Here is a 67423-nt window from a genome sequence, read left to right as displayed (position 1 = left end):
GGATCCTCGATTAGCACTTTCTTTGCCTAACGGGCTGTGAGTCTGAGTCATGGAGAGCGGCTGGAAAGGTACCCTCCGCCCCGCGAGGCTGTGGCTCCGCGCCGCGACTGCTGTACATGCCATGAGCCTCCTCCGTCCCCAAATAAGGTGGACAAAGTCGCCTGTGGCCGCCCAGGGAGCAGGAAGCGGGGCGGGGCGGGGGGCCCTGCTGCCGGGGCTGAAGTCAGTTCCTCCTTCTCTAAACAATGGTCCTGGCCTGATCCTTGCCCTCCGCCGCCCTGCTCCACCCAGGCCGCCTCCACCTCCATGGGGTGCTGGGGCCCTCGGAACTGGATGCCGGGGGGCTGGGGGTGGGGCAGAGAGCAGAGAGGCGTCCGGCTGTGGCAAAGGTGCTGCCCCTCTGGGCCGAGGGGCCTGGCCTGGCTCCCGCCGCCCTGGCTTCCCCCAGGCTTTCTGCAGGTGTTGGAGAGGGGGTGCGGGGCTGCCTCCCCCGCAGTGTCCAGAACACCCTTCGTTTTCTTCTCTGTGTCTTTTTCCCTCAAGTCACTCATTTCTCGCTCCTGTCCTCTTTCTGTGGCTGTCCCAGCCCCCGCCCCCTGCCCCTCCCCCACCACGGCCGGTCTGGGCTGTGCCCCTCCCACAGACCACCAGTTGGCAGAAGAGGAGACTGGCCAGCTGAGTAGAGTTCAGGCCCCACCCAGATGCCAGAAGAGGGCAGAGGGTAGGGAGGGGGAAACTGAGTCAGCCCACTGTCCACGGCGTCTGACAGTGGCTCCTAGGGTTGGATTACTCAGCTGGGAATCTCTTGGACCTGAGCCGTGGGTGGCAGGGCTGCCCCGCCTCGCTGCCCAGGCCACTGCACCCATGACCCCCTGACCCCTGACCCCCCACTGTCCCTGACCCCCAACCCAATTCAGGCAGAGGCCAAGCCTCCGGGGGGTGGGGTCCCGGGGTTGACCAGGTCAGCTGGTCTGTGGGTCCAGGAGAGGCAGAGACGGGAGCCTCCTCGCTACCTGCCCAGCCCGGAGGGCGTGGGGGTCACAGTGGAGGTATCTTTTCAACCCACTGCTGCTCTGCCCACAGGCACAGACACTGCCGACCCACAGGCACAGACAGTGCTTCTGGACTGGTGTCAAATCAGTGAGTGAGTGAATGAGTGGATGGATGGATGGAGGATGGATGGAGGATGGAGGATGGATGGAGGATGGATGGATGGAGGATGGAGGATGGATGGATGTGTACGATTGGACAGCAGGCAGACAGAGGCACAGAGGAGCAGCCCCCCATCTTTACCTCCTACACTTGTGCTCTCACACACACACACACACACACACACACACACACACGCATGCATGTGCAGCGGGCCTCCCTGGTCAAGGCCTCCAGCGCTGTCTTCCTCAGGGCTTTAGTGACCAGGCAGACCCAGGGCCAGGGTCCCTGAGCCCGCCCAGTGGCCGCCGGGGTCCTCTGCCCCCAGGAGGGAGCCACACGGCCCATGCACATGGCCTCCCGCACCTGCTAATCCCCTCTGATCCTGGCAACCTCGAGGTGCAGGGAGCCTCAGGCAGGCCTCGCTCCCGGGGCGGCTCCATCCAGCGCCGGGACCGGAGAGCCTGAGCTCTGCGGCGACCAGACCCCAAGCAGGAGGGTCTCGGGGCCTGCCAGCGGCAACGCCAGCCGACATGCGGCTGCAGGCCCAGCCTGTTGCTAGGATTAGCGCTCAGATTAGCCCACCAAGTTTCCAGAGCCCCGGGTGTCAGATTCACCAGTGCTATAGAAACCTGGCTGGGCTCGGTGGGCGGGACTGGCTCCCGGGGGGCCTCCCCTCCAGGCCCAGCCGCAGCCCCCCTCCCGGAAAGGAAGGGCCCGGGGCAGGGACCGGGGCTCCCTGGGCCTGAGCTCCCACCCCCAGCCCTGCTGGGCGCCCTCCTCGTCAGCGCTCCTTGCCCAGGGAAGTTTTAGGTTTCCAGAATCAGCTGTTTTCCAGATACTGGAATGAAAACTAATGACCGAATCGTTCTGTGCCTGCAGTGGAAACGCAGAGCGCTTTCCTCCGGCCCCCCCGCTCCCAGACCCCAACTCCCTAATGCAGAAAATATCTGAGCCGATTTACCCTGTGGGCCAAAGCGTACCTTGGAACCTCACTACCCAGGCCCAGCCCAGGGGCCCCTCCTCAGATCCCCTCTTCCCGCAGCCCCCCTCCCCGCCCGCCTCTGCTCTGGGCAGTGCGTGGGCCAGCCCGGCCGGCCAGGAGTCTGGGGCCTGGGGCCAGCCCTTGCTGGTGAGGCAGCCAGGACGCGGGGCCATGAAGGGGGGAGGCCCTGAGAGTTCCTGCAAACGCGGCGAGGCCGGCCCGAAGCGGGTGCCCACACCAGGGCGGGGTGGGCAGAAGCAGCAGCCGGGGCCCGACCCCTTCCCCAGGCCACCTGTGCAGGGCCCACGCAACAGCACCATCTACCCACAGCCCCCTTTCACTGACGTCCCGGGCAGCTCAGAGGGGCCGCGGCTCCAGCCCCAAGCCCCACCGGAGCCTTTCAGAGCCTGCTGCCCTGCGGCCCACTCCTCCGCCCCGTGCGGGCAACCGCATGCCTCCAGCGGCGCAGAACAGGCCTGGGGCTCATCCGTCCCGGGTACCTCCAGCTCCTCAGCAGATGCCCTCAGCTCCACGTCCAGCCCCGCTTTGAGCCCAGCCACAATCACCTCCTCTTCGGCACCCCCAGTGCTTGGCCTCTGGCCCCAGCCCCTTTGCTCGGTTGACCCTTTGACGCTGAAATCAGACCCTCCGCTAGCCCCTGCCTCAGAAAAAGCCACATCGTCTCAGAGCTTCCCAGCCCTCACCAGTCCCCCGTGGCCTCTGACAGCCTCTGAGCCACCCTCCCTGCCCATGTGGCCTCACCACCCTCCCCCTTCACCACCCCCAGAGACAACACGTCACCGTCACGCAGGACCTTGTACCTGTGCTCCTGCCACTGCTGTCTCTCCCCAGAAGCCCGCCTGGGTATTTAGTTGTGGACAGACAGATGGACGGATGCGTGGAGGGAGAGATGGAGGGATGCACGGAGCGGTGGATGCATGGGCGGACACCTGGGTGCACCCTGTCCCAGCCTCTTGGCCCTGACCTCCCGCGTCTATCAACTCCAGCTCCCTGCTGTTTGGCTGTGCACAGCCCTCCCCCACCCCGCCCCGGCTTCTTAACCTCCAGAAGTTACCCACAGGTTGGGTACTTAGAATGTCCTCTTTAACCCCTTTACCCCCACCCACAAGCATAGACCCAACCCTTCAAAAGATGCAGACCCACCCTGTCCTGCCGTTTCTCAAACCCTCCAATTCTCCCCCACCTGCACCCCGTGCTCTGCCCCTGCGGAGATGGGGCCTGCCCAGCTCCATGCTCCTGGAGCCCCTTCACCTCCAAGCCCCACCGCAGGGCTTAGCACAAGCTCTTCCCTTGGCCCCAACAGGTCCTAGTTGCATCTCCTTACCCACTCAGGTAAATGGCCAGCAGGGTCCTGGACTGCCACAGGGCCAGGCCCCGGTCACCTGCTCTCGTCTCTCGGCATCACCCACCGACCCCCACCCCCGGTTATACTTCAGGCTGCGTGAGCATGGGGTCCTGCGGGTCTCACCCCAGACTGAGCGTCCAGCTTCAGAGAGAACCAGGCCTGTGTGGGGTCCACGCCGGAGGAGACAGTGTGGATGAGACGGTGGAGGGCGATGTAGCCAGGTCTCCTGACACCTGGGGATCTCGCCTCCCCACGAGGCCAGGGCTCCTTGACTCTGCAGCCCTTTCCTTCCTTCCTCCCTCCCTCCCTCCCTCCCTCCCTCCCTCCCTCCTCCCTCTCTCCCTCCCTCCTTCCCTCCCTCCCTCCTTCCCTCCCTCCCTCCTTCCCTCCCTCCCTCCTTCCCTCCCTCCCTCCTCCCTCCTTCCATCCCTCCCTCCCTCCTCCCTCTCTCCCTCTCTCCTTCCCTCCCTCCCTCCTTCCCTCCCTCCCTCCTCCCTCCTTCCATCCCTCCTTCCCTCCCTCCCTCCTCCCTCCCTCCCTCCCTCCCTCCCTCCCTTCCTCCCTCCCTCCCTCCCTCCTTCCTTCCTCCTCCCTCCCTCCCTCCCTCCCTCCTCCCTCCCTCCCTCCTCCTCCTCCCTCCCTCCCTCCCTCCTCCTCCCGCCCTCCTCCCTCCCGCCCTCCTCCCTCCCTCCCTCCCTCCCTCTCTCCCTCCCTCCCTCCCTCCCTCCTTCCTCCCTCCTCCCTCCCTCCTTCCCTCCCTCCTCCCTCCCTCCTCCCTCTATCCCTCCCTCCCTCCCTCCCTCCCTTCCTTCCTTCCTTCCTCCCTTCTCAAGGAGCATCTCAACGCCTCTACTCTCCCCATCCTGTGCCCCCGCGCTCCCATCACCCTCCAGGTCTTGGCCTCCTGTCTCCCTCCCTGACCCTTCCCACCCCCAGGCTGAGCCCTCACTCCCCTGCCCAAGCCCACTGCATGCCCCCTGTCACCCATTGCCTCTCCACCTCCACTGATGCCCCTTCCCCCTCTGCCTCTGTCCAGAGACAGGCTCAGCTCTCCCCTACTTGGGATGAGTCCAAGCCCCAGTGCTGGGAGCAGATTGTGCCAGGAGCTCTGCTAGGGAGGCTGCGAGGGTTCTGGGGTGCCCCTGCCCCCTGCGCCCCTCCCATGCTGTCTTGGCCGAGAGGTCCCCACCTGGTGCCGCCCCTGCTGGGGGCCATCGAGGCCTCCCCCTCCCGGGACCCACCTGCCATTCGAGGGCCCTTCTGTGCTGACCGTGGCTTGGGGAGGGTCAGAGCGTTGCTGGGCCCTGCTGACCAGGCAGCCGGACGGACGAGGCCGCTGCCCTGGCCTCGCTGTCCAGCCTTCCCATCACAGAGCCAGTCCTGGGCTCCACCGCCCTCCCCGGAGCCCCTGGCGCGGCGCTGCCTGCTGGGCAGAGCGTTTAAAAGTGACGCCCGTTGTGCAGGGAACGTCACAGGGCCCTGGGGCCAGAGCCGAGCGGGGTCACTTTTTTTATTCAAAAGCAAAACCTAACCCAAGAAAACAAAGTGATTAAGTTTCTCCTCGGAGCGACGGGCCTCGCGAGGACGGGGCCGCCCAGCTCCCTGGCGCTCGACCCTCCGCCACCACCGCGGGAAACGACCGGATTCTGCACACAAACAGGAAGCAGCTGGTTTTCCCCAAACGTGAGGCCTGGGCTGGGTCCCCAAGGCGCGGGCTGTGGAGACGGGGGGCCGGAGCCAGGAGCTCAGCTGGGTGGGCTGCCCGTGTCCTCGAGGGAACCGTCAGGAGGGACCCCCTGGGCTCGATCCTGGGCCAGGGGGATGGGGGGCGGGGCAGGAGGGGGCTCCCGCACGTGTCCCGCCACCACTGTGGGGCTCAGTGACCCCTCATGGGCTGCCGGAGCCGCCCGAGGGCACGTGAGTTTAAGCGGGGGGCTCCGTGGGGGCCGGGGGCAGGGATGCTGGGCAGATGCTGGACATATCCCGGGAAGGCCTCCTGCAAGCCGGCAGGGGTCCACCCCGACACCCCCGTCCTGCCTGCTGCTCCACGGCTGGATTCGATCCTGGGCCAGGAAGAGGGGGATCTCCCCCATCCCAGCCCTGGGGTCCTCCCGGGGCCTCTCTGTGGAGTTCTGCTGAGATGAAAAGCTGGGAGCGGCCCGAGCAGTAATGTGTGCAGCTGGGAGCACGTGGGCTCAGCCCAGCCCCGAAGGGTGCCACCCGAGGGAGGCCCCACCTGACTGGAAGGGGACACCGGGGCATCCCAGGAGGAAAGCCAGGGTCAGGGGCTGGCAGGCAACTGTCAGCCTTGGGCAGTAGTGAGTTTCCTGTCACAGGAGCATGTAAAGAGAAGCTCACACAGAGAGGCCCCAGGCAGAGTGGACAGAGCCGGCTGGGCTCTGCATGGAGCCCCCCGAGAAGCCCCATGGAGACAGAGGCTGGGGGCGCCCATGGTGGGGACAGCATCGCTGGGACACCTTGCTGACCGTGCAGCGCTCAGACAGCACTCAGGGGCAGAGGCCAAGGCGGTTCTGACCCGGCCCCTCGTGGGGAGAGGTTCTGAGCGTGGATCAGGGGCTGGTTGCGTGGGACTGAGCGGTCAGGCACACGTCCACGTGTCTGTTACACTTCACCCGAAACTTACAACAAAAAAGACTGCTCGGACGAGGGACTCGGCCTGAAGGCCCCGGCCAGTCCTGCCGGGATCCGAGAGCCAGTGTCTCATCCAGTGGGCTCTTCCCCAGACAGAGCGAGCTCCTGGGACGGCCAGGAGGCCCTGAGCTAGGGAGTGGGCTCCCCACTCTTCCTAGCACGACGGCACCCCCTGCCCATGGCCGGCTGTGAGCAGAGCGCCGGGCTGCACCCCAGCCTGACCCCGAGTCTCAGGGTCAGCACGGGGTGGGTCCTCCCTGGGCTGGAGACCCTGACCCCGCCGTGGTGATACTGCGGGGTAAAGGAGGTCTCTCTGAGCCAGGTTTGGGAGACAAGTGTCTTTCAAACAGGATTAAAGAAGAGGCCAGTTTTTCAGGAATGTTCTCAGATAGCAGGGCAGAGCGGGCTTTAGCCCAGCAAGACGTGAGAACACGTCCCAGGGAAACCATAGTTGGGACTGTGCGCCACTGACACCAGGATGGAACTGTCACCCGGTGGGAACAGACGGGGTCTGGTGATAGACCCAGCTGTTTATACAGGGAGCATTGAAACCACAGAGAAAAATAACGCTGCAAAGTTACCATTGCATACGACCCAGCGAGCCCTTCCCACAAGGGGCCAAAGAGGAATTACCTTCAAAACCGTCTCGAGGTAACTCCCTAGTAATTTGGAGTGAGATTAGATTAAAGAGAAAACCTATGCTCATAGGAAAACCTGCACACGGACGTCTACGGCAGCTTTTTGCAGAACCGCCAAAACTTGGAAGCAGCCGAGATCCCCTTCTGTAGGTGAAAAGGTGAATAAAGTGTGGGCCGTCCAGACGATGCAATATTATTCAGTGATAGAAAGGAGCTATCAGGCCATGAAGAGACATGGAAGAAACATAAATATATACGACTGAGGGAAAGAAGCCAGTCTGAAAAGGCCACGTACTGTATGATTCCAACCACGTGACGTTCCGGAAAAGGCAGAACCATGGAGGGCAGTAAAAGGATCGGTGGTTGCCGAGGTTCAGGGGGAGGTGAGGGTGGAACAGGCAGGGCACAGAGGGTTTCCAGGGCAGGGAATCTACTCTGTGTGTTGCCGCGCTACCGTCCCGGTGGGTACATGCCCCTGTACATCTGTCTAAACCCACAGAGTGCACGACCCCAGGAGTGAACCCTAATGTGAAGTGTGGACGTCATCACCGATAATGTCTCAAAATTGCTTCATTAATTTTGGCCAATGTCCCACTCCAGAGCAAGGTGTGAATGATGGGGCCACTTTGTGTGTGGTGGGGGTGAAGTGGTAAGGGTACCTTCCTGTACCTTCTGCAAAATTTTCCCGTAACCCTAAACCGGTTCTGTCGTCACCCGAGGGCCATCTGTCACCGATCTTTGATGCTGCAGACGCCATAGAGCACAGCCTGTTCACACAGCCCACCTGTGTGAGCCCTTTGCTCCTATGGTCTCTGTCTTATGCACAGGGAAACTGAGACACGGCAGGTTTGCACCCAGAGCTGCTCCCCAGCCCAGGCCCCGTGAACTGTTCCCCCTTATTCTCTCCCCGGGACCCCTTTATATCCCTAAACCTTCTGGAGGTTGGCAAAGAGCTTTAGTTGAGGTCGGGTTGCACCTGAGATTTGCTGTATTAGAAGTTCAAACTAATGCATGAAAATGTTCTGAAATATTTAAATTTTTAGAAAATTTTAAAAAATTCTAAGTGAGTTAAAAGTCACAACAAGAGGGACTTCCCTGGCGGTCCAGTGGTTAAGACTCCGCACTCCCACTGCCAGGGACACGGGTTCGATCCTTGGTTGGGGAACTAAGATCCCACATGCTGCACCGTGTGGCCAAAAAAAAAAAAAAAGTCACAATAAGATTCTCCATATTAACATAAAGTATTATTTTTATAAAAAAGTATCTAAGCTTTTCTAATCAAAACACATTTAGTGGGAAGAGTGGCATTGTTTCAGGCTTCGAAAATCTCTGCGGCTATGGGGAGAGGAGGGCTGTCACGCGGGCATCTTCACGCGGTCCATCGCAATACAATGTGGTGTTTGGGAAGAAGGAGAGTCATTTGATGGACTTCTCAGATGTGCCTGGGTCTCCTTTATGATACTACACCCAAACTTGACAAGAGGCGGGTTCTTAAAAGTGAGATGCACTGTGGGGTCTGAAACCCCGTCAATGATCTCTCCAGACGCTGTTATGCGAAAAGCCACCCATCTAGGAGACGAAGGAGTGGATAACAAACACATCCTGGTGCCTGGATTGGGAACAGAAGGAGGATGGGGGGTCGGAAACATGGGTGAAATCCAGGTGAAGCCTGGAGCTGGATCAGGGACCTTCGCCATCTCTTACTTGACACAAATGTAGGGCGATGCGGGAACTCTACCACCTTTGCAATTTGCCTGTTAATCTAAAATTGTTCCAAAATAAAGTTTCTTGGAGGTAAAAACCCACTGGTCTGTCCTGCATGCCCAGAGGACGTTTTCCTGTGCGTGGTCACTGGGAAATGCCAATCTCCGGGTTAGGCAGATCTTCCAAGGTCCACGCTGTCCACTGTCGTGAACGAAAACCCACGTTCATGAACGTCACCGCCTGGCTCCTCAGGGGCCTTTCAGGATTGGAAGGCTGCCCAGCTCAAGGTGGCAGGTGCACGCTTCCCAAAGTTCTGCTTTCCGCTTGAAAGTTCAAATGGGGTCACCAACAACAGACGCCACGGGCTCTTTTCCTTGAGGCGACAGGATGGTCCCTCTTCTCCAACAAAGCGGCCAGCACATGTGTGCAGGTGGCCACCTGAGCTGGTAACTCCGACCGCCACACGAGGGCTGCTCCTGGACAAGCCGGGTCCTTCCTTGAGCGGCACCAGGGCACAGCAGAATGTTAAGACACACTCCAGCGTCCAGCTTAGTGGGATTCATCAAGTTGCCTGCTTCACCAAGGGCTGCCAGCCTAGGTGCCTCCTCTGAGGCTGCCTCTCGGAGTAGAGCTCCGCCTGCTGGGAGCCCCTCGCTCCAGCCCCACCCCGGCCCCCAACCCAGGCAAAAGTCCCTCTTGTGAAGATTCCTGGTGGAAGAGCAGCCCCGAACCCACCCTCTTCTCCGTGCACCCACCTGCCTTCCCCGACTCTCCTTCCTCCCGATTCAGTTCTCCTCGGCCTTCAAGGCTTTCTCTGAGTGTCTCCTCTTCCGAGGAGCCCTCCCTGACCAGCCCCACCTAGAAGAACACACTTCCTGGAGCTCCCACGGCCCATCCTTCTCCCCAGTGTGTTCCTGGCTCCCCCCCACGCCGGGTGTGGACTTCGCAGGGGCAGAATCCCCCACTTCCCGACGTATCTATCTCCCCCTTGTCTGCCCTGAGTTTCCCCGCCCCACACGCCCGTCGCTGCCCCATAAGCCCCGACTGCAGGCCTGGCAGCGGCGGACTCCTTTGGTTCTGGGAATTCTTTTGACCCCCCGGTGAACCACTGAGAGCAAACACTGCCCTCTGTGCTAATTACAAGCAGAGCGTGGAGGGAGCGTGCGGCCTTGCTGACCGGCCCCGTCCTGCGTCCCTCGGCCTGCGCAACTTCCTAGAATGTCGCAGGGAATTAGGCCTGAAATCCCCGTGCGCTGGGAGGGGTTTCCATGGAACTCATGGTGGGCAGGAGTGACCAGGATTAAGGGGCCTGAGCCCCCTCAGGCTTCCTCTCCCGGGAACCCCCAAGGTCGGGCGGGATGGGTGTTCAGTGCTCCAGGGGCCCTGCCCAAAAGCGCCCCCTTCTCTTCAGCTGTGCCTGGAAGCGGCTCTTGCCAGCAGGGCCCCGTCGCCCACAGGACGGGGTTCCTAGCCCTCGACACTGAGCTCAGGGCTTCTCCCAGACGCCCCCGGTCTGCAGGACCCCGCCTGTTCGATGCCTCCGGGTCGGGGTACTGGCCCTGATGGGAGGGCCCTGGTCCAGCTGAGAGAACAGACTTGGCGCTGACCCGGCCCACTCCTTCTTCCAGGCCCAGTGGAGGAGACCTGCCTGTCCCGTGACCCAGGGAAGGGACCCTAGACACAGGGACACGTGCCTCCTTCCCTCTGGGCCTCTCCTCCAAGCTTCCGGCAGTGTTTCTTGGGCCCTGGATCTGGGAGATGCCTGGAGGGGCTCCAGGGCACAGAGTGGCTTCCCCAGGCAACCTTGAGTGACCTTGACCTTCCTCCCCATCTCCATCTTCTCACCTGGACAACAGGGCTGGTGACCACAGAGCCTGCCTTCCGGGGGTGTTGAGAGGATGCAGGAGGGTGTGTACAGACAGCCCAAGAGCGGCCCTGGCCCCTGTGAGCTTTGGAAACGTGCCGATAATTCTCACTCCTCACGTGAGGGGTCCCGGAGAGTCTGGGGGGAGCCGCAGCAGGTTCACCTCTGCACCTGTGGCAGGGACAGTTACTTAGAGCCGGAAGGGAGGCTGCACCCAGCAGGGGCTGGAGATCTGACCCCACACCCCAGCCACACTGGCCCCCAGCTTGCCCTGGGGTGGCGGGGAGACAGCAGTGGGGTCCACAGCACTGGATCAGGGACTGCCCGGGAGAGACCGGCCCACAGAGGTGTCGTGCCTCAGCCCAGGGAGGCGAGAGGACCTGGGCCCGCCCCTCGGCCTCGGGAGGGAGCCTGGGGACAGTGGGATCGCCAAGCCCATATTCTCCGCAGCCCGTCGTCATGTAATCGGCTCATTAAACACCTTGTTCGTTGTCCAGCTCTCCCTCCAGATGGCGAGCTCCCAGGGCAGCCAGCCCACCGGTCCACACGGCAATGGCCAGCCTAGGGCCCGACGGCAGGCACTCAGGAGCTACCGATGACCGTTGATGAGTCCTGACCTTTCTCGGGAGACCATGTGCAAAATGGGGGGAATGGGCTCCACTTTGAGGACTAAATGATAGCACAGATGTACACAGGTGCAGGAAGTTTCCCCAGTCGGTGGAAACTTCTGGGTGAAGGCTGACTTGTAAGTAGCAATTGTGGCCAGAAAAAAGCCACCTCAGGTGTGCAAGGTGACAGAGATGGGAGTTTCCAGCACCCAGAATGCTGGCTTGGGCAGCTGAGTGGCTGGGACAGCCATTGCTTGAGATGGGGAACCCAGAAGGAAGGCCACACGTGGAACGCGAAGAATTTCGGGTGCTACTGGGTAAATGAGCAGACACTGGACCCACGGTCCTGACCTTGGGCAAGTGGAACCAGGATCCATGGTTGAGGGTCTTCAGGACGTACGTGATCACTGAGGCTGTGGGAGGATGCCCTCCCCCGAGGGGAGAAGTCCAAGGAAGGAGAGGAGAGAATGTGCTAAGGTCAGGACAAGGCAACCAACACTTAAAGAAAGGGGGACCGAAAAACCCCCGAAAGATGGACAGGGAAATGACCCCACGGCCACAGCAGCCAAGAGGAAACCATGTCTGAAGCCTGGAAAATATGGTTCCATTGTCTGCTGGCCTCCATGGTTTCTGTTGAGAAGTCTGTCACCTTCGACACATTGTTCATGGTTATGTAATAGGTCCTCCTTCCACATCTGTCTTTTTGAATTTTCATTTTCATCAGTGGGACTTCACTGAGCCCAGGCATGATTTTCTTCAAATTGATCCTATTTGGGGTTTGCTGAACTTCCTGAATCTGTAAGTTTACATTTTTAGTCAATTTGGGCAGGTTTTAGCCATTATTTCTTCAATATTTCCCCCCCCCCCCCATTCTCTTGCTTCTCCCCTTCTGGCACCTTAATCACCCATGTGTTAGACATTTTAATACTATTCATGTGTCATTGAGACTCTGTTCTTTTTTAAAAAATTTTTTTTCTCTTCTTCTTTGCATTGGATAACCTCTATTGACCTATCTTCAAGTCCACAGACTCTTTCTTTCGTCATCTCCGTTCTGCCACTAATATCATCCAGTATTTTTTTTTAATTTCATAGGTTGTATTTTTCTGTCTTAAGCATCCACTTAGATATTTTTAATATTTTCTATTTGCCGAAACTTTCTATCTTTTCGTTCATGTGAATGTGTTTTCCTTTATCTTCACTGGCATAGTCAGCATAGCTCTTTTGAAGTCCTTATCTGATCATTTCAGTATCTGAGTGACCTCAGAGTTGGTCTCGGTTAATTGTCTTTCCCCTTGAGAGGAAAACACATGTTCCTAGCCCTCAGGCATGTCATGTAATTTTGGATTGTATCATAGACTTTGCAACTGTGGTAGAGGCTCCCCACGCCAGGAACGTGAGCAGAGTTTATACATAAAATGTGTAATGTCCCCTCCTCTGGCTCTTGCTGGGACCCCATCTCACTCACTGACAACCCTGATTGCCACAGTCACCTTCTCCTGGTTCCTCCAGCCAGAAAGATTGGGATTTTAGATGCCTGAGCTGTACTGTGACTGCCCTTCCAAAATGACCCGCTTTTGCTAACTAACGCGCTAGAGCCCTTGGGTAGTTTTTTATCTGTTTGATTGTTGTCTGGCTTTATGATTGCTATCTTCAGGAGGGCTTATTTGTTAGAAACTTACTAGTCCATACAGGAAGGGTAACCAAGAGAAGTCTCAGGATGAGGGTGGGGGGAGGCGTCAGCAGCAGCAAATTCTCCTGAGAGGCCATGTCTTACAAAGAAGAAAGTGTCCATTGAATTTGGCTGCAGGGATGTTGGTGGTACTGATGAAGAGAGTCATTCCAAGGGTAGTGGGATAGCAAGGTGGGATAGATATGGCAGGGTGAGTCACGAATATCCTCTCTTGTGTTAAGGAAAGTTATTTTTATTCCTAGCCTGGTAAACGTGTTTTATAACTGGTAGTACAGGAGACTTCCCTGGTGGTCCAGTGGGTAAGACTCCATGCTCCCAATGCAGGGGGCCCGGGTTTGATCCCTGGTTGGGGAACCAGATCCCACATGCTGCAACGAAGACCCAACGCAGCCAAGATAAATAAATAAATAATAAAATAAAATATTTCGCGGCTTCCCTGGTGGCGCAGTGGTTAGGAATCCGTCTGCCAATGCAGGGGACGTGGGTTCGAGCCCTGGTCTGGGAAGGTCCCACATGCCGCGGAGCAACTAAGCCCATGCGCCACAACTGCTGAGCCTGTGCTCTAGAGCCCATGAGCCACAACTACTGAGCCCGCATGCCACAACTACTGAGCCTGCGAGCCACAACTACTGAGCCCGTGCATCACAACTGCTGGAGGCCGTGCATCTAGAGCCTGTGCTCCACAACAAGAGGGGCCACCACAATGAGAAGCCCATGCACCGCATCGAAGAGTAGCCCCTACTCGCTGCAACTAGAGAAAGCCCGCGCACAGCAACGGAGACCCAACGCAGCCAAAAATAAATAAATAAATAAATTTTAAAAAGACACTATACACTATAAAAAAAAAGAAAAGCTACACATATAACTGGGAGTGCACTTTAAATTTTATGGAACATGTTTGGGCACTTATCTGTATTCCTATATGGCTTTTCTTCTCTTTTCTATCATACGGCCTATTAACGTGATGATATTAATGGATTTCTTAATGTTGAGTCATTTTTGCATTCCTGGAAGTAAACGCTACTTGGTCATGGTGTATTATTACTCTAATTCAATACACTGCTGGATTTAATTTGCTCATTCTTTTATTTATAATTTTTGTGTCTCTCTTCACATGTGAACTTGGCCTGTGGTTTTTCCTTTTCTTGTACTTTCCTGATTGGGCTTTGGTATCAGGGTTATGTGAATGCAGAAAATGAATCAGAACTTTGTTCACCTTCTGTGCTTGAAACATTTTGTATCGTATAGGAATGATCCTTGAACATTGCAAAAAAGAACTTACCCATAAAACTCTCTGGGCCCTGTGCCTTTTTCTAGGGTAGGATTTTATAGCTCTCAGCGGGCAACCTGTTTATTGACAGGTTTAGATAGTCTAGGTCCTTAAGACAATTTCCAGATACATATTCAGTGAAACAAGACCTTTAAATTCCATTTAGTCAACAAATATGTTTCAGTTCCTATTATGGTCCAGACTCTAAAGGCAGATACATTTCAATCTGAATCGGCATATAGAATGTCCATGAGGATAGACATTCAGTAAATTTCAGTCTCTTTGCTTTCCTCCCTCCTCCCTGACTAGGGATGTCACAAGTGACAACACAGTAGATATCCGTTGACCTGCACTTGCCTTATACACCTACCTGTCAGTTCCTACATATATCTATCCCTGTATCTACCTATTCAACCATCCATCTATCCACCCACCCATCTACCCACACGTACGTACAAACATACATTCATATGTACATCCATCCATCTACCTGTCCACCCACTCACCCATCTGTCCATTCAGGGCAACCACACTGAGCCTCTACTCTGCAACAGATCCTGGTCTAGGTATTGGGGTCCGTGGAGATATAAGCTAAGTGCTTAAGTGCTGGAAGGCCAAATCAAGGATCAAAATGGCCCCAGGAGGCTACAATACGAACAGAACTGAACAAGATAAGGTGGTGTGCTGGGATCCAGGGAACCAGGGGGCCAGAGTGGCAGATCTGAGTGACTGATTTCGGGGTGGGCCACCCCGCCTGAGCCGGGCGGGTAGTTTTCAGCTCCTGCTTGGAGGAGGCAGCCTGCAGAAGGAGCGGTCCAGGGTCCCAGGTGAGAAGCCCCCTGGGGGTAACTCCCCTGACTTGGGCATGCCCTCAGCTCTGCTGTCCCTGTCACCCTTGAGTTGGCACACCAGGTTCCTCCTTCACTGTGATTGTCTTGAGGGCAGCAATGGAACCTCATCCGTCTCCGTGGCTCCGGGGCCTTGCTCAGAGCCCGGCACCGACGTTTACTAGATAAAAGATGAGGGAAAGGAGGACCGATGGCTGGGAGGCAGTGCACGCTCACACAGATGCTGTAGAGAGCTGGGTAGGGCACTGCCAGCGTGGGTCTGGGTTTCTTCCCCTCCCACTGAAGCTCTGCACCCAGGTCCCCAGGGGGTGGGAGATGCCCCCACAGCCTCAGCTCCCACCTGCTGGAACCCCTCAGCACACAAGAGGCCTGGAGAACCTTTCTTCCCCACAGCTGCCCAGCAGGGGCAAGACCCTGGCTGGGGAGCATCCCAGGCCCCTAGGCTCCAGGAAGGTGGGGGTGGGAGCGCTTGTTCTCCCTCCTCCCTTCACCGGCTCCGCTGAGAACCAAATCGCCTTATCAGAAACTCCCTCGAGTGACTGGTTAACCAAATAGCTAGAATTCCTGCTCAGAGGCACATCTGTTCCTGATCGAGGGGAGGCCAGGGGATGACAAGGAGAGGAGTGGGGAGCAGAGGTACAAGGCCAGGCCGTCCCAAAAGGATGCTCGGGCCAGACCACTGGGAGCGGGGTGCCAGCCTGGCAGGAGCAGACCGGATTGTCTCCAGGGCTGGGGGTAGGACAAGCCCCCTGCCTGCACCCCCCCGCCAAGAGTGGGGAGCTGGGACCTGCCCACCAGGGTGGGAGGGAGACGGATGGGAAGCACCCCCTCCCCCGTGCACTGGCTCCGGGATGCTGGGCCACGCCGAGCTCTTCCCAGTGGGCGTGCCTCCCCTCGGGGCTGTGCCCCCTCCACCCCCTAACACACCCCCAACCCTCAGGCTCCAGCTGGCCCCACGTGTAGGCCATCCCCAGAACGGCACCTGAGCGGCTCTGCTCGTGGAGACTGCAGGTCGTTCCAAAGCCGCCCGAGCCCTTTTCCCTCCGCCCAGAGCGCCCTTCCAGCCTCAGCGTCCGGCCAGCTGCTCTGTGACTTCCCATCAGGTGGTCCTCCTCGGGTACAGGGGTTTCCAGGGCGCCTCTGCCTCACCCCCACCGGTGAGACTGCGGACCTGCCCCGTGACACCCGAGCCCTCAGCCCAGGAATTCCTTCCTCTTAGGCTCTGGCTCCCCGGCCCCCAGCGCAGAGCAGAGCACGAGATAGAGATAACGGAAGGATGAGAGAGGCCTCGCAGGGAGAAGGCAGAGGAGGAGACAGGCTGAGGCCGACACAGAGGAAGGGATGCCGAGGGAGGCCACGAGGGGGAACTGCACGCGGCGGTCACAGCGGGAAGGGCCCAGTCCCTCCCGCCGGCCAGAGCCCCTGAGTCCTGCAGGGCACCCACCTCTGGGCTCCAGCGTGGGCCTGGGAGGAGCCCTGCTTTGCTGTCCCCCCAATCTGGGCTGGGACCACCAAGCTCTACACCTGCCACTTCGCGGACACTAGCCTTCCCGGGTGCCCGCCCCCGGGGCAGAGAATGTGCCCCCCACCGTGGGCTGCACGCTGAGCCGGCTGAGGGCACATGGGCCCTGGGCCTTAGGGCAGGGAGGAGCGGGGAGAAGGGGCTGCCGCGCAGGGCAGGCGGGCGATAGACCAAGTCCGGCCGCCCCGTGGCTCTGTGCGAAGGGGTGGGAGCTGGGGGGCTGACAGCAGACTCCGGTGGGGGCTTCCTTGGAGGGGAGCCGCTGGGGGCAGCATCTGCCCACCTCCCCCGCTGGGCAGGGCTGTGCGGCATCCCCAGTCCAGCTAGACGGAGGGGCACCTCCAGCCCCCAGCACGCTCCCCGTCACCATCACCCCGGAAGAGGCAGCCTCCCCTCAGCCCAGCCTGAGGAGCCCCCCACCTCGGCCGGGCCCCGCACCCCTCCCGCGAGGCCGCCCATCGCGGAGGGCCTGGCCTAGGGCGAGGGCCAGTGTAAACAGATCATTTCTGTCCGCCTGGGGGGTGGGGGTGGGGAGTTGTCTTGAGCTTTGTTATGTTCTGAAAAAAAAGGCAAAAAATTTGGGTCACAAACCACAAACTGTTTTGCTTTCGGCATAACTGGCACAAACAGGCATTTTGTCTGTGGTTTCTGGCCGCTGAGGCCTGGGCTGTCTGGGGCTGGGGCGGGAGACGCTGGAGGCTGCGCTCATGAGGCCAGAGGGGGCTGGGCAGGTAGGGGCCGGGCCTCCTGGGGTGGCCTGTCGGCCTGTGGCCCCCCGGGGCGGCCACACCTGTGCAGGAGCGCCAGCTGGGGGCCAGGCCCAGGCAGCCCGGAGGAGCGGGGACCCCAGGAGCCGGGACCAGCCAGGCAGGTGGACACAGGTCGCTGGGGGTGAGGCCTGGGGCCCAGGGCCACATGCATGCTTGCCGAGGCAGGGAGACCTGCCTCCGGGAAGGCGGGGTTCTCCCCGGAAGGTGGAGAGCAGACGGGGCTGCGTGGCGAGGGGTCCCCAGGGGTTGGTATGATGGGGTCCCTCCCCACACCCTCCGGGGCCGTCCCCCCGGCTGGCTCTGCGCTGGGGGCTTTGCCGAGAGCTCCGGAGAGCTTGGGAGGACCTGACAGCAGGCGAAATGATGCACCTGTGGTTATGGCATGTCTGGGGGTCACAGGCAGGGGCTGAATGCCAGACCGCTGTCTACACGGGAGGGGCAGCTCTGGACACCAGAGACCCAGGAGTGGGGGGTTGGTGAGCCAGGACAGCACAGAATGATGGAGAGGGCACGAGGGCGGGGGGTTAGAGGGGCCAGGAGAGAGCCGCCCACCTGTGTGAAGCCTGAGGGGTCAGGCGGCGGGGACCGAGACACGACCCACCGAAACCAGAGGGTGCCAGGTGCTGAAGACCCCAGGAAAGCCTGGCCTGGCGTTTGCCCTCTACCCAGTGGCCCACGGGAGCCATGGAGGGTCCTAAGGGGAGAGCAGCAAGCTGTGGGCCTGCAGAGCAAGCTTGCCTAGTCGCACATGCAGAGTGTCTGGAGCAGCGTCCAGCTTCCAGTGGGCCTTGGCGACCAACTGAACGTGGCGGGAGGGGGCAGAGGACCCTGGAGCAGGTGCGGGGTGGTGGCCGTGAGCGTGCTCTGGTCAAGGGTCTGCGGCACACTGAGGCAGCTGAACAGGCCCCAGCGGGTGCCATGCTGCAGCTCAGGTGGAAACACCAGGTGGAGGGAGACACAGGTGGGGTCAGCAGCGGGGAAGCAAGTCCAGTGCCTCCAGCTTAGCAAACTCAGTCTCCTCCCATGGCTCACGGCCAAGCCTTGGTGTCCCCCCGCCCTCCCCCTGTCCTCCTCACTCAGCAGGTGGTCGGGGGACTGGAACACACGGAGTGCTCCTGAGAGGGTGCTCTGGGCAGGCCTCCCCGAGGGGGGTGCAGTTCAGCACCGAGTGAGGAGGGCAGGGCCCAGGTGGGTGCCGGCAGGGAAAGGGGTCCAGGCAGAGGCAGTCCGTGCAAAGGCCCTGAGGCAGAAACATGCCTGTGCGTTCAACCAGCCCAGCGGCGGGCGGGCCAGGGTGGCCTTGCCAGCCATCGCGAGGACTCGGTTTGTCTCCAGGGAAGCCAGGAGCAGAGGTGGGACCTGGTCTGATGTTTTAAGAGACCACCTGCGCTCCGCGTGGCGGTCAGGAGTGGAGACGGGAAGGGGCCATCCTGAGGGGGGGTGCGGGCGTGGCCACCTGCTGGGCTCACTGCGGTGCCCTCGGCCCCTGGAACAGGGCCAGGCAGAGGTGTGCCCTCGCCTAACTCGTTTCCTCAGCAACCACAAGCTGGGTGGCTTAAAACTATAGAAATTCATTCTTTCTCAGTCCTGGAGGCCAGAGGTCTGAAATCAGTTTCACTGGACTCAAGACGTCCAGGGCCAGGCTCCTTCCAGAGGCTCTAGGGGAGGGTCCTTCCTGCCTCATCCAGCTTCTGGGGGCTCCTGGCTTGTGGCCGCATCCCCCCAATCTCTGCTGTGTCTTCACACGGCCCCTCCTTTGTGTCCTTTCTCCTCTCTGCCATGGTAGGAGCCCCCGTCCCTGGATCTGGGCCCTCCCTAAATCCACGACCGTCTCACCTCCAGATCCTTCACTTCATCACATCTGCAAAGACCCTTTTTCCCAATCAGGGCACATTCGCAGGGGTCTAGAATGTAGACACGTCTTTTTGGGGAGGACACCTTTCAGCCCACCCCCATGGGTGCCCATAAATATGGGCCTCTGACCTCATCTCCCACACTTCCCCCGCGCCCCCCGCAGCAGCCCCAGCCCCAGCCCCGGACTCCCAGGTCCTGCTTCACCCCTCCTCCCAGGAGACCCCCCCCCACCCTCACCTCCTGAGTCACCTTCTCCATGAGGTCTAGCCACTGGAAAAAGCACCCCAGTAATCCCCTCCGTGACGCCGAGCCTGGGGTGCCCCGCACACGGGCGCTCACCCACACGTGTGAATGAGCGGGTGAGTGAATGGAGCCCCGGGGTAAGCTGAGAGCTTGCAGAGCGCGTGGAGAGGCTGGGCAGATCCAGGGCACCTGGGACACGGCTGGGCCAAGCAGAGTGGAGTGGGGGCAGTGATGGCAGTGGGGGAGGCTTGGGGCTAACTCGGGAGGGCCGCGGGAGGGCTGGCTGTGCCCTGGTCGTGGCGGTCTTGGGGAAAGCAGGGTAGGGGCAGAGGCATGGGCGAATGGGCTGCAGTGAGGGTGAACAGGCTGGGTGATGGGGCAGCTGGGAAGGGCAGGGCCTGCCCAGAGCTGCAGGAAGGGAGACCCTGGCCCAGCATCCCAAGGGTCCCGGGAGGGGCCCCGGGCAGGGCTGCAGTGAACCTTTCGGGGGTGGGTCCTACCTGGGGTTGGCAGGAGACAGACTCCAACTTGGCCTGAGGGTGGGCAGGGCTGGGCAGAGGGTCCCGAGCTGGGTCCACACCCTAACCCCCCGGGAGTGTCTCAGCACCTCCTTGGGTGGGGGGCGCCCTCTGCCCCGCCCTGGCCCCCAGGCTCCCCTGAAGGGCCCCGGCTGCCCAGAGGGCACGGTGCGCCCCCGTCCAGCTCACTCTTTCCCACTTTCCCAGCCCTCCTCATCCTTGATCCCGCCTCCTCCAGGCAGCCCCTCCCCACCCCGTGGCTGAGCTCAGGGAGCCTGGGCAGCATGGCCGCCCCTGGGGACGCCATCCAGACCCCAGAGGCCGCAGCCCGGCACCAGGCCGGCAATGAGTTCCAGAGGCGGAGTGAGCGGATTCAGGTGCAACGCCTCGCCCCAACCCAGACAGGGGCCGAGAGCCCTGGGCGCCCACTGAAGGCTGCCCAGTCCCCGGCCACAGCCCACCGCCCTCTCCCCACTGGCCACACCTGCTGACCGACCGGGGGCTTGGGGATAGGTGGGGTGAGGGGAGGGCCGGGCAGGCCCCGAGCATCGTGGATGCCAGCCTGACTGCCTTCTGAGGGGCACGAGGACCCTAAAGGTCAGTGGTCAGCGTGGTCTGGGCTGCGGTGCGGGGCTGAGCCGGGGAGGGGGTTTCCAGGGCCCTCTGATGCGGCCTCAATCTCGGGGGCACGGGGAGCCCATCTGCGTGTGCAGGTGGGCACACAGGTGACAGGTAGCCCTGAGTCCCCATCTGTAGCAACAGCTACAGTTTCCAGAACCTTTCAGAACCTGGCCCACGCCCTTCCCCCTGTCCCCCGAGGCTGGGAAAATTCCCTGGGGTTGACAGACAGCGACAGCAGTTTGCTCCTCAGTGGGCTCTTGGAAGAGCCCCCCGGGACCCCTCCCGTCGCCTGGAGCCCTGTCTTTGAGGATTCGGTCCCTGAGATGGTCCCAGAGCCTCCCGAGATCCACGACCGTGGTGTCACCACCGCTGAGAGCTGCGGGCCTTCGGGCTGTCCTCCCTGCACCCCATCACTGTTCCATGAGTGCTATTTTTTTTTTTCCTCTTGCTTCTCTGATCGAATGAATTCTGCTGCCCTGTCTTTGAGTTCACAGATTTTTTTCTTCTGCTTTATCTAGTCTGCTGTTGAACCTGTATGTTGAATCCCGCAGGGGCCCAGAGGAGGTGTCCCCACCTGCAGGGTCTTCCTGCCCCCACTTCCCACCTCCCCTGCCCCCTCCCCAGGGCTCAGACCTCCCCTCCCTCCCTCCCTCCACCAGGTACCCAAGTGAAAACGCAGAGGACTCAGAAGAAAATAAATTTAAATGCTTTATTTGGGATTGCGAGCGTTAAAAGTTAAAGACAAAACCCAAGCTGTGGATTCTGTCAGAAATAGCATGTTAGGGGCGAGTGGAGGTGAACACGGCCGCGGGATGGACTGGGCGGCAGGTGACACTCGGTGTTCTGCGCGTGGGGGTCCTCAGATGATGGTGTAGAGACCCGAGAGGGGGTCCCGCTGAAGACAGCTGGGGGGACTCGGGGAAGAGACACGATGGAGGGCCACAACCAGGGCGTGGAGGTCGGAAGGAGCCCGGGTCGGATGGCGATGACCCACAGAGAGCTGCTCACTGGGGTACACAGAGGAGCCTCGGCAGACGCCCCCAGAGCCCCCACCCGATCGAGGCAAACGGAACAGTGGGTGGGTGGCGTCTGGCTGAGTGGGCAGGTAATTTGGGGTGCCTCGAAGACAATTTGGATCTCAGGCCAATCCGTCTGGCTTCTCCGAATAAGACAATTTGGCTTTTTGGGCTTCTGTCCAATGGTCCAAATGGCCCACTCCCTGGACGCTGGCCGGGGGACCCTCTGTGCCTTGGGTGGGCTGGCACGGACCGCCCCCTGGGTCGTGCCAGCCCCGTCACCGGGGCCCAGAAGCCTCGGGCCTCTAGATTGCTAGTCGGGCTGCTGTGCAGGGGGGCTGCGCTGGGGGCAGAGGCGGGGGTGAGGTAAACCTCCCAGCCGCCCGGGTCCCTGCCGCAGCCCTAGGCGCTGAGATGGTGGCTGGGTCAGTACCGCCAGACCCAATGGCCTCGGGGCCCAAGCGACCCCAGCTGTCAGACACACTCGCAGCTCTCCTGCTCTGCAGGGCTCGTGCCCTCCGGACCTCTCCTACTGCCTGGCATCACCCCACCTGGTCACCAGGAAGCCCCGCGGAGCTCCGAGCTTCCTGGGGCCCAGACGGGGCACTGAGGAGGCGGGCAAGCTGTCACCGAGGGGCGCGGGGAGGGCTCCCCAGGTGCGCGGAAGGCGGCCACCTGCTCCCGCCCGATGGAGCCCCTTGCTCACGCATCTGTAGCCCCTTCCCCCCCCGCCGGCTGGGCCGGCCGGGGGCCCCACTTTGGTGGCCTCCGAGCACCTTCCTGACACCTGAAGAGACGCCTCCCTGCCCCCTCCTCCGCCCCTCAGGACCCCCGGGGACCAGCCACCGCCCCCGGGGGCCAGGCCAGGCAGCGGCCGTCTCCATTCCCCTCTGACTTCTCGGGGGGCACAGTGGCCAGCACCCCCGCGAGGCTCCACTCTCCACTCAACCCAAGCGACAGGGACAGGCAAAAATCAAACCAAGGGTGATAAATGGCGGAGGGCAGGACGGCGGCGGGCGCCGCAGAGGTGACAGGTGGTTGGCTTCGTGCGTTCCTTGTCCTTGGTCACTGCCCCCCTGTTACACGGGGAGGGGAGTAAGTTTAATTTGGTACATGAGCGCGCAAAAAGCTAAGGAGGGATAAAAAAAAAAAAAAGGAAAAAAGCCCCAGGAGAAGCCAATTAAAGGGGGGAAATAGATCAATTGGCGTCAATTTGGGTTCCTGATTCGATCTGTAATTCTGCACGTCTCCTCGTCAATCCTTCCTCCTGACCGTTTCGTCCAAACCCTTGCTGGACCACTTCCTACCCCAGAGCATCCCCCCCCAGCCCCCAATGCCCCCCCACCCACCCCACCAACCTCCAGACTTCCCACACTCCCCATGACCCTTGCCAGTCTCCAGGGGCCCTCATTTCTGACAGGCTCCCCCAGGAGGCTGGCAAAGGCGAGCCCTAGGTGTGCTGGGGGTGTCCCCAGATCTCACAGGAGCACACCTAGGGGGTCAGGCGACGCGGCAGGGCATGTCTTGCTTGGCCACAGCCATCTCCACTCCGGCCAAACCCGTTCCTCGCTCAGCACGATAGTAGGTGCGTGGATGCCAGTGGGGTCTGGGGGCATCGGGACTCTCACTGCAGGTGCCGTGGGGTCAGGACGGGTGCCGAGAAGGAGGGGGGATCTGCCTCATCTCGGAAAGATGGAACCACCCGCGCCTGAGCCTGGGACACACACCCTCCCACCCTAGGGCGCATCCCAGGGGACCAGAGAGGAGCACAGGACGCGAAAACCTCATCGCAGGGCAGCTTAGAGAAGAATTTGGGATGGAATGCGGTCTCATCTGCACAATGCTGGGTTTGGGTATCCCACATATATGGGTGTGTGTGCGTGTGTGTGTGGATGCACGTGAGGGTTGTGGATGTGTGTGAGAGTGTGTGTGTGCGTGTGCGTGTGTGGATGTGTGTGAGGGTGTGTGTGTGTGTGTGCGTGTGTGCGCGCGTGTGTGGATGTGTGTGAGGGTGTGTGTGTGTGTGTGTGTGCGCGTGTGTGGGTGTGTGTGTGTGTGTGTGTGTGTGCGCGCGCGCGCGTGCAGGGTTGCGTGTGGGTGCGTGTGCTTTCAAAGGTGAGAATTCAGACGTAAAATTTTGGAGCGTGTGGGCGTTTATGCCAATTAAGTTTTATCTGCGCGAATTCGGGTTTTCTGTCCCGTGCACCGCTCCCCGGGTGTTGCTGGGCCCCCCCACGGCTCCACAGCGGTCTCAGTGATGGAAACTACGGGGAGGAACAGGTTTGGGTCTTCGGTGTCACACGGCCAGAGCCCGGCGAGGGTTGGTGGAGGAGGGAGATGGCTGGCGAGCAGTGACAAGCCTACCTGCAAATTTGGCGCCTTCCTTTCTCTTGGATGGTCAGTCACAGCCAATTGAAGTCCAGGTCCGAGAGGAACGAGAAGGAAGGGTGGGGGCCGAATTCTTTTATTTTGCCAATTGTTTTGAAGCCAATTTATTTTTAGTATTTTTTTTTTCAGCTAATTGATTTTTTTTTTTTTAGGGTTTTCTGGAAAGCTAGTTAGCTTTTCCGGTGTTGCTAAGAAGCCAATTCGTTTCAAGGGGGCCGACACGTTTGTGATTGCAATTTCGGTTGGGTAATTTGGGGGTAATTTGGGGGTGATAATTTGGGAGAGAGGGCGAAAGCCAATTGATTTTGTACATTTTTAAAGATTTTGTTGTGATTCCCTTAGCCCGATGGAGGGGGCCGAGGAGAGAGCAGCCTGACGTGGGGAGGTTGGGGCACGGGGGCCAGGTCGGGGGAGCCCGCAGACAGGACGGTACAGAGGTTTCAGCGGTGGGACCTGATGGAAAGGTCCGGTCAAGAGGTCACGAGTGGGTGGTGCCGCTTTGCAGAATTACGACAATTTGGCTCACTTGCGATGGCCGGACGCCTCAAGAGAGGCGCCCCCGTGGGCGGCGGGGTCCTGGGTGGGCAGGGCGATCAGGGGGCGGTGACGCTTGGCCTCTCTGAACACCTCCAGCTCCTTGGCGAGCGTGCGACCCCGGCGGGCTCGCAGGAGGGCGGGCAGGCCCCTGCGCAGGCGTTGGGCGGACTGCTTCCAGGTGTCATATTGGAAGAATTTGCCCACGGGGTATCTGGGGAAGTTGTCCTGAGAGGGGAAGGGCCGGTCAAGGGGTGCCTGGCCCCCAGCCCCTGCTCCCCAGCCACCCAGGCCCCGGGGGGACATCTGGGCAACCTGCTGGGGGCTGTGCCTAAACCTTGCAGCGTGCCCGACGTGTGACAGGTCAGTAACTCCCCCGGCTTCTGGTCAACACCACCACGGTTGCGGGGCGGGGGGGGGGGGGCACGTGGCAAACATGTAAAGGACTCCCTAGCCGCGCTTCCAGCTGAGGAGCTGCTGCGCCCTGGGCCCCTGGCTTAGAGGTCACAGCCCCGAGGGGCTCCAGAGAGGGGGAGGGCCCCTCACAGGGGCCGGGCCGCCCACAGGCCCAGAGCTGGGGGGCTGCCCACGGGCCCAGAGCGTCCACAGGCCTGAGCTGGGGGGCTGTCCACGGGCCCAGAGCTGGGGGGCCGTCCACGGACCCAAGCTGGGGGGCCGCCTTACCGGAAGCACGGTCGGAGGGGTCGACACGTCCCTCTCGGACTTGGCGGGGGTGGCGCAGTAGGTCTCCAGCAGGGCCAGGTCGCAGCTGCGGAAACAGCACTCTTCCACGATGCCACGGCTGCGGCGGTTCACGCGGCTTGCCGGCCTGCCTGGAAGTCCCACAGGAGGAAGGAAAGGGCACGTCAGCACCAGCGCCCCAGGGGGCTCCCCAGGGTTCCTCCAGCCAGCCCGCCGCCCCTGCCCTTGGGACAGGATGCCGGTCACCTTGCAGGGACAGCCGGCCTTGGACTGGAGGGAAGGAAGAAAGCGAGAGGGGGGCGCGCAGGGGCCCCAGAAAGGAGAGAATGGACAGCGGGGTGAGTGCGCTCCAGGACCAGCCCCCTGGCCTCTCGGTGCCTCCCTCGTCGTATGTAAAGTGGGCACGGCCTCCTGGTCCACCACCAGGGGCTGTTTGGAAAATGCACGGGGCCCGGCCCCACATCCTGGGATCCCAGGGTCCTGACCCAAAGGCCGGCTGGGACCCAGGTGCCATCCCTGAACCAACCAGGAGCCTGGGTGCCTGCGGCCCTAGAGCCGCCGCCGAGACAGGTAGGAATGGGAGGAAGAAGGAGAAGACGGGAGGAGAGGAGTGAGGACCTGCAAAAACCACGCCCTCCTTTCTTCCCGTCCTCCCCCTCTCCTCCACGCACAGGCTCCAGACTCAGCTGCAAGGAAAAGCCCCCGGCCTGCCTTCCGCCATCGGTGGGGGGAGGGAGAGGAGCCCCTAGTAAGGGGTCCAGGTGCAGGGTCGAAAGGGTTGGGGGCTCAGCCCGGCCCTCCTTTCAGGGAAACCTGGCGCCAGGGGGCCACTCCCCGGGCGAGGGCCAGCCAGCACCAGACCGTACGGTGCTGTCTCCTGACCCCAAATGTGGCAGGAGACAGAGGCCACAGGAGAAGCCAGGGCAGGCAGGGGCCTCAGAAGCGTCAAGAAGCAGGAATGTTTTTTAAAGAGAAGCTCTGACATGCAAGACGGGCATTTTCGGCCCATTTCAGAGGGTGGGTAAGTAAAGGCTGCAGAAGAAGGTGCCTTGTGGTGGGTGATGGTTACGATGAGCCTTACGGCCACTGCCTGCTTGCCCCAGCCATGTCCCCACCCACACCCAGCCCTGAGCAGTGTCCGGCTGAGCCCAGGGGGAGCACACACTCCCTCCCCCCTCGAGGGTCAAGAAACTGCTCCCCAGTTTCTCCCATTATCCGCATGGACACTCTCCGGAACTCCCCTGACCCATCCTGCAGTTAAAGAAACTGAGGCCCAGACTGCTGGGAAACGAGGGCAAGAGCCCACACCCCGAAGGAGAGCTCACCTCCAACGGGGTACCCGCCCTGCCACACAGGGCACAGGGGCAAGGGAGAGCAGAGGTCTCCACATGCCCAGCCGGCTCCTGCAGGTTGGGAATCAGAGAGGAGGGCGAAGAACAGAGCCCTCGGGCCAGCAGGCGGGTGCCCTGCACTGTGCCCTGCCCCTCGGGTGCGGGTCCCACCCAGGCCTGGGGGCCCCGGCGGTCCCCTCCTGCGGATGCAGCCGAGCGTGGGCCAGGCACACTCACGCCGCCAGCAACGTGTGCTTTTATTCTGACTGGTTTTCAACCCATTTGATTCCATTTAAAATCTCACCATCCACGGGTATCTGCCCGTTGCCAAGATGTGGGCAAAACGTGCGGGGAAACCAGTGCCCGCAGCCCTGCCCATGGGCAGGTCAGGGAGAAGCAGGAGGGGAAGGGCTGCCTCCCTGTGGGGGCCTGGGTCACCCCGCCCGGAAGCCCGGCCTCCAGCCCACTCTGCACCCCACCCGCACCTGCCACTTAAGGTCTGGTACCCCTGTAGATACCACCGTCCACTCTCCCTCCCACCTGCAAGAAATCAGGGAGTGCGGGCACCGCCCAAGCACACCGTAAGTGCCTAATAAATGTGGACTGCGAGGGCGTGACTGCGCTCTCCAAGTCTCACAGCAAGGGCCCCGGGCTCATTCACCTCCGAGGGGCCTCCCTGGGCCCGACCCCCAGGCCAGGTGCGCTGCAGACCTGCAGAGGTGTCTGACATGCGGTAAGGAGGACTCCGGCATCTATCGAGCACCAGCTGCGTACACCCCTCCGCCCTCGCCCCGCTGAGCTACTTACTGAAGTAGAAGCCGCGGTCCCCGCAGACAAACTGGAGGGTGTCCACCAGCTCCCCGCCGCACAGAGTCTCACTGGGGCGGTAAGCAGCATAGCAGCACGAGGCGAAGGCCAAGAAGGCGAGCAGCCCCAGCATCGACTTTCCCACTCGGATCCCCATTGGTGTCTGCGGGCGGAGACAAGAGGCGTGAGCCCACCGCCCCGCCACGTCCAGGCCTGGGCCCCTCCCACTGCCCACCAGCCAGGGCGTCCCGAAATGCTGGCCCAGCAAGGGGATGCGGGCCTGCTCCCTTCGGGGACACTCAGCCCAGCCATCTCCTAATTTAAAGTCCAGTTACAGCTTCAAAGCATGGCTTTCTCCTTAATCTTAATTGTTTTAATTACAGAAGAGCTGGAGCTTCCACTGCTGACGCAGGCAGGATGCAGAGCTGCCCCGCGTGAAGGGCTGTGTGCGGGGCACACCTCTGAGGGGCACCGAGTGCTAGTCAGTAATTTCACGTGGGGATCCCCATCGTTATTACTGCAGGGGCTCAGCCACACCCAGAGCTGCAGGGGCCAGTGCTGGACACTGGACCTGGCCTCCATCCTATGATGTCATGGGGGCGGGGCCGGCACAGGGCAGCGGCCACTCCTCGGGCCTCCCAGCGCCAGCCAAGATGGCAGACGGCCCCACCCCAGCACAGAACATGTGCATCTCAGAGGACCGGCTGAGCAAGGGTGCCAGGAGGACCAGCCTCCCTCCCAAAGCAACAGGGGGGCTCTGCTGGGCCAGCACCACCCTCCTCCCTCCCGCACTGCCTCTCCCACCCTCTCAGTCTGCGGCTCAGCAAAGCCTGGGTCAAGGGTCCGACGGTCAGCACGGCGGTGCCAGCCACGCTCCCAGGAGCCACCTTCTCCTACATCACTCAGTCCCTCGACTCCAGCCTGCCCTGGGCACCCCAAACACACATAAAAGCCGAAAGCCTCCTTTCCAGGCCTCGCATCACACTACCCAGGGCCAGGGACCTCAAAGTCCCTCCAGGACCACCAGGCCCTCTCCCCATTTGGGGTACCCAACCCCACCCCAGGAGCTGGAGAGAACAGCTCAGGCCACCTAGAGGCCAGACCCCCGGTCCCTCAGGGCACCGCCTAGAAGGAGAGGCACATCTCAAGACACACCCCCTCACAAGGTTTTGTGGCTGCAGACCTGGGGCAAGGGTTAACCAGGTCCCCGAAGGAGTCGGGGGGCTTGAAAGGGACCTTGACTCCTCTTGGGACGCAGCGAGCCACCCCTAGCCCTCCAAAAGGTGGAAGCCCCCCAGGCAGGCAGCCCCAGCCTGCCCTCTGCGGGCCCAGGTACGAGCCCCTTCTGGGGGGACAGTCTCGGCCGGGTGCCCCTGAGCCCCGTGGCACCCGCAGGCTACCCTAGTAAGGGCCTGAGTGGAGCTGCCCACGTGTGTCCCTCTTAGGCTGTGCACCCAGTGAGCACAGAGGCACCGAGCAGCACGCCCCTTGCCAGCCTGGAGCAAGGCTGCTGCATGCTGGGCCCAGGGGAATTTTGATGCAATAAATCGTGTAGGAAATGAGGGGCTGCGAAGGAAGCACAGTCTCGCTTAAGCTCCTGACGAGCAGGGCCAGCTCCGTGGAAGATGGAAACTGCCGCCTGGCTCAGCTCACCTCCTCCCTGCACCAGACCCCAGCCTGTCTCCCGACAGCCCGGTGCCGCCCCCCCCTCCAAATTCTAGGAACAAATTTGTCCAGCTAGGGACTCGGTGCCGTCCGAGCGGCAGCCCCATCCTTCTGCAAGCCCAGCCACTCGGTGCGGGGTCCAGTCCAGGGCACCAGCAGAGAGCAGAAGACTAGACGAGGGGCATGCAGCTGTGCGGGCCAGGTGACCAAGCGGGCAGAGGAGGGAGGGCAGGGGCGACAGGGCAGAGGCAGAGGGGAGGGATGAAGGGGCTGGGTGGGAGGCCGCGGGCAGGGGCCAAGGGGCTGAGGCCGGAGCGGGAGGGCAGCCGGGTCCTCGCTCAACAGCCCCGGTTACCTGCAGCTGGACAGGAGGCTCGCTGGGGCTGGAGGAAGAGGATGCGGGAGGAGGAGGCTGGAAGGCTGCCTCAGAGGAGAAGCCAATGTCCAGTTTGCAGGCTGGTCAGTGCCTCAGCTTTTATGTCTGAGCCGGCTCCTCCCAGCCGCGGCTCCACCCTACCCCCACCCCTCTCCCTGCTGACCACTCCCCCCGCCCCCTTTGCTCCCGCCCCCTCCCTCCTTCCAGCCGTTCCCTTCTCTGCGGCACCCCCAACCGCCTTCCCCACCATCTCTTAGCAAAGAACGGGGGGCGGGGGGGCTCATCCTGCACCCCCAGCCCATCCTGGCACCGGGAAATGGGGGCGGGGGTGCAGGGAGGGGGGCTGCTTTCCACCTCCTTGTCTGGAAACTTCCATCTGCCCACTGGGGCAGGGGCAGTTACCCTCTCTGGGTTGTCCACTGCTGCCCTTTCGAGCCCTGGACCAGGCCCTCTCTCCAGATTACTGGTGGGCAATGTCGGGGACAGGGAGAGGGAGGCTGTAGGGGGTGCGCTGCCAATGCGGTGTCTGGCAGGACTCCTTTGCCAACTCGGCCCCCCTCGCTCCATCCTGGCCCCGCCCACCCAGTTTTCCTCTCTCGGTCTTGCTGGCACCGAGTCAACATACCAGGGTGGGTTTCTGAGACTTGCGCCCGTCCTCGTTGCACTGCCCCCCGCCCCCGCCCCCGCGGCACAAATCACAAACTTTCAGCAACACCCCCTGCACCCGCAAAGCGACCAGGAAGTCGCCTTGCAGACAGCTCACACCTCCCCGGGCACTTCCCAAGTCCCCACCCCGCCCCCCCCCACCCCTCGCCCCCTCCTCCGCGGCACAGGGCAGAGCGCGGGGTTCGAGACGCGGAACGTGACCGACAGCCCCCCACCCTGTCTGCCCCGGGCCCAGCCGCCCCGGCCCGGCCCGGCCCGCACGCAGCTTACCTGGAAGCCGGCGCAGGGGCCGCCCACCTCCCTGCTGCGTATTGCAAACCGAACAGCGGGCGTTGGCCCTCCTGCCGGGCACTCCTCTGCCAGCGCCGCTCTGGCCGAGTCGCGGGGGCCGAATGTGCGACGGGGCAGAACGGGGGGATGGCTTTTTTGGGGGGGTGGGAAACTCGTCTGATTGTTTGGGGAGGACGGGCTGTCTGCGGGCTGGGGCGGGCCAGATGTTGTACTTTTAGGGGGGGAAAGGGTATCGGGAAATGAGGTCAGCTGTTGTATCAAGGATAGAGAGGGGCAGAGATAGTGAGAGAGACAGAGTGAACGTGAAAAGGGGGGGGCCGAAGAGAGGGCGAGAGAGAGAGAGAGAGGACAGTGAGAGACGGGCAGGCGCACAGCGGGAGAGAACAGCGAGGAGAGAAACAGAAAGCGTATAATTAATCCACTTTGGGACGGCGAAGGCGAGAGGGCGGGCGTGGAAGGGGAGGGAGTTGGAGGCAAGGAGCTGGGGGGGGCGGGAGGGAGCAAAGGGAAGGCTGCGGAAGAAGAGAGGGGGCCGGGACCAGAGGCCGGAGAGGGGACGGGGAGCGCAGAGAAGCGAGGAAAGGGCGCAACGTCGGGGGCCGGGGAAGGTGCTGAGGGGGGCGGAGCGGAGGCGTCACCCGGGCCGCGGGCGCCCAGCTCGGTTTGGGCCGACGGAGCCCTCGGCCGTCGCGAGCCCGGGCCTCGGGGGGGGCGGCGGTGGCGGCGCCGGGGCCGCTCGGGACGCAGCGAGGAGGGGGAGCGGCCGGGCTGCGCGCCGGGGAGGGCCGGGAGGGAGCGCGGGGGATGACAACGCCGGCGGCCTGCGAGCCGGACTGCCTGCGGGGGGGACCGCCTCCTCGGGCGAAGCGGGACGGGCGTTGAGGTAGATGAGGAGGAGGCGGCGGGGGATCCGCAGGCCGGCGGAGCGCGACCCCGCCGACGGCGCCCGAGATGGGAGTCAGCAGCGTGGCGGCGGACGGCGTCGACGCGGGGCCGCCAGCCGGGTGGAGGCGCTGGCGGGCCGAGCGCGGGCGGGCGTGGGCCAGGAGGCGGGGGCGGCCGGAAGGGGGGGGCCGGGGGCCGGCCTGGCCTCACGCAGCTCCGCCGGAGAGCAGGCGAACTCCGGGCGCCAACGCCCGGCTCTTATAGCCGCGCCACCCCGCGGCTCGGCGCCCGCTCGGGCCCCGCTGGCCGTGCGCCCGCGCCAATGGGCGCCCGCGGGGCCCTCGCCCCGCCCCCGGACCGCCCTCGCAACTCGAGCCAAGGGCGGGGGGCGGGCTTGGGGTCCCGGGGGGCGGCGGTTGGGGGGGGGCTGTGGGGTGCGCGGGGGCGAGATTGGATTGGGGGCAGGGATCGGCAGAGTTCGAAAGAAATCCCGAATCGCTATTCTAAAGTGTTTGGGGTCCCCGTCTTAGGTTCCGGGGTGCCAAGGTCCCCGCATTAGTGCACGGGGGACGCGGGGCGACCAGGGTGGGCGGCGTCACACGCCCTAGCGACGGCCAGGTCCCCGCGCCCGGCCAGGGGGCTACGCGGCGAGGGTGCCCTGTCGGAATGCGGGCGCAGGTGGCTCGACACTGGGTCGGGGGTCCCCGAGTGCAGCTGGGATGTACAAGGGAAGTGGGGAGTCCCTGGGCGCGGGCGGGGCGCGCAGCCGCCACCTGCCCGAGCAGGCGCAGCCCCTCGAGCCGCAGCCGGAGCCCGAGCGCCCCCCGGTGCCGCGCGGGAACCGGGGAGTAGCCTCGGCGGCCGCCAGGTGCGGTACGTGGGGAGGGCCGGCCGGGCCAGGACCGAATCTGGGCCAGGCATGGGGCCGGCCCGGGCTGCGCCTGCCGGGAGAGATACGAGCAGGGCGGGAAACATCGCTCAAATCCTACCTGCATGACCGGGCTCACCGGGGTGCATCTAAGCAGCTCGCCTTTGGGGCCCACCCAAAATATCCGGATAATAGTTCCCCCGTCCTCAGTGCGTTGGACTTGCGCAGACTCGGGTTCAGCCCCAGGGGCCACCACGATAATTTGGGGGTCTGGGGAAACCATCTCCTGGAGAGTTTGGACGATGTAAGAAGTCGTTGTGATTTTTACCAAGTCAAAAACCACGCACGAGCCCCCGCGCCCCGCCCGCCCCCAGGAGCCCCAGCAGCCAGCGGCCCTCCGAGGGGAAGGGGCCGCCGGCGGCGGAAGCCCGCGTCCGGCTCGCCCCCTCGCTCCGCCATCAATCACGTCGCCCGCGCTCGGCGCGCGCCTCCCGGAGTCCTCCGCCCGGCGGCTGGCGGCGCCGCGCCGCCCGAGCCGGGTGCGCCTGTCCTCCGCGTCCCTCCTACCCTGCGCCCTGCCTGCCCCGCTGGGGGGCCGCCGAGGCGCTTTCCCCACGACCGTGATCTTTGCAGAGAGCAAACGAAAGCGGCGCGGGTTTCAGGGCGCCCGGCCTAGCGAGCGCGGCCGCCGAGGGGCTAGCCCGCCGCAGGCTCCCGCGCCCCGCGCCGGTGTCCCCGGCAGCCGCTCGGGACGGCGGCGGGTGGGTTTGGGAGCCGGGCCGGGACGCGAGGCGGCGGGGAGCTCACCGCGAGGCTGGAGGCCGGAGGCTGCGTCCGCGGGCGCGCTAGGAGCCGAGGCAGAGAGCGAGCGCTCTGCAACGGGCGGCGGACGCGCTGAAGGTGAGCGAGACCCCGGGGGCAGTCCCCAGTGTCCGGGGGCAACGCCCAGTCCGTTGGAAGACCCGGGGACAATGCCCAAATTTGGGGGAAACTGGGGGCAATGCCCAGTCGTTTTCCTGGACGCGGGAGAAGCACTGCCTGCGTCCTGGAGGACACGCTGCTGGGCCAAGTGTGTTTGGGGAACACAAGAGAAATTTTCCAACTCCGAGGAGCTCCGGGGACTTCGTAGGAGACGCAGAGAGGCCCAGAACCAGTGCCCGTGGTACGCGGGATTGGGGAAGCTGCAGAGACCGCGGCGGGGCCGGGAACAATGCCCAAAGGCCGGGAACGCAAGTCAGAGCCGCCTGATTTGCGGGCGAGAGAACGAGTGTCCCGAAGTGGGGACCCAAGGGAGGTTGCGTCGGTGTGGGGAACTGCGATTCACGACTAAATTCGAGACTCCAGAAAGAGAGTCCGAGTCTGAGGACCGGGGGGATTTCTCCCTGCAACTGGGGGACAAGGGAGCCGCGTCTAAAATGTGGGGACCCCAGCATCTGGGTCAGCAAGTTTGTGGGGGGTCCCACTTTGTGGCGAAGTAGGTTTGGGGATGACCCGAGGAAAATGCTCAGCGTGAAACTTGGGAGAACCCCAGAGGCGTACTGTCTAAAACCGGGGGAAGAAAAACAATGGACACATTTTGGGGATCTAGGCAAATCGTCCATGCGGTGGAGAAGAGTGGAGATTAATTTCCACAACTTAGAAATTCAAGTTAGTGGCCTGGACGCTTGCATCACCCAGGGAAAGTAACTTCCATAATTGCTGTGGCTTTTGAGAAAATCCTCAATGTCCTTTAGAGAGTCAAGAAACACGATCTAAATTCGGGGCAACCTGGGGTGTGATCAGGACATTTGGAGAATGCAGAAAATCAATGTCCTTTTATAGCTTAATTTTTACGTTGGTTTCAATTAGTTTATTTTTGGTGAACAGGAAAAAAATATATTTTCCTGGGCACTGTCTGCATTTGGGGAACCCTAGGAAGACGTGGCCCAAGTTTGGGGGAATCCATGAAAATTGTTCAATAGAGATTGGTACCTAAATTTCAGGGAACCTGGTTAGTAGCAAGGAAGCTTGTAGGACGCGGCCTATAATACCTGGGATTTCCAGGACCCGGGGATTTTTTTCGGTATCTGGGCAATTTCACTTTGGGAGGCCTGTGGAAAATTGCCTAAATTTAGGGGGACTCGGGGCAAGGATCATCAAGTCAGGGGACCCATAAATCAACGTTCAAAAAAAGATCAATTCTTTTGTGGAGGGGGGAAAATAATCTCAGTTTATTTTGGAGGGCTGGCAGGCAGTGTCTCAATCTGGAGGCCCCAGAAAAATCATTTCTGAATCTGGGGATCCAAAGAAGCTCTTCGAAGTCCTCAGGAGAAATGAGGGTCAGTATCTAAGTTTTATGGGGAAAGGATTCAGAGTTCCTAAGTGGTGGGGCCTGAAGAATCAGTGCCTGCAGCTGGGTATCTACAGGGGGTTTGCAGTGTCTGGGAGACTCAGAAAATGTCGACTAAATTTGGGGTGACTCAGTGGGTGCCTGAGATGCCTTGGAGCCCAAGAAATCGGTGCCTTTCTGTGACAGAAGTGTACCATTGAATGTGTCTGGGGGGCCTGGAGGGCAATGCCTGATGTTGAGAACCCAGCGTGTCCAAATAGAGGAAAGGGTCCAGCGTTGGTTGGCCCGGGATATGGGATCCGTTCTGAGTTTTAGAAAACCTGGATTCTTGTCAGTAAGCTCGTGGGGCCCAGGGAATTTTTTAATATTCAGAATGTTATGAGGCGGAGAAAATATTCAGAATATTTGGTTACTGGGACACTCAAAAGAGCTTGGTATAACAAGATATAGGCTCTGTGAAAGAGTTTGTTTTGTGCGTGGTTTGACCCAGGGGGACCTGGGAGGTTTGCGATTTGGGAGAATCTGCCTGTCCACGATCACAATTGAGCGCACCTTGGATAATTGCTCCGTGTGCTTTCGGGGCCTGGGTAAGTGTCTAAATTTTAATGAACCCGATAAGTGGCAAGGAAGCTTGGAGATCCCCGGGAATGAACGCCCCATATCTTCATGGCCCACCAAAAAAAAAAAAAGGGGGGCGGACCAGAAATCAATGCGTTTTGGGGACCAGAAATCATCCGCTCAATTTTGTGGAACTCAGGAGATCAGAGCGCAGACTGTTTATGATTCAGAAGGGGGATCGGCGTGCTTTGGGTGTAACGCCTAAATTTTAGTGGAGGTATGGGAAGCAACGTTCAGACCCTGAGGGTCCCGGGGAAATGGCTTAGTGTGTTGCGGAGGTGGGGGTGCCTAGGATTCTTTGTGGAAAATTTAGGGAACCCAGCGTGAGGCCAATACAGTTGTGGAACCCAGCAGATAATGCCCCGAACTCTGGTGAACCAGGGGAACAGGGCTTCAGTGTGGGGGGCCCAGAACAGGGGTGGTAAGCTTGGGAGCCACTGTCGTCCAAAATTACGGGGACACAGGAAGAGAGCTCCACTTGTTTGGGAATGATGCCTAAATGCCAGAAAAACACTGTGCACATTCTGGGGAGCCAGGCGAATTGGTCAGCCTGACCACAGGACCCAGGGTTAATGTTTAAATCTTCCCGAATAGGGTTTGCCACTGGGTAACTCTGCAGAACCTGGGGGTGGGGCTGGGGGGTATATAAAATTGTGAAGAGCCTGGGAGAAAACACCCAATGAGTTTGGGGACCCAGGCCACTAGTGTAAACCTGGGAAAGCCAGTGGGGGTTATGCATTTTCAGATCCCCAGAAATTAATGTGCAAAAAAACCCCAAACCAAACCAAAAAAAAAAAAAAAAAAAAAAACCCTTGTGACCTGGAGAAATGTTGAATGTACTGGGGGGACCTGAGCAAGGCTTAAATTTGGAAGAGACCAGAAAATATAATGTCTGCGATCCGGAGGAGCGGGGAAGGTGCTGGGTGGGTTGGGACCCTGGGAATGGAGGGCTGCGTTTGAGAGGTTGAGCTCCGGTGCCCGGGGAAGCACCCGCCGCTGGGGATCCGCCGCCCCCGGGACTCGCGCGGAGCAGTGGCGCCCTCCCCGGGGGACGCGAGCGCGGGTTGCGCGGCGGCGGCGGCGGCGGCGGCGGCGGCGGCAGTAGCAGCTCCGGGGCTGGTGCGCGGGACTCCCAGGGGCGCCCTCCACCCCGGCTGGCACATGGCTTCTCCCGCTTTTGCCTCCTGGGCCATGAGAGCGCTTCCGTGCAGAAGCCCGGCCGGGCGGGCGTCGGGGTGGAAGGGAGAAACCCGAGAGCCGCGGGGGAGCGATGGGGCGCTGCTCCCCCGACGCTCCCGGGGCTCCGGGCTCCCTGCTCGGCCGCCTGCGAGGAGGCCCGCGGGCTCCCCGCCGCCGCCGCGCCCCACGCGCTCCCGCGCTGCGAGCCTAGGCGAAGCCGCGGCCGCGCCGCCGCCGCGGGCAGGCTCGTCCCCGGCTCGGTTTGGGGGCCCGGGAGCACCCCCGGCGGCCACCCCCTGCTCGCCCCGGCGCTCCGGCGAGCGCCGTCCGGGCCTTCCCCAGCCCCCAAACGAGAGCGAACCCAGTTTTGTTCTGGTGATGCGGGAGAGCAGAAGGCCTGGGAAAGAGGAGAAGAAAGTCGGGGGAAGAGATGGGGGGCAGGCCTGCACGGTGGCTGGGGGTCAGGGGTCTCCCTTCGTTTTTCTCGAAGAGAATTTTCACGAAAAGCCTCCCTCTCCGAGCTGTGAAAGCCTAGTTCCTTGAAGACAAACACTGAACCCTACCCAGCCCCAAGGCACTGGCGGGAACTGGATCACCCCTTCGGAACTGGGCAATGTGGGAGGTGGGGGACAGCCACCCCAGGGGCATCTGTGGGTTGGGGGTGCTGCCAGAGAGGGGCTGCTGCTGGGGGCAGCAGAATGGCGGGGCCTCTGGACCGGTATGCCGGCCGTCGCTTGTCCCCGCTGTCACCCCACAGAGGGACCCCAGCTAGAAGGGGGACACCTCAAAGCCTGACACTCTGGGAAGGCAGGGGTTAAGGCCATTGGACAGGTGTGGGGACTGGGCAGGGCTGAGGCAGCCCTTTCACAGGAGCTTGGCAGGACAGGGAGGACACCCCCCCACCTATGAAAAAAAACAGCCCATTTTCCACCCAGAGCCCAAGGCACGTGGGGAATGTTCCCCCTTCAAATTCCAGTCCGTATCAATCACCCCCGTGTCCATTCCAAGAACATCTGGCCTGTCTCGCCCCCCCTCCCGCCCATCACTGCCCCCCTTTCCCCCTCCACCAGCCTTCTGCAGTCCCCCGCGTCCCTGGCTTTCAGGCCTATGCCTATAGGAGGGAAGGCGAGGAGGGAGCCTCCGGAAGGGAAGCCTGGCTGCGTAGCTCCCTGTTCTGTGGCAACTTGTAAATTGGGGGCGAGGAGTATTTTTAAGTGCCTGTCTGCGGACCCGGCTCCCTGGGATCCCAGAGCAGATTTCAAGTCCTGGATGAGGGCCTCTGCTGCCCTCGGCCCTGCTCTGGTTTCCCCACCTCTCCTCCAGTCCTACTTCCCAGGCTGGGGGTGGCGGAAGGCTGGGGTGAGACGTGTGTCAGTGGGGCTGCCTGGGCGCACCCATGCCAGCGGCCCTCTGGTGAGCCACTCCCCTGCTTTGTGCCCTGAGCAGGCGCCAGCCCTGGAGAAGCTGCCGCCGGTGCCTGCAGACCTGGACCTTGGAGGTAAGACGGCTGAGGCCACCTTGGGGTGCCAGGCTGGGCCATCAGGGCAAGGGGAGGGGGGCAGAGATGCACTTCCTCCCCGTGAGGGGCTGCCTGCTGAACCCTCGCCTTATTTAGTCACGAGTTCGGCTAAAGGAGCAGGGTTGTCGGGGGGCAGATCCGGGTCGCTGCGGGGCTCAGAAAGGGCACTGGCCGCCCCCAGCCAGGACCAGCCGCCCAGGTCGCCCCGACTTCCGGCCCCCCATGGTAGGAAGGGACCTGCCAGCAAGCGGGGCATGTCGTGGGGCTGGGGTCTCCCCCAGCACAGGGCTTGGCTGGCAGGAATTCAGCCCCAAGCGCCATTCCCCCCCCCACCCCTAACGACCTCCCCCCCCCACCCTGCAGCAGCCCTGGCCGCCCCTCTAGATCTGCAAACCACATTTCAAAGAGAATAACCATCCCCCCAAAGATTCGGACTCACCCCAGCAAGCCCGGCCCTGCACCCAGGCCCGCGGCTCCAGTGCTCCTGCCTTGCCGGTTCCCTTGCTCCCGCCCGCCCTGCAGCCGGCCTTTCCCACTCCCCGGTTTCCTCCCCCGGCTCTGGCTCCGAGCTGGCCGCCCCCCCCCCTCCCTGGGACTAAGCCCAGCATTTTACAAACCCGGCTCGTTCTCCGAGAGTCCCCTGAGCGCCCCTCCTTCACCCCCCACCCCGCAGGGCACCCGCCGCTGGGGACAAGGACCCTGCCCTCCAATCTAGGAGGGATACCCGCTCCAGTCAGCCCAGCTGGAGGCAGGGGACCCAGGCCCCAGCTGGAACGCCAGGACCCGACGGCGCGAGCCACCCCAGGCACAAGGCACCACAAGCCACTGATCAATAAACCAAAAGTCAGAAGTACGTATGGGTCGGTGTGTGGGCAGCAGGGGAGGGGGCCGAGCAGGCGCCCTCGGGAAGGACCGAGGCGTCGCCACTATTGTACTATTTTATGTAGTGTCTGAACTAAAGACACCTTTAAAAAACGTTCTTGGTTTCTCTCTCGGATGCGCAGACCAGCCTGCAAGGGGGCACCTGCTGGGTCCCCCACTGCAGGCCCTGAAGAGTGGCCTCTGTCGCTTTGGGGTCAGCAGCAAGAACACAGACCCACCCACCTCCACCTCCAAAGCTCTCGGCGAGCCTGGAGCGAGCGTCCCTCTAGGGCAGCTTAGCCTGGGCCCCCACCCCGGTACCTGATGCGTGAACCCTGCGGCCACCGCCACGGAGCTGGCTCCAGAAGTGTCCAAGGAGGCTCTGGCCCCTGGGCCTTTCTAGTCACCCCCCCGCGGCCCCCACGCACACACAGGAAGCCCCGCCGGCCTGAACACAATGGAATCATGACAGCAGCACTGAGAATGCCTCCCCGGCCTCTGGTCATACCTCACTCGCGCCTCTCAATTCTCAACAGCCAGGAGGGCTGCGACTGTCGCCCCCTTTGACAAATGGGGACACAGAGAGGTCAAACCACTGGTGTGAGGACCCACAGCCAGCAGCCCAGGACAGGGAGGACGGGTCTCACATGCCCCAGCTGAGCCCAGCTTTCCCGGGGTCCCCTATTCCTCCCCAGCGTATGAGTTTTTCCCGGTGTGCCCTCCTTCTTCCTTCCTCCTCAATTCTGTCCTCACCTTGACCCCCTCCCTGGCTTCTCCTCTACGCTGCTCCCCTCCCCCTTCCTCTGTCCTTCTTCTACCAGGAGCTCCCCTCTGAGGACCATGCTGCTGCCCAGACCGCAGGGAGCCCCCCAGGGAGAGAGGCACCTGGAGCCGACCACCCGAACCCCAGATTCCAGCTGTGTGACTCTGAACACACCCGCAGCCCCTCTGAGCCTCCACTCCTTGTCAAAACGGGGATGGGAACTAAAACTGCCCGGGGGGCTCTGAGCACCAAAGGAAATCAGGCCCCTGTACGGAGGCTGCTACGCAGAGATCTGTACCAGGGGACGCTGGGTCCTGTCCTGGGAGTCTGGAATCACTCACCTCTGCGGGGCTGGAGCTGACTGCCGGCTTCAGTTCTGAGCGGGTGGGGATCGCCTGGGCCACAGGCCGCAGCAGCTGACCTCCGGGCTGGGGTCTCGGGTGGCTCTGGCCTGCTGCAGCTCCGGCTGGCGCTCGGGCTGCGGCTCAGGCTGGGGGGCAGCCTGGGCAGGGAGCTGACCCGCAGATGTGGGGCCTTGGGGCTGGCAGCTAGAATCCACCTCCTCTTCCTGAAGCTCAGTGGTGACTCTTCGTCCCCTGGGGAGAAGCGAAAGGGTGCTCCTAAGATGACTGCTTTTAAAACAAACCCACCCCCCAAGCCAGTGCCCTGGTCCCCTGCCCCTCCCCTGGCTGTTGGGTGGAGAGGCTGCAGGTCACCTTGTCAGGGTTTGGGCGGCGGCTCCCCTTCCGGTCCCTCTGGCTGCCCAGCTCTCCCTTTCTTAAAGCACTAGGGAAGGAGGAAAGTGTCCACAGTTCACCCGGAGCTGGGCTTCCGCAGCCAAGCCTGCAGAGGTGCCCATGGAACGGCAGGACACCCTCTTGTTGGACAGGCTGCCCCTTCCTGCTGTGGACTTCTGCCTGGGCATGGGGGCTGGGGGCTGCACACCAACAGCCTGCCTTGGGGGATCACAGCACACGCTATCAAAATTCTCCCCTGTACTCCCCAGCATTCCCACCTGGAATGGAAGCAAGGAGGGGGAGCTGGCACAAACCAAAGGACGCAGCTCTGCCTTGGGAAGGCAGCTGAGAGTGGGGGGAAGCTGGGCTTCTCTGGGGAAATGAACCTCTTCCCCACAAACACCACCCTGGCCGGACGGAGGCGTCTGGGACCCTGGGTGGTGGGAAGAAACACGTCATGCACAAAGTAATGCACTCCTGGCGAAACTACCCAGGGCAGGGGGAGCTGGGAGGGGGCCCGGGAGAACACTGTCTGGAGGAGAGAAGCTTTACTTTCTAAATCCTGCTGTGGGGCCCCAAGGGGCATTGCCCCTTCATTGTCCTTCTCACTCTCCTGTGACATGGTGGGATTCTTTTGGGGGGGGGGTTGTAGGGAGTGGGGAGAGAGGAGGGAAGCTTTACTTTTTAAGTGGCATCAAAAAACCAAAAAACAGCTCCAAAATCTCAGGGCCCCGCCCCTCTGCAGTGTCCTGTTTGTCTTTGGTTGCCGTCGGGGAGGGTGGGGTGCAGCAAGAGGGAATTTCTCACGCAGAAAAACCCTGCCTTTTACATTTGCAAAAACAGCTGTGCCTTCCTGCTGAAAAGAGCAGCCCTACCCTCCGCCTCTGCCCCTCCCATTTTGCAGAAGGGCGAAGGAAAACTTACTTTCCTCGCAAAAGACTCGAGGGCTCTGGGCAACCCTACAGAAGAGTCCCTGTCCACCTGTCCTTCCCGTCCCGTCCGAAGTCGAAGCTCGCCTGCGTCCTCTGGCGCAGAGGTCTCTCTGCTCCTGTTAACTGCCCCAGCCCCAAGCCCCCGGCCCACCCACGCCTGAAAGATCAGAATGCAGCTTTTCTCACACACTCAAGGGGGAGGGAGGGAAGCCCAGTCACCTGTACTCTAGCCGCTGCGTAGTCCCCGAAGCTCCCGGGCGGTGGATAAAAAGGACTGGGGAGTCTCTGGTGCCCCAGGCTCTCTGCCGAAACTGCCCGGGTGATGGTCCGCCGGCCGGGCCAATATTAGCAGTCGCCACCAAAGCAGGGGGGGCTCTGGCTGTGCTGCCCGGACCCTCCAGCCGGCTCGCCGCAGAGGCGGAGGAGGGGGACGAGGCTGAGGCTGGAGAGACGACGAAGGGCACTTTCAAAGTGTGCATCATAACAGGCCCCTGGAAGCAGGGGAGCCTCGCCGCCACTGAGCACGGCACCTGCTCGAATCCCAGCTGAAACTATACTTTCGCCCCTCACCTCCTCATCCCCTCCACGCCTTTCCTCAAGCCCCTCCAAATTTGGGTAGCTTTGCGCCAACTTGGTGGTGCCGGGGCAGCTGGCTCTGGCACCTTCCCATGTGAGGGCACAGCGCATTAGGGGGTGGAGATCAGGCCCACCCCTAGCCTGGCAGAAAGGCGTTTGTGGGCGTGGGCGTTAGCCGGAAGCACTCCCTGCCTGCTGGAAGGTGGGACTCTTCGGAGGGGGTGGAGAGTGGGTAGGGCCTCACTAGATTGACACTTGGCAGTCACTCGACACCCTGGCATGCCAGTGGGCGTGGCACGGGTAAAATGGGGGCGGGGCATAATGGGGAAAAAGCCAGGGTTCGAGAATGGTCAGAAAAATCTTTCTTCATGGGCTCCCCACACAGCTGCAACACAATGCGGCCATGTCCGTCCTTCTTCCAGAGGCAGGGGACTCACCTGGGAGTTTTCTCCCTTCCCTAGTGGCATCTGATACTACCCCCTACACCCTACGTGTGGTGCTGGGCACCCAAGGATGCTGAAGCAAATGGAAGGCGGCAGGTAGCGAGCAGCAGTGTCCTGCTCACAGGTACCCCTGGGTGGGACGACTGGGGCTCACAGTCTTTTGAGCTTGGCGGAAACTCCAGTTGAGGCATAGACTCGGAGGTGTCAGAAGCTGGTGGTGGTGGTGGTGGTGGGGACCCAGATAGAAGTGCTGCCTGATTATACACTAAGCCTCACTGGGAACTTAAACTTTCCTGAGCCTTCAGGTAGAGCAGGAAGCAGATCAGAGACTCACTAAGAGGCAAAGACACGTGCTGTTCCCAGAAGACCACCAGTCCACACCCTCCCTGTGCCCCTGCACCCCAGCTTACCAGCCTGTGTTGGGGGTTAATTCTCCCCTCTCCCTTTGTCTTTCAAGCCCTCACCTGAACTTCCTTCCTTAGCTGGAGGTATACGTCATCTGGTGGGAGGACAGGGCTTTCAGTGGGGAAGAGAGCCAGACTTGGGGGGACTCAAATCTCGTGGGGGTGTTCTAAACAAAATGCAGATGCCCCAGAGCCATACCATCCTCTGGGAGGAGGGCAGGTGGGCCTCCTCACTGGTGTCTTGGGTGGGGAAGGATGCAGGGATACTAACGGTCCTGAATCAGGTCCAGGGCACAGAGAGGGGACTCAGTGTGAAGCAGCCCACAGTTGGGGGGATGCAGCAGTCACGTGCTCACGCTGGCTCTGCTTTGGGTTCTGTGGCTTTGGAGTCTTCACAGCCTGTGCCACACACCTATGCCCGCCCCCCACCCCCGACTCCAGTGTCCGCTGCCGGGTGCCCAGATGTCACAAGAAGCTACTTGCAGGTCCCTAGAGAGAAACGTATCTGGGACTTCCCAAGCCTCAGGTGGGGCTAGAGAGGGTGAAGGGCTGACCCCACGTCAGATGATGGGGTTCCATGGAAGGCCCACCAAAGGGGGTGTCTTCAAATTGAGAAGGTGGGCAGCTAAGGGGTTGAAAGGGCAGCAGCCTTTCAAACCCACAGATCAAACTCTTGGAAATGTGGAACCTCCCACCCCTAAAACAGTGTATGGAATCTGAGCTCTGCCCTAGTGAGAATCCCCGTTTCTGGCACAGCCCCAAAGGGGATCTCACCAAGGCAGGGCTGTTTTATTCCATCAGAACCTTGAAGCCCAGAGTGTTTAAGCAAAGGAAGGTGAGCAGAGAAAGGGTTTCAGGGTGGGGAGCACCCATGGGGGACTAGCTAGGCCATGGTGCCACTGAGTCAGGACTAGAAGTGTTGTGGGTGTGAGGGCTGTGACCCTCGACATTCCATGTACTGTCCATGGTGGGAACACATGGCCTATAGGGGATACAGGGTAGTGGGAGAGAAGGGACAAATTCGGGGTGCACCTCACAGCATAAACGTCACGGCCCCACTGCCTCTTAGGCCTGAGAGAGGGTTATCCCATCCTGGGCTTCTGGTCAGATCCTAGTTATGCCTGAGAGACTTAAAGGACCCTTAGAAATTCCCTAGTTTCCTCCACTTGGCTGCTTAAGTGGCCTCATGCTGACACCTGGTGGCCAATTCTAGAATTACAGCGCCCGGCTCAAAAGTTCTTCGGAGCGGCAATCTTGGGGCACCCTGGGGAGAGGGCTGGGGGCAAAGTGACAACATTCTTCCTGCAAGGGGGAGGCCCCCTGCAGTGTCGGGGTACTGGTGGGCTCTGCACCTTTGCGCTTGGATCTGAGGCTCTCCTCTGCCCCCGCCCTGGCATTACAGAACTGACGGTGGAAGGAGGCCCAAGGGAATTCCTCTCTGGCGGTTCCGATCCCAGGGGTGTGGCGAGGTGATGCCTAGAGTACAGGTTAAACCCGGGACGCCTTCCCAGAACATCCGCTGTGTTCTGAGAATTAGAGAAAACTGTATTATGTTTATATCAATAAAATCAGATTCGTTACTGAGAGGCTCTGGAGCAGAACGTTTGGGACCCCCATCCTGAGGCAGGGTCCCCGAGACCAGATTCAGGGGCTGAATCTTGCGCCCGCGACCCACAATCCCCGCAGGGCTTTCCAAATCTGACCCGAGCCTGGCACCTTGTGGCCACATCGAGAAATGCACCCGCAGCCCCAGAAAACACCTGGCTGTCCTAGAAATCAATATTGCCACGAGGATAACAGAAGAGCCACTTTACCAAACCTGAGAGCCGAGAGAAGAGGGGGGAGGAAACGGAACCCCCATGCTGAACTCACCAGACGTCCCGAGAGCCCCGCACCACTGGGACCTGTCTGACCCAGCCACCTCTGTGCGGGCAGCTGGAGAGGCCAGGGTGAGGCCACCCCAGGGCAGCAAGGCCACAGTGGGAGGGCCGGGGGCTCATGCTGTACCACTCACACTGCGGTGTATCGAGAAGGGGAGAGGAACGGGCACGAGGAGACCTGGAGGCTGACCCGGCTCAAATCCCTGCTCTGCGGAAGGACCTGGGCGAGCCCGGGCACCCCTGGGAGGCCACGTGCCTCTGACCTCACAGGCTTGACATGCTGGTGCCTGAAAGCCCTTAGGTCAGCGTCCAGCACAGACCACATACTAATACGTGTTTGTTATTGTTCATCATTATACTCTCTCAATGCAAAAGTATGTTTGCCCCCGACTCCCCTGACCGACGACACTAGAACCTTCTTTCCTGGGTGTTGGTAGCTGAGTCATGGCCCCGGCTGGTCCTGGGTAAAAGCGGCCACCTGAGAGGACTCTGGAGTTTGGGGGGAGGGGGACTGGCCAGGCAGGGAGTCTTGCCCTGTCGCCGGGCACAAGGGAGCCCCGGATCCCCTGGGCCATGCACATCCCTTCCCTCATCCTGCTTTCGGCCTCATTCAAGACGTGTGAGCCCTCCACGACCCCAGCCCCGGGCCTCCTCCCTTGGGGAGCTGTTCTTCCTGGCAAGCCCCACCCAGCACCCCGACATGCCCACAGGCCACCCCTGCTATTGAGGAGCTGCTCCTTTCCCGTGGAAGACGCATCAGCGGCCTTTTGCCTCTGCTGCCCGCAGGGGCAGCAGCCTGTGGAGCACGAAGGCCCAGAGAGGGGAAGTAACGTGCTGGAGATGCAGAGCTAGAGGCCGCAAGAAGCGCCCTGCGCCCGTGGTCCTCCCTCGGCCTTCCTCACCTACACGCCTGGCCCACAGAGGACAGCGCGGTGCATGCCGGGTGCGTGGGGGCAGCCTGAGACCACGGCCTGTCCTACTGGGGAAGGAGCTGAGAATACAATTCAGAGGACCTGCGGACACCATGGCAACGGGCCTGGGGGGTCCCCACTCACACACATCGCCCCACTGGACCCTCACCACCAAGGCGGGAAGAGTCTCCTCGGGTTCCCTTTTGATGGATGAGGAAACCGAGGCTCAGAGATGCTATGTTACTTTCCCAAGGCCACACAGCCATGGGCAGCAGAGCAAGGACTTAATCCCCAGGTGCCTGGCTCACCAGCTCTCACCCTTCAGCCCTGAACTGGCCCGAGTGGACCCTCCTGCTGACCCCAACATGCTGAGGGCGTTCGGGAGGTGAGGCGTCCACAGGACTTGACCCATTGTGTCCTCCAGACCTCAACCTGCACCTTCTTTTTGGCCAGGGCCCGGAGGACGACATCTCCGTGTGAACGCGGCTCCCAGTGTGGCTCCAGGGAGGGTGGCATGGACTGCATGTGCCCCACGGCAATCCCTGGGCTTGGTTTGCACCTTCGGCCGTGACAGCCAGATGCGGACACGATCTTAAGGTCTAGGCTCCTGAATGTGGACACAGGACTCTTCCTCCAGGAAGCCTCCCAGCCTGCCTGGTCTGACCTCCTCTGATCTGTGCAGCTGGAGTTGGGGGCCCCCTCAGCCCTCCCCTCTCCTGTTTTTCCTCTAGCTCTTCCTCCCACCCGGAGTCTGGCCTCTCTGCCCTCCCCGTTCCCACAGCTGGACCCGGGTCCAGGAAGCAACCCCAGCAGGTGACCAAGAGCAGACCCATCGTGTAGGCCTCAAGGGAGGAAGCCCATCTTCCATCCTCTCCCTCTCCCTGACCCTTGGAGGGTTTCTTGGACAGGCTGAGTTTGTTGGACCTCAGGTGGGTGCCAGGGAAGGCCAGGGAGACCATGGAAGGCTATGGAGGACCAGAGAAAGCCAACAAAGGTCACAGAGGGCCAGAGAGGGCCAGTGAGAGCCAGGAAGGGTTAGGAAGGGACAGAGCCTCGGGTTCAGAGCCGGGGCCCCCATGTTCACCTCCTCCCAGCCCTGTTCCTGCTGCCCGCTGAGCTACCACGCGGGCCTGACCCGCAGCCCAGAACCTGAGGCCCAGAGAGGGAAGGGGGATTCCAAGGTCCCCCAGCAAGTGGGCCATGGGTGTGGGAGGGGCAGGCAGGGTGCCCCCAGGGAGGCCAGGCTGGAGCAGGGCCAAGTTCTGAAGTGAGGATGGACTTTGAAGAAGAAAATTGTGTGCTTTGAGACGCAGTGTGAACGGCCTCAGGCTGCAGGGCTGCCGGGCGCCGGCTCTGTTTTCCAAAAACACAGATGGACTGGGCAGGGGGTCAGTGAGGCTGGCGGAATGCGCTCCTTGCCCCCCTCCGCCCCCCCATCCCCGCCCCACGAGGTTCTGATGGGCCAGCAGCGTGGTCCACATGGGGCTGCAGAAGGTGGGGCACCCGGAGCTCACAGGCTCTGGACCCCCAGGCTGTGGAGGCCCACCTTCATCCCTGGCAAAGCACAGAGCCAGACTTGGCTGGGAACGACCCTGTGACCTTGACCCTAGGTCTACGTCTCTGAGCATCTCTGGGTGAAGGGAGCCTGGGAGGCAGCACCCACTTGCAACCCCCTCCTGAGGCTCCGGGGGTGCCCCCAAGATCCCATATCTCAGCCCAGTGCTTTGGAGGGTGGGGATTGTGGAGTGGCGGACCCAGGCCCAGCTTCTGGGGATAGCCTCAGGGACCCATCTCTGGGCTCCTGGGCGGGGATTGTGGAGTGGCGGACCCAGGCCCAGTGCTTTGGAGGGTGGGGATTGTGGAGTGGCGGACCCAGGCCCAGCTTCTGGGGGTAGCCTCAGGGACCCATCTCTGGGCTCCTGGACACTCTCCCAGGGGTCTCCGGGTCAGACCCCCGACAGCGGCAGGTGGAGGAAGTGGGAGGTTTGAGCCGAGGTGGGGTGGGGCTGGCGGGCTGCCTGGGGACGGGGTGGAGCTGAGGACCCGGGGGTTGGGGGCCGGTGCTTGGCTGGGGAGTGGTGGGGAGCCACCTCCGCTGGTCTCCACTTTCGAAGGACTCTGCCTCGCTGTTCCTGCACCAGGGCCAGAAACAACAGTGCGGGAGGGAGGGGCGTGGCCGGTGCCCCACCGCCCTGCTTGTCTGTTTATCTCCACGCTCCCAGACCCATGACCACCCCCTACCCCCAACATTCTTTCTGGAACTGACCTCTCTCTCCTCCCAGCACCGGGAGGGGGAGATGGGGATGGACATGGGAAAGAGCTAACCCTGACCCAGCTGGACCCCCGCCAGAGGCCTCCTGGGCCCAGGGTTCCTGGCCCCAAAGCCCCCGCCTCACGTGAGCCTTCTGGCCCGAGTGGCCAAGGTGGCTACAAGCAGAGCGAGGGGCCGCCTGGCCTGACGGCGACAGCCACCCCGCAGCCCCCAGCCTCAATTGCCCCAGGTCCTGGAGACCCTCAGCCAGGGCTCCAGCTCGCACGGGTGCCTGGCTTGCTCAGCCAGGATGGGGGCCCTGGAGGAGGTCGGCCCCAAGGACTTCCGGCCCCAGGTCTCTGATTCTAGAGGGTCAAACTCTCACTGGAGACGTTTCCAGAATGTTGGGGGCCCGGAACATTTGTCCAGCTGCTCCCCCAGGAAGCCTGGGCCCGTGAGGGGGGGTGTGTGGGCTTGAATGGGGGGCTGAGACCTCGGCACCCTCTCCCCTTCCTTAGCCTCATGGCCTCCAGAGCCCGGGGCGGCCAGCCCGTTGGGCATCCCCCGGAGCCCCTGTGCCTGCTGGCAGGGGGGAACGCGGGCGGCGTGGGCAGCAGACCCCTGCGGAGAGGACCACTGTCCAGGACAGTAAGCCCAGCACAAAGTGGAGTGTGGCAAAAGCGGGGCTTTGGCGCCCTCTGCTGGTTCTGTCTGTGAATGACCGCTCTGACCGCCTTGCCCGGCGTGGACGGGTGCCCACCTGGTAAAACCGCCCGCGCAGGGGACCCCACCCTGCCTGGGTCCCGGGCAGGCTCCCCAAGGTGGGGGCTCACAGCCTAACTGGACACAGACACCGGCCGGGCTCTGCCGGGGCTCTGCCTGGGGGGCCTTTTCCAGGAGATCAGGCCACTGGTTCCTGGTCTTGTTCCCTCTTCCCAGCCTGGCCCCCACCGAGCACCAGGCCCGCAAGGGCAGAGAGCCCACCCCAGCATCCTTGCGTCCACCTCCCATAGCCCTCAGGATCTGCTCAGGCCCGGAGAACAGCGAGGACAGTAAATATTTACTGCCAACAGGAGAAGGCAAATACAGCCCCAACGGCCAGGTGGAGCTGCCAGTTCATCCGTGCCAGGAGCAGATGCAATCCGGGGAGCCAGCCTGGAGGCAGCCACACAGGCAGAGTGTCCTTAGTGGGTGGGCACCAGAGGGCCTGACCCCAGCCTCTGTCTCCCCATTAGGAACACAGGGGCAAACAGCACACACCCGCCCCCCACGGCACGCGTGACAGTGCAACACGGAAGACGCAACAGTGAGGGAGTGGAACGTGTTGGGGGGGGCTGCTCTCGGCACTTGGACCCCACTGCCCACGTGAGGGTTACACACGGGCCTGCACACCACTGACAGCCACCACCAGCCGCATGGGCCAGTGGAGCCCAGGTCCCAAGGGCAGGCCAGGTCTGCCCTCCAGTTCCCAGAAGGGGCGGAGCCTGGGCCTGGGTTGGGTGGCAGAGCCCAGGTCTGCGGGCCTGGCTTCCGTGGGGCGATGTGGGGGGGGGTCCAGAAGCGGGGGCACCTGGGGTTCAGTGCCCAGGGCGGTGCCGAGCAGGAGACTGGGTCCGATCCCGCCCTCGCCCCCGGGGTCCTGACGGCCCTGGGCAGCCGCTTCTCCCTCCCTCCGTGACCCCGTCCCTGCTGGGTGTATGGAGGGCCCCCACCCCAACTGTTCGAAAACACATCCGCTGGTACCCAGGGGCTGGTGGGAGCGGCTGGGGCGGGGCGGGTCCTGGGCCTCAGAGCGGCAGCGGGTCTCAGGAGGGGAAAGGAAGACAGGCCCCAGCCCAGGCAGGGCGCGAGGGCCACGTCACACCCTGACCCGCCACGTTCCCCACCTGGTGGGCTCCTCTTCCGAGCCCCCCCCACCACCCAGCGCCAGCCGCGCTGAGAGTCCTGCTGGCCGGGAGGGCCCCGCCTGCCCCGGGACCCCAACGGCCTCCACCCTCTCCACAGAGTCTGTTGGCACCTGAGGGGGAGGGGGAGCGTCCGAGTCGTCCCCAGGGTCTCACTGGCTGGCAGGGCCTTGAGGGCAGCCTGACTCCAACCGGCCCACTTCCCAGCCCCAGCTGCATGCAGCCCGGCCTCGGGCACCCACATACCTCAGCTCCTGTGGGGTGCCCCTGCCTCCACCCGTGCTAATGGGCCGCCTGGGTGATCCCATGGGCAGCCTGCCGCTCACCCTGGCCACCCCCCCTCCCCCTCCTCTTCCGGGTCCAGTGTCCGGCCATCCACCTGCCTGCCCAGCCCTGGCCTCCACTCCAGGGGCGGGGCCTGCTGGGGGCCTGCAGCGTCTCCCCTGGGGTGGGGGGACCGGGGTGAGAGCCTCGGGGTCACAGGGAGGGCCGCCCAGCTGGCTGGGTACCAGGCCGGCCTCTGAGTGGTCTGCGGCGACCGGGGCCCAGGCAGCAGCCCCAGCCTGGCCACCCCGAGCCCTGGCCCGGGTGGAGCCTTCAGGAAGCCTGCAGATTGATTTGGTCTCTGAGCAGCCGGCAGGCTGGCCAGGCCTTGGTACGGCCAGGTCACCCTCTGACCTCCCGGGCTGTGACCAGCCCAGGCACCCCTGGGCTCTTTGGCGTGACCGGCAGCGGCCTGGGCGGGTGCCCCACGGAGCCACCCCACGCAGCAGTGGGGCGTTGAGGAGTGGGGTGTCTGGGCCCCCGAAGAAGGAGCTCACCACCTTGGGGGGTACTGCCATGGCCCCTGGTGCCTGTCTGCCCGCACACCTGTGGGCAGCCAGTGTGTGACGCAGAGAGAACAGAGAGGGGTCTGGGGCAGCGCCCCCCCCACCCCCGTCACCAGGGCCTGAGCAGGTGGGCCGGCCTTCCTCGCCCCCACCCCCAGCAGCGCCTCAGCCCCCCAGGCCACACAGATGACAGCAGCAGGGCTCATTCAGGGGGTTTATTGACCGTCAGGGGTGCGGGGAGCTCGGTGCTGGCCGCCTGCCTGGAGGGGGCGGCTGCCTGCCTGGAGGGGGCGCCCGCCGGGCCCTAGTTGCAGTAGTTCTCCAGCTGGTAGAGGGAGCAAATGCTGGTGCAGCACTGTTCCACGATGCCGCGCTTCTGCGGGGGCCCCTCCAGGGCCGGGGGCTGCAGGCCGCCGGCACCGGGGCCTCCACCCAGCTCCACGGCCCCCACTGCGGGGAGAGACGGTCAGGCAGACGGCGCTCCCCTGCCCACCCTGCCCGGCCCTGGAGCGGGACCCTGAACAGGTGCCCTGGCGCCCATCACAGGCCTGCCCCGCCCCCTCCCCTCCCCACAGCCCGCCCAGGACGGGGCCCTCTCCCAGGGTGACGGGGCGTCTCCCACAAGCACCACCATGGCCGACACATCACCCCGAGACCATGGGCACCCAGGACTTGACTCACTTCAGAAGATTCCTCCCTGGAGCTGCCCTCGGTGGGGAGGGGAGAGAGTGGGGCCAGGGTGCTGGGCGAGGCCGGGGCGAGAAGGGAGGGGGGGAGGGGCAAGCCCACCCTCAGGCGTCCTCCTGGCTCACCCCCAGGGAGCTGGTCACCTTTAGGATGTGACCAGGAGGACATCATTTTCCTTTTTAAAAAAGTCCCTCCTGACCTCCCACTGGGTGCCAGCAGGAAGCACCGGGGCGGCGGGGCAGCGGGGCTCACCCTGCGGGCCCTCCACCTCCCGGCGGGCCTTGGGCGTGTAGAAGAAGCCACGCTCCCCGCACACCAGGTACAGCGCCTCCACCAGGTGGGAGCCGCACAGGTGCTGGTTGACGAAGGCCCGGGCAGGGGCGGGCGCCCAGAGGGCCAGCAGGGCCAGCAGGGGCCCAAGGCGCAGCCACAGGACCATGGTGGGGGCACGAGGACCTGGGGGACAGGCGGGGGTGAGGCCAGCGAGGGGGCGCCCGGGACCCCCAGCCGGTGATCACCCCCAAACGCTCCAAGAGAGGAGCCCACGCCCTCCTGCCGCTCAGCGGAGCTCGGGCCTGGGGCCCCGAGGCACCGGACCCGGGCGGACGCAGAGCCCGCAGGACAGACCTGCTTGCTGACGCCTCGAGTGAGCTCGTCCCGAGGGCTGGGGGCTGCTGGGCCCCGCCAGCTTTATAGCCCCGACCCCTCCACCTGGCCCATTAGGGCCTCAAGCGGGTGGCAGATGGCCGGGGGCTGAGGCTGCAATTTCTGGATCATTTCCCCGCTGCTGGGTCTGCAGGAACCTCTCCTTGGTCGTCAGCACCTCTTGGGGCCACAGGGTCATTAGAGTCTTAACGAGGGACCTAATGCCGAGCTGTCCCCGCTCACAGCTGGGGGCAAACGCCTCCACAGGAGCCGCACCCCACCCGGCCTCGCTTGGGTCCCATCTTCCATGTTGGTCCGGGGAGTGTGGCCAAGAGAGAGGACCCCTGCCCGCTGTCCCTGGGGCTGCCCTCGGGGCCCCAGAGGTGGTCCAAGGCCATGGGTGGGCAGTGAGGGAGCGTCTCCTTGGCTCACGGCCCCAGCCTCACCCACCCCAGCGCTGAGGCCCGCTGACACCCCCAGCTCCCTGGGGCACTGCCGAGGGGGCTGAACTCAGGGACCTGCAGCCGTGAGGCCCCTGAGGCCGGCCCCTGTTCCTCACCTTCAATGTAGGGGCCACAGGACGCGTGGGTGGGGCCCCGCCACACCCCGCCGAGGCGGCCTCTCGGACCCCATCCCTCTTCCTAGAGCCCCGCCCATCCCCCCATGCTGACCCCTTTCAGACCGGCCCCTCGGCCCCATTGCATCCTTTGGCTGCTATTTGCGCCGAGCCCCTGTGGTCTCTCCAATCCCCTGGACAGGCCCCTGGAGGGAGGCCCGGACCCTAGCAGCCCCCCACACCGAGGAAGGGGCTGGACCCTGCCTTCCCAGGGCGTCATGATGTCGGGAGGCCCCTCTGCCGCCAGGGGAGATCTGGGGGCCTCTTAGAGAGAGGTGTGCAAGGTGGAAGGCTGAATGACGGAAGTCCGCGGTGGGAGGGCAGACCCCAGGGCCCAGGAGGGCAGGAGGGAAATGAGGCCGGCCGTTAGCCCTTCCCCAGGGTCTCAGTGGGGCTCACAACCATCAGAAGTGGTTCCATTTGATGCCTCACAGGCTAAAGGGACACAGGTGCAGGAGGGCTAGTCACAGACAAGGTGCTTGAGGTGCAACTGATGGAAGGACAGACCACCAGGGAGGGCTGGGACAGAAGGCTTTGCCCAGGAGGGTCTTGACGGATGAGTAGGAGTTTACCAGGATTAACATCCTAAGAGCTTAGAGCCAGGGTCCTGGTGGTGGGAGGGGGAGGTAGGGGGAACCAGAGGAAAAGAGCAGGGCCTGGAAGATGGGCTGGTGTGTACCTCCTGCAGGAAGTAAGGAGCCAGCCACCTCCCAGGAAGCCCCAGGCTGCTTGCTCCGAGGGCCAGGGCCAGGGTGGGAAAGGGGACACCCTGGGCTGGGCCAAACCTGGAGGATTCTGGGGGCTCTAGCTGGAGGGCCAGGTCCAGACCTGTCGAGTAAACCAAGCCCAGAATCCAGCCCCCCGCCCCCCTTGCAGGGGAGACTGAGGCCCAGAGAGTTTACCTAGGGCCCAGCTCAGCTGAACGCTCCACCAGCACACATTGCGGGGTGGGGGGGTTGCGTTCCCAGGTCCTGCTTTAGGTGGGGTGGGGTACGGGGATCAGAGGCAGCTGTGCCTTGGACACCCCCCGTTCCTCTGCTTGCTCTCACAGGCTGGCCCCTGGACCCCCGTCCTCCTCCTAGTGGGGACATCGGGCTTGCGGGGAGGGCCCAGCCTGCAGCCCTGCCTAGGAGACCACGGCTGTGAGCCCTGCCCCCGCAAACCCAGGCCAGGCCCCCACCTCCATGCTGCCCCCCCACAGAGATGCGACAGCTCAGCCAGGACCCCCTCAGCCCTCGAGCTGCTGGTGGCTCAGCACAGACGAGCTCCCCTGGGCGAGCAGGTGACCCGGGGCTGCCTGGAGGAGGGGGCAGGCAGCGGATGAGCCTCTGAGCAGGGATGGGGCAGAATGTGAGGGGCGCAGGGCTGCGGGCTGAGCCCGGTGCACAGACACAGACACAGACACAGCCGGGTAGGCACCCAGAAGGATTCTTTCTTTTACTGAGAACGGGAGCAGGTGGCACACGGCACAAAGTCACCTGCAGCAGAGCTGGCAAGCGGTGGGCGGGGCAACAGGGTGCCCTCCAGCAGGGGGATCTCTGGCGGGCTCTCGGGGCGCCCTATGAGCCAGCCCTTCACGTGGGCGGGGGCCGGGGCCGGCGGGGGGAAGGCCAGGGGACCTGGGGCCGGCCTAGGGGGGCCTGCGGGGTGGCGTCCCGCGTCTAGCTGATGGCGCTCAGGGCGTGGGTGAGGGCGTGCAGCTCGTCCCGGACACCATCCAGGGCGCGTCGGATGGCGTGGGGGCTGTCCAGCACATCGATGGCCAGTGTGTATGGGTCGAACTTCACGGAGAAGGGGCGCTGGATGCGGGAGGCATAGCTCCTGGGAGGGGAGCCAGCAGGGACCCTCAGTCACCCAGTGGGGATGAGCCCGAGGGTGGGGGCCCGGGTCTCCGTCACAGCAGCCTCAGAGCTCCCGGGACTTTTCAGAGCCGCCTGCGCCCCCAGAGCTCATTCTGTCCAACCAGCCAGACAAGGTGGGGGACGGAGGCCTCCTCCAAGGGCTGGGGGCTGTTTACGGCAGGGAGGACGGGCCTTTTCCAAGCGAGCCTCTGCGAGGCACTCCAGCCCCCCCTGCTCCTTCCCGAGGCTCAGCCAGGCCTCTTCCCGCAGGAAGGTCTCCAGACCGTGCGCCCCGCAGGGTCCATTGCATCCCTGTCCCCAAGGTTGTGTGTGGTATCCAGCCCCCACCCCCACCCCCACTGCAGGCACATAGATCCTGGGCCTCAATCTCCCCGGTGACAACAGGAGCCTGGCTGGAAAGAGGCCCCTTCCGAGGGCGAACTGGCGGGCCCTGTCGGGCTCTGCCCTCCCCCCCGGGGAATGCTGGTCACTGCACCTCCAGCCCTGGAAACTCCCTGCTACCCCCAGGCTCCCCACCCGGCCCTCAGTCACCCCGGCCCTTGTCCTCTGTCCCCAGCACGGCCCCAGCTGCTCAGAGGGCCTGGGACTGGGAAGGACCCCGCACATCTGTCTTACAAAGTCAAGCTTCACCTCCTCAGAGCCTGGCCTTGGCCCGGCCTTGACGTGGCCACCAGCCCCGCAGGTCTCCCCACCCCAGACTTTTTGGGGGTCCTGCTGCGGGAGGGGTGCTGTAACCCAGGTGCACAGTTTTCTCCACTGTGCAGTGGGTTCGGACGCCCAGCCTGCTCGCTGGCGCTCCCAGTTCAGGGAGACGGTGGGGGTCTCAGCCTACCTGAGTTTGTCCTTGGCGTCGCTGAAGCTCTCAGACACGAAGTAGACAGGTTGATAAGTCTGGTCCTGGTAGGGCTGCATGGCCGCTGCGTCGGGGTCGAAGGCCCGGATCTCGGGCTCCTCAGACAGGGAATGCTGGCGGGAGGCCAGGAGTGGGCGGGGGTGGATCTCAGGGCCCCGAGGGAATTGGAGCCCCTTGGCCCGACTCCACGGTGGGCTCTGGGTGTGGATTCATACCCTCCCCTCTCCACTGGGGGTCCTCCCGAGGCCTGGGGACAGTGTGAGTGGGACGGGCAGGGACAAGTTTTCTTGGCCCCCCTAAAAGGGCAGCCCCAGCCTCCTGGGAGGCCCGAATTCAGAAGGCACGGCCAAGGTCGCCCTCCCCGTGGGGACCCGGGCTCCAGCCCCTTCCTGGGGGGTGCGGGGAGCGTCTCACCAGGAGCTCCCCATAGGAGGACAGCAGCCCCGCTCCGTAGGCCTTCACCTCGCCGTTCTGTTTGCACAGCCCAAACTCCACGGTGAACCAGTACAGCTGGTGGGGGCAGTTGGCAGGGTCAGCTGAGAGACCACAGCACAGCATTCCCCACTGACCATGGCCCCAGGCACCCACCACCCAGGCAGAGGTGAGCCAGGCTCCGGGCGGTCACGCCGTGAGAAGCGGAGACCGGAGCCTGGACAGGAGGGCCCAGCCTGGACCCAGCGTCCTGCAGGGGAAAGAACCCACCGTGGACAGCTTCTCAATTTCTTCGTCCGATGCCCCCAGGGATGCGAGGCCGATGTCCTGTGGGGGAGGGAGAGCTGAGGGGGGAGAGGCTCAGCTCACCATGGCTTGGGCGCCTGTGTGAGGGGAGGGTGCTGGGGCTGTCTGCAGCCCGTCCAGGGGCCTCCTGGGCACTGCCGGGGTACAGAGACCCTCCCAGGGTGCAGGGACCCTCCTGGGACGCAGGCGCGCTCCCGGGATCCGTCAAGGGCCCAGGACCGCTCCCTGCCGTTCCTCGGAGAGCCAGCAGGTGGCAGCACAAGCCGCGGCACTCCGCCCCCAGCTTGTCCTCTGCGCACCGTGATCCCCTGACCCTCCGGAAGGGATTCTTCCCCGTCTTTGTTCCAAGGTGGTCTTCCCAGAACGGCCCGCCCACCCCTCTCTTCCAAGACGATGCAGTCGCTCTGAAGTCTCATGACCCGGGTGTGGGCGGCATCCAGCCTGGGGGTGGGGAGGGGCAGGCAGCGCCCATCGCCGCAGGTGCCGCCCCCCAGCCCCTCGGCTGACGCCCAGCTCCTGAGGCCTCGAGGACACACCTGGGAGAACTGGGCGAAGGTCCGGTCGGCCAGCATGGGCACGTGCCCCAGCAGCTCGTGGCAGCAGTCCCTGTGTTGGGGGCGGACAGCGGGTGGGGCTGGGGGCCGGGCCGCAGCCTGCCCCCCTCCCCCAGCAGCACGCACCGCCCCCGTCCTCCGCAGGCCCCCCGCGGCGGGCTGGGCTGGGCACTCACGGCTCGGGGGAGTGCATGGGTGAGGAGGCATGGCGGATGTACTGGGTGCACTGGAACACGCGGAAGGCCAGGCTGGCCAGGAAGTCCCGGGCGGACAGCAGGCCGGCCACGGGCCGCAGCTGGAAGCCGGTCCGCTCTGCAAGGGCGGCGGGGGGGCGGTCAGCGCGGGTGGGGCCGCCGGCTGGCCACCCCAGGCCCTCCCGCCGGGGCCTCCACAGCGGCGCACCCTTCAGGAAGCGGGAGACGTCCTCCAGCTGGGGGATGCTGTCCTCCCGGTACCCGCAGAAGTGCTCCAGCAGCTCGAAAGCCTCCAGGTGTTCCCGGCACGCGTGGGTGGCGTAGAGGCCCCGCAGCGTGGTGTAGACCTCCTTCCTGTGGGCGGGGGAGGGGGGGCTCAGGCTGGCCGGGTGCCCCCCACTCCCAACCTGGCCCCCCGCCGCCTGCCCCAGACTCCTCCCGGCATCCGGCAGCCCCTCCCGTGGGCGCTCTGCTCTGCCCCCTGCAGACCCCAGGCAGCCTCACACTGCAGGCCTCTCCCTGGCCCCAAAGACGCTGGCCACTGGGAGTGGATGTCTCCCACCTGCAGCTTTGGGGGTTTCAGGGGACCGTGGGGGGCCTCGGGAAGTCCCTCCTCCACCCGGACTTGGTCTGTCCTCTGGAGGCCACCACTCTCCACGCAGGGGTTCTGGGGGTCTTCCCGGGCCCTCCTCATTCCCCACCCCGCCCCTCCCCAGCTGCCATCATGGGGTCTCACCAGGTGGCAGTCTCCTCGGCCGTGTACTCCACGTGGGGAATAGGGTCGCCTCTGGGGAGGGGGTCAGCAGTTAGTCCAGGCCCCCTCGGGGAGGGCGCGTGGGGGGTGGACAGGAAGGGCCTGGGCTGAGCGACCCCGGCTGTGTGGCCACAGCAAGTTGCTTAACTGCTCTGTGCCTCCGTTTCTTCGGCTGTGACTTGGGGACCCCGAACCGGTGACCACGGTGACAGTGAAGGTGATGGCATTGGTGACAAAGGCATCCCTCCCTTCCCCCCACCCAGGTCTAGTGTGAGGCCGCAGGACGGGGTCTGGGTCTCAGAGAATGAGGTCCCGAGGGGGTCCTTACTGCTTGTACTGGAAGGCGATCTCAGCAATCAGCTTCCTGCGCTGGCGGTACACCTGGTCCGAGAAGCCCTGACGGCAGAGTGGACGCCATCAGCCACCGCGGCCTGCCAGCCCTCCCCACGCCCCCAGCCCAGACGTGACCTGTGATACCGGCGGGCACCTGGCGGCTGCACCCAACCAAACCTCAGGGTTCCACCAGGAGCCGGAGGCAAACAGACACCCCGTCCCAAGCCGGGGTGCACGCCCACCGCCCCAGCCATGAGTACGGGAGCAGGTCGGGGCCCCGGCTCACCGGATGGTCCAAGTCCAGGTCAGGGTCAAACTTGGTGACCAGGTGGTGACACTTGTCCAGCTCAGAAACTTTCCTTGGGAACCAGAGGACTGCACGCAGGAAGGAGGGTAGAAGGACCAGATTGGGTGTTGGGCTGTGGTGGGAGGGCCCCCCTGGAAACAGCCTCCCACTTGCGACTGGGGGGCTGGAGGTGACACAGGCCCGGACACAGACGAGGGGGATTGGGGAGGGCCAGAGCCAGCAGAGAGGGCGCCCCAGGCCGTGCACGCAGTCACTGGGGTTCCCCTGTGGGACCCCTTGCACCCCGATGTCTCGGGGTCACGTGGTCGCCCTCAAGGGTATAGGGGCAGCCTCACCCTTGTTCTCCCCAGCGCCCCGCACATCTTCGGCCACGCGGCGAAGGGAGCTGAGCAGGGTGGGCAGGGCGGCGCTGGGTACCTCACAGCGCACGAAGTACTCCAGGTGCGGGCCCCCTGCCTGCGGCTTCTGGGCGGGCCGGGTCTCCAGGTGGTGGATTTGGGCTTCAAATGTCTTAGGAGCAAAAGCAGGGAGAAAGAGGGAGGGAGAGATGGAGAGACAGAGACAGAGACAGAGACAGACAGAGGGGGAGGCGAGGGCGCTGGGAAGCAGGCACCGGGTCGGCCCGCCCTGCCCTGCCCTGGACGCCGGCAGCCAGACTCAGGCCCGCTGCTGGCCGCCTGGACAGCTTTCAGCTGGGAAAACGGCTCTTGTCTAGCTGGTCTAACAGGGGTTGTCACAGGGTCCCCCAGACCCAGCGTTTCGGGTGGGGCCTCCTCCCAGGCAGCCTGATTTCCATCCCTGGTGGCCTCGTCCGAGACCTCTAGACGCCCGGGGCTGGGGGTGGGCCCTGATCCCACTGCGGGCAGGTCGGGAGGCTCAGGCCCCGACCAAGCAACACTGAGCGCGGGGGGGAGGGGTGGGTGCGCTCCCCTGCCAGCTCCCATCACCCAGCAACGAGGGAGCCTCAGTCTTCAAGGCCCTCGGGCCATCGCGGGAGCTTGGGAGGAGTCGGCTGTAATGTCATTTGGGTGCGTGTGCTGGGGTCCAGCAGCTAACGCCATCAGCTGTCACATGAGCCCAGCCCCGCCAGGGCCAGGCGGGCATGGGGGGCCCTGCGTCCCCGGCTGCCCTGGGGGACCCACACCCCCCCTGCCCCCAGGGTGGGGTGCTGGGCACGGGGGAGGGCGGGGGGCTGGGCTCAGGGAGCTCCTGAGAACAGAAGGGTGTGGCGAGGGGCTGTGAGCCCCCTCCGCACGTGGCCCCCTATGCTCCCTCACCTCAAACACCTTCACAGCCCGGGACAGCGCGGGGGGCTTGGTGGCCCGCAGGGTGAAGAGGAGATTCAGCGCGGCCTTCCCGGCCCGTCCCCCCAGGGCCTCGCCCGGCTCCGCGGCTGCAGCGGCGGCGGCGGCGGCGGCGGCGGCCTCCGCCTTCTGTCGCTCGTTGCGGGCATCCTGGATGAGGCTCTGCCGCCTCCCGACGAAGCGTGGGGACTGTGGGGACAGATGCGCCAGCTCCCCCTGCCCTCAGCCGGACCCACAGAACCTGGGACCCAGCTCCAGCGTCGCGCCTGCCAGGGGCCGCAGTGGGGGAGGGAGACAGGGAGGGCGCTGGGAGCCACAGCTGAGGGTGGTCTGTGCCCTCAGGCCACATCTAACCGGGTTAGGTGACGAGGGCTGCTTGGGGGCTGCCCTGCTGCCCCCCGGGCTGTGCAGGGCCAGGGGACATGGTGTCTGGCCCCATGGAGTGACCTCTCCTCATGGCCCCATGCCCAGCCCTGCCTCACAGCCCAGGGGCCCTGGCCACACCTTGTCCACAGCCGGTCCCGAGACCATGAGCCCCCGGGGTCAGTGCGTCTGCCCACCCCCCCCACCCCCGGCCGGAGTAGAGAAGAAGCCCCCTGTCTGGGGCTCATCATTTGCAGCTGAACTTCCAGGAAGCTTCTGGTCTCTTGGGTCTTGGAACATGGCAGGGGGCCGCGGGGGAGCCCCCCCAGATCTCCCACTCTACGGCAGGCGGGGTGTGGACAGAGCCAGGGGCCTGGGGTGAGCGCTGCCTACCCCACGGCCAGTGCCCTGAGATGGTGTCTGCAAATTAAATTTCTAGGACCCAGCCCGTGTTTCCATTAAAGCTCTATAAACAAGAGCCGTTTTAAACCTGCAGGGAGCTGATTATTCCAGGCCATCCCTGAGGACGAACTGGAGACCCTCTTCCAGGCCAAGAAGCCCCCAGTTTTCCAGTCTCAGAGAGGAGGTGGCCCAGCGGGTCTTCCCAGCACAGCCTCCCTTGAACTCGGGGGCTCCCAAGTGGGGGGCCAGGCCTTGGGGGCCATCCCTGGTGGTCAGGGAGGCCCAGGGTTGCTGGGCAAGGGAACAGGGGAGGTGGGTTTCAAGACAGGAGATCCCACGTGGGACATGGAATGCGTGGCAGGTGGATGGGTGAATGATGGATGGACAGCTGGACGGATGGATGAATGGATGGTGGATGGACAGGCAGATGGTGGGTGGTGAATGGACAGGTAGATGAGGGATGAACAGGTGGATGGTGGATGGACAGGTGGATGGGCGGGGGATGGATGGGAATCACCCTGGAGCTCAGACCTCCCTTCAGCTCAGCAGAACTGGGGCCTGCACCCCTGTTTGCCCAGTGCCCCCCACCACCTTGAGCTGCTGCAGGGCCCGGGACACTGTTGCACACACACTGGGTCCAGCAGGACCCACCCATAGAGATTCAAACGCCCGGGCACAGGGGTTGCCCACGGAGTCCGGGCAGGGGAGGTGCTTGCAGCCAGGACTGGACGCCAGGCCTGGGTCCAGGGCGCCCATATGGACCCTGAGCCTGGAGCCTCCCTCCAGCCTTCAGGGGACACCCCTGGGCTTCTGGTTCGTTCCGGCCCGTGGGCACCAGCCTGCCTCTTACCATGATGGCCTCGGCCTGCTTGGCGTCCAGCTCGGAGACGGCCCTGCGGAAGCCCTTGGCTTGCGGTGAGGCAGCGTTGGGGGTGGGCATGATGCCGGCGAGGTCCGGGCTCCGTCTCCACAGCCCTCTGCCGGGCGGCCTCTTATAGGCTGAGCTGACGTCAAAGCCCCTCTGGGTCCTCCACCTCCCACCTCCTCTGCGTCCCCCTCCTGCTGCCGCCTGAGGGAGGTGGGGTGGGCGAGGAGCACGGAGACGCAGGAGAAAGGGCTCTGTCCCATTAAATCTAATTGCATCCACCGTCACAGGCACCCAGGCGGGCGGCCGGCCCTTCCTCTGAATCATCCGGGCTCTGGCAGGCGTGCTCCGCAGGGCTGGGTGCAGCCAGGCCCCTCGGCCCACACCCGAGCCGGGTGATGGGCGGGTACACGGGGGGGTGGAGTTCTGGACACCCCACCGTGCTCGTGACACAAAACCCTGACCTTTGGTGGCCATCGGTCCAGAAAGCCAGGCTCAGACCTCAGATGTCAGGAGGCAATTCGCTTTTCCAGAAGATTCTTCACCAAATTTCCCAGCAGGGTCCCGAGGCATGTTCCTGTTAGATGTCCTCAGTGGGCATGTTATCTGCCCTCCCCCCCACAGGCACATCCAGCATGGCTCAGAGTGTTCCAGAAGGGCACATCCTCCAGGGTGCAGGAGAATGAGGGACGCGGGGGTCAGGGAAGTCTCTAACAATTGTCCCACTCACTCCTGCATGGCCGTCTCTCCCCCTCTCCTGGCCCGCCCCTACCCCCCAGTGTCCCCCAAGGCCCTCTCACCACTTATCGCTGGGGTGTCACTGCCTCAGGGATGAGCCCATCCCTGAGCACTGAGGCCCAGTCCCTTCTTCACGTGGTCCCTGGCACCATGCGGGTCCCGGGACAACCCCAGCCCAGAGTTTCTCCTGAGTTCCATGCCCGCTGTTCCTCTGGCGGTGCCCCTACCCCGGCGACCAGGGGCCCGGAGGGAACCCCCCCTTGGCACCAGGCAGACGTGAGTCCTGCCCTGTCTACCCCGCCCCCCCCGCCCATCCCCACGTTCAGGCACAGCTTTGGGAAAGGTATGAGGCCCCCGGCAGCTCCAGCTGGTCACCATGTTGTCTCAATCCACCTCCCCGGCAGCCCTCACGCCCCAAAGAAGCACCCGCTCTTCATCACAGCGGCCATCCGCACCCTCTCCTCCCGGACCTTCCCCAGATGTGGTCTGACCATGCCGTTCCCTTGCTCCACAATCCTCTATGGCTCCCCATTGCTCTCTGGAAGCAGCCTGAGTGACCCCCTCCCCTCACCCACCCCTATTGATCTCACCCCCAACCATCCCCATTTCCGGCTAAAGGAGGGTTTGGACTTCATGACACCCTGTTTGAAATACTGCCCCTCACCCTTTTCTTCTCCTGGCGAACTCCTATGCATCCCACAAAACCAGCTCAGCTACCATTCACTCTGCAATGCCTACTCCTTCTTGTCCCTGATATTAACCTCCCCCTCCTCTGCTCTCTGAAAGCAAGAACCCTGCTGGCTTGGCCCACGGCTGCATCCCCGTGCCTGGCCTGTCTCATCTCCTAGACTCTGGGCTCCTGGAGAACATGTCTCAGTGGCCCCTGCCCCCAGGGCCCAGCCTAGAGGAGGTTCCACAGGGCTGTGAGCCCTAAATGGCGCTGAAAGGAGCTGCCCAAGACCCCAGTGGGGAAGGCGGGGCTGGCTCTGCCCTTGTGGGCCAACGTGGAGGGCGGTGGGCTTCCACTGCCCCAGGCCACATCTGCCCTGCCTGAGTGCCCAATGGTCCCCAGGGGTGGCCAGCCTCCATGCCCAGCATCAGGTCTGCTGCAGCCCTGGACAGGTTCCCTGCTCCCCCTGGGGCTCTCACGCGTCTCCTTCTGGGAGGGCTGCTGGAGACCCCGTGGTGACATGGGTCCAGCCCTTCGGTGGCTGGCCCATGTGCTCAGAGGGGGCCCTGTGCAGGGCGGTGACACATCCGCTAGATACTGCACAGGAGGAGCGCGGGCCTCCACTGCCGGCTGTGGATTTAACCTTTCGGCAAATATCTCCACCGATAACAAATATTGTTTCTAATCCCTTGGCTTCCCTGAGCCGGTGCCTGCGTGGAAGCTGTGTGGAGCCAGCCTTCTGAGTCTGCCCTGGGGCCAGGCAACTCCCAGGTGAGACCCCCGGCAAGAGCTGAAGGCGGGAAGCTGGTGGACACGCTTCAGTGAGCAGCGCGGTCCCCTCCTGACCACGCATCCATCCTGGGAAGACTTTCCCACACCCCTGCCCCTCCAGGGCTGGCTGGGGGCCCAGCTCCGGGGCCCCCAGAGCACAGAAGTGCTCCCTTTTCCTTTAGCCGCGCTCCCCACCCCACACTGTGTGTTACACCCTCTTCCACCCCAGTTGGTGAGGGGACCCAGGGCGCCCCAAGCCCGCTAACATCCTCTCCCCTGGTTCTGCACCCTGGTCTCCTTCCCGCCGAGGGTCCCCTCTGCCCTGGGCCTCCCAGGTGATCGCAGTGTCTGCCTTCAGACGGGCTTCATAGACCCATTCCACAGATGGGAAGACTGAGGTGAGTGTTCCTCTGGGTCACGCAGCGAGTCTTGAGCCCAGGTTTCCCATCTCCTGAGACGTGGCTCTTTCAGGGACCCAGTGGTGTCCATCCCAGGGGCTGAGGGGGCTCAGGGCCCCAGGCCCCAAGGGGAGAAATCTAGCAAACGCACGCCAGGCAGGCAGACACCCCCGAGGAGGGCAGGGCTGGAAGGGGACCCACGGGGGAAGGTCAGGCATGAGAGAGCCCTGTGGCCTGGACACAGTCCACAGGGGAGGAAGGGGCCGAGCACCGAGGGCTGGGTTAGGGGGCGGATGGGGAGGAGGCGCCGGGCACGGAGGTGAGAGGACAAGGGAGGTGGCGTGAGGCCTGGGTTCCGGCAGCCCCTGCCGTCCGTCCACCTACTCTGGGCCTCAGCCCTCGCTGCCCGCGCCCCTCCCCTGGGCAGTCCCCTCTGCCGCAGCCACGCTGAGTAATTACAGCCGCCCTGCCAGGCAATTAGGAGGTGCTGAGCTGGAGTGTTTTCTCTCTCAACAAGCGAGGCCCCCAGAGGATGTAATAGCCCGTAATGACAGTGTGCCCGCGCCTGGCATCAAGCCGGCGCCTGGCACGGGGCAGGGGCAGGGTAAGCAGCTTGCGGCCCCCGGCCTCACGACCACAGGGCCGTTCCGAGGCCTCAGGCTGCTCCCCCAGGCGCCGCCTCTCCCACCGTGGGACCCCCAGCCCCTGCTCTCCTCCCCAGACCCCCTCAAGAGGGCTGCTGGGCAGGGCGCTGCTCCACCCCGGGGCTCTGCAGGGCCCCACCGTCAAAACCACGAGCAAACGTCAGGGAAACGCTCCTGGCAATCCGGGGGTCAGAGGTCATGTCCGAGGGTGGCCTCGGTGCGCGGGCATCGTGTGTGTCCTGGGAAGGGCACACAGCTGCGTGACACACACAGACACGACACACACCTCCGAGGACTCGGGGCACTCAGAGTGTCCCGCTGCCTGGGCCGTCTCCGGGCCCCTGTGGTCCCAGGGGCGGCCGGGGACCGCGAGGGCTGCATCCCACCCCTTCTGCCGGGGGCAGCTACACGGGCCCCACAGAGCACACGCCCCGGGGATCAGGGACAGAGGTCCTGCCTGAGCCGCCCACCTCCAGCCTCGCCCAGCCTGGGCCCCAGTCCTCTTGCTGCCGGGCCTCGTGCTTGGGGACAGGCAGGGAAAAAGCTGGCCAGCTCCCTTCAGACTCGGAGAAGCAGATCTATGCTATCCTGACACACAGGCCTGTCCGAGCTGAAATGTCAGAGCAATTAGCCCTAAGGAGGACGTGGAGGGAGCAGAGGCGAGAAGGCGGGTGGAGGAGGTCGACGAGACGGGCCAGGAGCCGGCCGCCCCACTGGTCGATCCGATGCGCTCAGGATAATTGGTCATTTGGAAGTCAGGGGAGCGCCGGCTGAGTGGGCCACGTGCCCCCTGCCCCCTCAGAGAGTGCCCACCCCACTCCCACCCCCACCGGGGTCCTCCTGGCTCCCTTCCCCTGCCAGGCCCTCAGGCCCGGTGGCTGCCCCTTCCTCCTCCAGGCAGACCTCCCTCTTGCCCCTTTTCTGAGCTCCCTTCCCGTCAGCACTGCCACCTCGTGGGTGGGACCTGCCCTTGGCAGGAGGCTTGCCCCTTGGCCCCGTGCTGGAGACACTTGGGGGGCAGGCGGGGGGGTCCCGTGCTGGAGACACCTTTGGGGGGCAGGCGGGGGGGCCCCGTGCTGGAGACACCTTTGGGGGGCAGGCGGGGGGGCCCCGTGCTGGAGACACCTTTGGGGGGCAGGCGGGGGGGCCCCGTGCTGGAGACACCTTTGGGGGGCAGGCGGGGGGTCCTGGAGACACTTGGGGGGCATGCGGGGGGTCCTGGAGACACTTGGGGGGCAGGCGGGGGGCCCTGGCTTAGCTTCTTGTGCTGCAGACGCTGTTTTCCCATCCAAGCAGTGGGAGCGCGGGTCCCTTGGGCACCAGACATCGGTGCCCTCAGGCTTCTGGAGAAGCACTCCACACCTTCCCAAGCGTCCCCATCCCAGGATCCTTGCAGCAGACATCTGTCCAGCGCTGGGCACGGGGAGGCCTGGGCCGGGCACTGCGGTGCAGAGACGGAAGATGCGGTAGGGCCAGCAGCCGAGATGCTGCCGCCGGGTCTGGGACCCGCAATGGGGAGCTTCAGCCGCAGCTCTATTGGTCTGTTTGTGTGCGTGTGCATGTGAACATGTATGCACGCAGATGCTTGTGCAAGTGTGTGGTGAGTGTGTGCATGTGGTGTGCAGCAGGGGCTTAGAAGGCCTGACCAGCCACGGTCGGTGGTACACAGGGTGACCCCCGGCTCTGTGTCCCTCCAGACCCTCACGCCAAGTCACAGCCACGGCCCCAGTTTCCTGACAGGTGCTCCTGGCTCCTGGGGGTCCCTCTGCAGACCCCCCTGCCTTGCCCCCATGCCAGTGACTCAGCCTGCCTGCGGGCCCCCACCCACCTGGCCCTTTCAGTCTTCTGACAAATTAGCCGGAGAAAAGCAATAAGGGCCACATTCAGTTCTCATTAGTCACTCCCGGGCAGCCTGTGGCAGCTGTGCTGTGACAGCAATCAGGTCTAATTGCAAGACCAGTGTCCCTCCAGTCCTGGTGCCACGGGCCCGGGTCCCAGTCACCCGCCCCTGTGGCCGCTTGGGGCACCCAGGGCCCTTGATGGTGAGGGGCTGCCTCATCCCCCGTCTCCACCCACCCAGCCGCCCTCACAGCCTAGGGGGAGCCTGGCTTCCGGCATCTGACTCTCCCCACATCGTGGCCCTGGGCTGCATTAACAGAAGTACAGTGGCCGAAACGTGGGAGGGGACAGCCTTGCTGTGCTCAGTGTGGCCAGACCACACCAGCTGAATCTCTCAGCTGAACATCTGGGCGGCCAGTGCCCCAGACTCTGCTTCACCTGGCTGTTCCAGGGGTCCAGCGTCTTCGGGTCCCCCTCGGCCCTGCCCGTTGGGAGCGCCAAGCAAGGCCCGTCCACCTGTGTCCACCTGTGTCCACCTGGGCCCACAGGCGGCCTCCGCAGTGCTTCCTGCCGCCGGGCTGGGATTCGGGAGCTGGCTGGGACCGAGGCCCGCTCTGTGTCCGACCCCATCCCATCCTCCCCTCCCTCACGGCCTCACGACCTTTCCTTCCGGCGAGGGGAGGGCAGTGCAGCCCCTCCCCATACTCCTGCTTCAGTGAGGCCCGGGAAGCGCTCTGAGGTCCCACCTTGCCCCCCAACACTGACATTTTCGGGACCCGACGGCAGCAGCGATGCCCATCTCCTGCCAGAACAGGTGGTCCCAGGAAGTGCTGTGACCCTGCAGGAGACTCAGTAACGCTGCCAGACCCAGACCCAGCGTGGCAGCAAACGTCTGTATTTTCCCTCTGTCTGAGCTCCCAAGACACGTTTTGCCCGCTCTGGGAGCCCAGAGCTAGAGGGGGTGTGGTCTGCTGGGTCTCCAAGCTGACAGCACCACACCCCGGGCAGGGCAGGGCCTTTGTGGGGGGCCTGAGGCTCGGGGAGACAGCCACGCACGCAACTGCCCACTGAGAGGGGTTTGGATGGGGGCCTCGCTGGTTCCCCTACACCTCGCCCCCCCACTGGGCCCGCGGTGGGCAGTTTTCTCCCTGGGGCTGCCTGCCACCCTCACCCCCCGCTCCTGGTCTGGACCCAGATGCGTGTCCCCCGCTCCGTCCAAGCCCCGCCTCCGCTGCTGCTGGCATCCTCTCCTGGGAACCAGCGGGTCTGAAAGAAGGGCCCGGGCAGCGTAATCCTCTGCGCCTCTGCCAGGTGCCGGCCGGGGTCTGGGGCGGGAGGGGCTGCGGGCGTACTCCTTCCAGGTGCCATTGGCTGATCCCGGGCTTGGAGGGGCCCCGCCCCCCGCTGACATTTGCAGGCCGCACGCCGCTGACCCAGCTAGTCGTGATATTTAGACAGGGCTTATGTGCGATTACTTATTTCTGATGACTTTGGGGCCCAGGATGAGCTCAGCTGAGACCGAGCTGGCCCACCTTGATCTCGAGCTCGTGTTTTATAATATAAACACGTCCAGGCTGCACCAGCTTCCTCCTGTGTGGGAGGATAGAGGGCGAAGCCCACGTTTTCCGGGAATATCACATGAGGTCTGGGTCTCCACACCAGGGGCGGGTCCCGCAGAGCTCCCAGAAGCGGAGGCTGCCCATCCCCACCCAGCCCCCTGGCGGGGAGGGTCCTGTAGGGGCGGAAAGGCTGCCGCTTTCGTGCATCTATTCCCTCCATCCATTCGCTTGTCCAACAAGCCTTTGAACCGGGGCCCCTTCCCTTCAGGGGTCTCATAGTCGTGGGGGTAGACCCGTGGAGGGTCATCACGATGCAGGTGTGAACCTTCTAGGGCCTCCAGCCCCCCAGGCTGAGTCCT

At 63.3% G+C, this 67423-nt stretch overlaps 3 protein-coding genes across 5 annotated transcripts; all 3 read right to left on the bottom strand.

Moving 5' to 3' along the window:
• Positions 1-20997: 20997 nt before the first annotated feature.
• IGF2 (insulin like growth factor 2) lies at positions 20998-31102 on the bottom strand. 3 transcript variants are annotated; one of them, XM_073809357.1, is made up of 4 exons: positions 30058-31102; positions 27081-27243; positions 24925-25082; positions 20998-24468 (listed from the first exon to the last, which is right to left on the bottom strand). In XM_073809357.1, the coding sequence occupies exons 2-4, from the start codon at positions 27235-27237 to the stop codon at positions 24229-24231; spliced, it is 555 nt and encodes a 184-aa protein (XP_073665458.1). In that variant the 5' UTR covers positions 27238-27243; positions 30058-31102; the 3' UTR covers positions 20998-24228. The 3 variants fall into 3 exon arrangements, with proteins under 3 accessions (XP_073665458.1, XP_033717331.1, XP_033717333.1); XM_033861440.2 differs by having other exon boundaries at positions 24925-25073; positions 30058-31098; XM_033861442.2 differs by lacking the exon at positions 30058-31102 and adding an exon at positions 29101-29252.
• Positions 31103-50272: 19170 nt separating this feature from the next.
• Positions 50273-51094, bottom strand: INS (insulin). The gene is made up of 2 exons (XM_004317860.2): positions 50908-51094; positions 50273-50418 (listed from the first exon to the last, which is right to left on the bottom strand). The coding sequence occupies exons 1-2, from the start codon at positions 51092-51094 to the stop codon at positions 50273-50275; spliced, it is 333 nt and encodes a 110-aa protein (XP_004317908.1).
• A 2430-nt stretch (positions 51095-53524) lies between these two features.
• Positions 53525-60520, bottom strand: TH (tyrosine hydroxylase). The gene is made up of 13 exons (XM_033861691.2): positions 60431-60520; positions 58789-59004; positions 57847-58021; positions 57491-57579; positions 57200-57267; positions 56854-56904; positions 56326-56471; positions 56100-56235; positions 55906-55975; positions 55334-55390; positions 55046-55141; positions 54611-54744; positions 53525-53737 (listed from the first exon to the last, which is right to left on the bottom strand). Exons 1-13 carry the CDS (start codon positions 60518-60520, stop codon positions 53578-53580), a joined length of 1488 nt encoding a protein of 495 aa, XP_033717582.1. The 3' UTR covers positions 53525-53577.
• Between the last annotated feature and the right edge of the window lie 6903 nt (positions 60521-67423).

This window comes from Tursiops truncatus, chromosome 8 (genome assembly GCF_011762595.2).
Source record: "Tursiops truncatus isolate mTurTru1 chromosome 8, mTurTru1.mat.Y, whole genome shotgun sequence".
Classification (NCBI taxonomy): Eukaryota; Metazoa; Chordata; class Mammalia; order Artiodactyla; family Delphinidae; genus Tursiops; species Tursiops truncatus.
This window is presented reverse-complemented; position numbering and strand designations above follow the sequence as displayed.

Excerpts from the sequence above, each read along its gene's own strand:
- INS (XM_004317860.2), bottom strand. The coding sequence starts at position 51,094 with ATGGTCCTGTGGCTGCGCCTTGGGCCCCTGCTGGCCCTGCTGGCCCTC. Across the intron at positions 50,419-50,907 it reads GGAGGTGGAGGGCCCGCAGG|TGGGGGCCGTGGAGCTGGGT; the intron begins GTGAGCCCCGCT and ends CTCTCCCCGCAG.
- IGF2 (XM_073809357.1), bottom strand. The coding sequence starts at position 27,237 with ATGGGGATCCGAGTGGGAAAGTCGATGCTGGGGCTGCTCGCCTTCTTG. Across the intron at positions 25,083-27,080 it reads GGACCGCGGCTTCTACTTCA|GACTTCCAGGCAGGCCGGCA; the intron begins GTAAGTAGCTCA and ends TTCCTCCTGTGG. Across the intron at positions 24,469-24,924 it reads CCCCTCCGACCGTGCTTCCG|GACAACTTCCCCAGATACCC; the intron begins GTAAGGCGGCCC and ends TTCCCCTCTCAG.
- TH (XM_033861691.2), bottom strand. The coding sequence starts at position 60,520 with ATGCCCACCCCCAACGCTGCCTCACCGCAAGCCAAGGGCTTCCGCAGG. Across the intron at positions 56,905-57,199 it reads ATCGCCTTCCAGTACAAGCA|AGGCGACCCTATTCCCCACG; the intron begins GTAAGGACCCCC and ends CCCCCTCCCCAG. Across the intron at positions 55,391-55,905 it reads CCTTCGCCCAGTTCTCCCAG|GACATCGGCCTCGCATCCCT; the intron begins GTGTGTCCTCGA and ends CCTCCCCCACAG.